Here is a 72,089-nt window from a genome sequence, read left to right on the forward strand (position 1 = left end):
CAAGACATCAGTTTCTTACGTTGCTTTTTTACCTAAACCTTGTTGTCTTATTTGTTTTTTATGCATCAAATGTAAGGTTGTAGTTACAATTGAAAGAATCAGTGAATTCTGCTTTTCAGTTTAAAGTAAAAGCTTGACATTTCTGATATGTTTGAAACGCCAAAAAAAAAGTAAGTAAAGTAACCTTTATAGTCAGGATAAAAAAACTGTCTTACCTGTGATTTAAAGAAAATGGAAACAATAGTGCAAAAGTGACGTTTATAAATCCATATTGCGAAAAAGGCACTGGAAAAAACGCTTTTCTTTATGATACTTGTTGTCCCATGTATAATTTTTTTTTTTCCTTTGGGGAGGGGATGATAGCACGAAGTATAATAACGAAAAAAAGATAGTATAACGTTAAAATAATGTTTTGTTATGACAGACAAAGAGACAAAAGTCATGATTATGATGAGTATTAAACTATTTCAATCATTTTTCCTTCTTTTTTTTTCTTAAAGAGACAGAATGGAGATAAAGTACCATAGCAGGAGATGCCGTCTTCGTCGAGTATGAACCCATCTTGGCACGTGCAGCGGGAGCCGGACTCTTCATCGAAGACACACCCTCCTCTCTCGGCGTCACAGGGGTATGCCTCCCCGCCGAGAAGACACGGGTTATTTCCAGTAACCGCTAAAATGTCACACAAATAAAGATTGTATAGAGTTTGATCGCAAAAGGTGAACGCGCCATTTTAAACTATTATCTTTTTTTATAGTTATCCATCTTCGCATAAAGAAAAGTCAATCCACAAACTGACGGAAACTTTCCATTTGTACAGGAACAAGTATTCCAGATTTTCCAAAGTTTCTTTGTTTTGTGTGTGTTTTTTTTTTTTTTCAGCTTCGACTGCAAATACATTGTACCACAAAGAGACACAGCTGGAACTATAGCATGTCTTCAGATGTAATTCATTAACAAGAAGAACTGAATGATTAAAGAAAAAAAAAACAGGTTTTTAATTTATCCCGATCTTTGATTTTTGATTTGATTTGTGTTTTCATTAAAGAAAAAAAGGGGCTTACACCTTCAAAGTTGAGAAATATGGTGTAACATTTTTATTAATCTATCTTGATCTATATATTTTTTTTTTATTTAAAGTGATCTTGCTTTTGTTTGTAATGTTAAGGTTACAAGGATGCCAGTTTTTTCCTTTCCTGTCAACGAGAGAGGAATTCCGGCACTCCATTCCCAAAACATCTCAAATGAGTCTGATCTTATTATGATGATAATCATAAACAATATAAGTTAGACCAAACACGCACAAAAGGTTACAAATACTTTCAATGAACACGATATGCCAGAGGCATAAAAGCTATACACGCCATGCTCACATAATGTATTTTGTACCTTCGCAAACCACCCTGTCTGAGCCCAGTTGGAAACCTTCCTTGCAGCCACAAGTGACCGATTGATCCTGGGAGAGGCATTCCCCGTTCACTCGGTCGCACGGGTAAGTAGGCGCGCTCACATCACACGGATTGAAAGGCTCAGCACTGGGCGAAGGGTCGCTAGGATAAGCCGCATCTGCGCACAATGTACACAATTCAAAATGACGAAAACAAACAAACAACCTAACAAACAAACAAACAAACAGCAGTTTAATAAAAATATGATTATTAGATATTACGATTACCTATACCTCCATCACTCTCCTCCTAACAATAGGAAAAGACAAAGAACAAAAGCAATTACTGAGCACAGTGTTTTGAATAACTAACTAGGATTACCAAGAAAGCGGACATTACCTTATATGTGACTCTGCACCACAAAAACCACCAAAAAGTCGCCAGACAGGGTTTTCTGGTTAAGGGCAGACCCTGCACTTTAAATACTAGGAAGAAAACACACACTCTGGAAAAGTATAAACTGAGAAAAGACGCTCTGAAGTACAGGATCTATTCAACGCTTAATCTTTACTAAGCCGCGCTACCTGTGCAATGAGTGGGGAAAAAAAAAAAAACCACGATGTAACCCACTGTAGCAACAACAATGAAGGGATTATCAGATTCAGCTAACATTGAGCATGCTCTATCAACACATTCTGTTCATGATAGATACCAACATTCAAAGCAGTCAAAAGTTACTAGAGTTGACAGTGAAGAGTGTGCAAAGGATTTTCAAGAAATGAAAAGGGGCCTAAAAAAAAAAAAAAAAGAAAAAAAATTCCCATTCAATTTATGATCCCAAACTCAAAAATAATGTAGAAAAAAAGAATAGCTCTTTCGGAAAACATGGAAAAATCAAAATTGATTTGGTTGACCCATTTGAACTTTCTTGAGTCCTCACGTAAAATCAAGGGTAGCAACTTTTTTTCTTGATGCCCGGCCACATGTGATAATTAAATGTAATCATTTTAAGACTTTCAGGAAACAGAAGTGGAATTCGTAAATTGACCCCCCAAAATGACCTTTCAGTCAGCACTATCAATGCAATATGTTGTCTTGTTCAGTTTATCGTACACTATCATAAAACATGGTAGTTGATAGCGCAGGATCATGTTTCTTTCTCACTGACGTTCGTCTCATACTTAATAATTATGTGGGTACATATAATTTGGAATACTTTGAGTGAGTGGGCTTGCGTGTGTGTTTGTATGTGTGTGAGTATGTCGATGGTGTTGGTTTTGCTTTTTTAGATTTTGGCGGTGAATCAATGTACTCTGCAGGGAAACATTAATTATATTGAAACATTTCTTTTCACTTGCATGTGAACTTTCCCGCAATCTACAGAATTTTTACCTTACCAATATGGAAACACGATATTTTGACTGTTTGACACAATCCAACAATTAAAATTTGGGTCGACTTTCATGCACTCATCAGACACAGGCACAAGCGCATGACACGTCAAAATATTTACCAGATTCCTCGCAGGTGTAGTTAAACTTCTCATTGATGCAAGCTGAATTCCCGGGGCAAGGGGATGAACTGCAGTAATCGACTAGTTTAGTCAGAAAAGGAGAGAGAGTACCGTTTAATGTTTAGAAAATTAGAACTGTTCACACCGATAAAAAAATCAAGGATAAATACACTTGCTTTCCAATAAATTCTTCCTGCATGTTTTCTCTACATTCTGTTGACAACTACAAGTAAACATAATCATTCGTTAATGTGATCTTCTGACTAGTAATTTTTACAGCCATGTAGTAAAACAACTGAATTTATTTCATACGTTTTAATAACTTTAATCAAGCTCTTGTCCAGTAGAAAAAAAAACACACACACACACAAATCTCAAGCGTGATCTTAATATCCGCGTTATGATATTATATCACGTAAAACAGAAAATTATGACCGGGACAGACAATGCTTATTTTAGGGAAGTTACTTTCGCTGAACACCGTGCATAAGTGAGAGCCAAAAACACAATCACACATGATCCTTAACCTGTGTTAGTGTACTTTTATTAATACGTAGCTATTTCAATCGTTTTGTCCTTGTCTATTTCACGCTCTTTCGATTATGTCACTCAAATGTTGAGCGAAGTGGATTTGCTTTCGTACCTGAGTCACAGGGAAAGATTTTCAGTTCATACAAGTCTGTGCTCAGCTCTAGAGGGGATGAGTCACCAGTAACCGTCAGCTCTGTGACGGAGTTTAGGTTCTTTCCGTTGTTGATTTCAACCCATCCGAAGCTGCCTTGCGGCGGGTCCAAGAAGTACAGCGTGCCGTTGTGCACAGCGATGCTCGAAGGGTTCTCCATGATCCACGACAAGTCATTCAGGTGCACTGTACGGTCGCTGCCGTCGGGGGCGCTGCTTTCCACAACCGGCGCCAAGTAATTTCCGACTTGTCCCATGTTTATCCAGTAGAGTCGGTTGTCTGTTATAGAAACACATATATGATTCTTCATGGAGCGACCAAGTGTTTTGCTTATTATTTCTGTTTTATCTATTCATTCCGTTTACTTATTAAAATGAACAAACAAACCACATTATCTTTTATCATGTTTAAAAAAAAAAGTGTGTGTGTGTGTGTACGAGTGGGTATATTTTTTTTTTCAAAACGATATGAGAATTAGATGAAGAGCAATAAAACTGTTAATATATTATAACAAACAGAGTTCTCCTCTTCCCTTATTAATCCGTTGGTCTGCTATTTATGTACAGTAAGCTTCTCCCATATCCCTTTTTCTTTTTCGTCCTCCTACCCCTTCTCCTCTGACTTCAACCTTTCTGCTCTCTTGTATCAATCTAATCGCATCTTTTCTGCTAAACCCATACACATACAAAAATCAATTACGCCACATTCCGCCAACACTGGAAACAAAAGTAAACGAGAGTAATGTGTTTTAACACACACACATATACCAATGTATACACAAGCATATAATATATATTAATAATATATGATATAAGAAGTACATACAGACATACGCTTATGACCCTAAAAAATACTTTAAAAATGCAATTGTCCGTCCAGGATCGTTTTTAGTTCTTTAAATTTCATGTGTTTAGATATAATATGTAATTACATTTTGTCATATTTCGAAGTCATAGATAAATGAATAGATGAAAATATTCGAAGGCTTCCGTGGCGGTAGAACGATGGGTCGTAGAAGGCTTTACGGTGCACCACGTATTCTTTCTAGGGTATGAGTTTGGCACTGAAAAAGGCCTTCCCAATCCCGACGTTTCGGCAAGCATGTTCTCGCCGTTCTCAAGGGAATGGGAGAGAACGGGGAGAACATGCTTGCCGAAACGTCGGGATTGGGTAGGCCCTTTTCAGGGCCACACACATTCCCTAGACTCCATGCGTGTTGCACCCTTAAGCCTTATACCACCCTAAATGAAGAAAACAAATTTTAGAATATCCAATTCACTCTCCATTCCAGGCATGCTGGCACCCACAGTTTTACCAATTGTACGTTATGAGTGCCGTTGGGGTAGGTCAGCAAAGAAAGAGGCAATATTGATATTAGTGAGAGCAAAATTATGAGAGCATAAAAATATTCTGCTGGTAGCACATTACGTAACATGTAAACGAGGCATAAAGCAATATGATCGTGTCGTCATAAGAAATTAACGACTGAGCTTATTTTTTTTTTTTCAGTACGGTTATCTTCCATGATCTTTTTTTTTTTTTTCTTTTGTCTGAAGACTTAGGATAGAAAGGAAATAATAGATGTTTAGTAATTGGGATTATTACAGGGTGGTGAGTTGGCTCAGTCGGTAGCGCGTCTGCCTCACGATCACGCGGCCCGGGTTCGAACCCGAGTCTGGACTGAGCAATGTTGTGTGTTAACATACCGTCCCCTCTAGCAAGAGGCAAAACACTCTGTCCCTCCGATAGGACATAAAATGGAGGTCCCGTGTATGAGAGAGTAATAACTCATGCACGTAAAAGATCCCGCTTCATTCATTCAAAGAGTAGGGTGTCTAACCCGGTGAAGTGGTCCCACCTCTCATGCAAATATACCAAAACTCGTTTAAATCATCGTCATGGATGTTGACTTGTTCACTATGGTTTCCTCTTGAAACCCTTATAGCGTAGCATTCCTCGGTATTCTAATAAACTTGAAGTTAGTGAGGGTTAACTCGCCAAGTAAAATCTGTAAAAAGTAGTACTTTATCAGCTTAATTAGACATGACGTAAAAGTTCATTTGTATGTGATTGTGTGTATGTGTAAATGTGCATAATGAAACATACTGAAAAAAACAACAACTTCCCACTCTTGATTTTTGATAGTTCAAAAAAATACATCAGATAACACCGTCATTGATATAAGCAATAACTGACTAGTGTACGATTTTGTTAGAGGTAATTTAAAAAAAAAATGAAATCATACAGATTTTGATGGTCGGTTTCAGATTTTGCTTTACTTTCAGCACTCTGTACAAAACTTTAACTTTGCAGGGGAGTCATTGGTGTGTATGGGAGTTTGCAGTTAACGCCCAGACAATGCCCAGTTTTTGAATGTTTTTTCATTAGGAATTCCACAATCATAGCTGGTCTTTATTTTTCTTGAAATGTAGTGGATCATGGATTTGTAGAACTAGTTTCTGCTTTCATGTTCAAATCACCTCCAACTAAAGTATACACTTTTCAGCTAAACTCATATCAATGACAGTGTTATCTGATTTACAGTTTTGGACTATCAAGGGTAAACCATTAAAGGGAAAATGTTTTTTCATACCACCTCGTACATTAAATATGTATAGGCCCACATACATGCCTGCATGCATACACATATACCTTCATTTGTAGGTATATATATATATATATATATATATATATATATATATTATATATATATATATATATATATATATATATGGTTTGTTTGCAAAAACCGATAAGTCCATTTTTAAAGATTTTGAAGTACGATCTCTGTCATAAAGTACAACATAATACCTTCGGTATTGGTCACTACATATAAAGGTATATTTTTTAAGTTATGGTCAAAAGAAGCAAAAATTTTTTTATTATTCTCTTTATTCTTCTTGAACTTTAATCGTAAATATCTCCATTTGGCAAATATAAACTTATCGGTTTTTGCAAACAACTCTTCATATTATATATATATATAATTATATACATTGTCTATATATATATTATATATATATATGTGTGTGTGTGTGTGTGTGTGTGTGTATCAAATGCTTGTTGCCAGATATCAGTGATCGATGATCTAATTCACATATCCAGAACATGTATGAACATTCAGGTTTCAGTTTCTTCAGTTTGTCTCCCTCTACAAATGATTTTTTTTTTTTTAAGATCGCAACTGCTGATCTGTAAATTAACAAACATGTCGGAAAGAAGGAACCATTTTTTTCGACATGTTTGTTAATTTACAGATCAACAGTTGCGAACTTAACAAATTTTAATTTGTAGAGGGAGACAAACTGAAGAAACTCAAACCTGAGCCTTCCCCCCTCTGAATAATATCTTTCTTTCATGTATGAACATTGTATTCTTTTGTTACTTTTGGCGCTTTCTTTCCAAGTTACCCTCTGCCTTCTGTGGTAGGCTTGGCAGTCAACGTTCTCTCTATGTTCATGTAAATAACTGGTCTGTAAACGTTCCTTCACCCAGCGGTTACCTTTAACAGTGTTGTATTTTCTACAGTGTGACGTTATCACTTGTACAGTGAACGAGGAGTATTTATATTTCTTTCTCTCATGTCCTTTCTCACGATCTCCCATTATCGTTATCCCTTTCTTCTTCTTTTTTTTTTCTTGTCACTTCTTAGTATCAATTGTGTACATGATCATGTATGTTTGTGTGGAGTAGTGCGTTTTTGTCGTAGTTAGGTAATTCAATGGTTTGTTTAAACTATTTATTTATTTCTGTGCGCATTTAATAAGGTCTCAATATTAAGTTCGGCTTTACTGGAGATCCTCCTGTATGGCACTTTGATTTTTTCATTCTTTTTACTATAGGCCTATCTCTGTTCTCTATCACAATGATTTCCCTACCTTTTATGCGCATAATCAGCCATGAATAATGATGGACCATATGTATAATATTTACGAAAGTGATTAAATAGATTCTTTGTACCATGCAGGAACAGTAAAATGAAATTAAAAAATGAAATGAAACGAAATTGACTGAGATACCTTCTGCGTTATAGAAGAGGTTTGTGACCTCCGTCAGGTCGTCTGCAATGATCACAGTTCTCTCACTACCATTCAGCTTGGACCGAATAATCTGAGACTTGTCCGACCACCAGAGAAATCTAAATAGACCATTGACATCAATGCGCATTAAGTATTATGATAAATATTGTCATTACACCGAGCATTCTGAATATTAACACTGTGAAAATGACGATCATATCGCTGTACTAATCTAGGATATCAATGCAATTCCATTCCTTCCTATACAATGTAATTCAATTCATTCAAATTTATACTCAGTTTAATGCGATTCTACTGTATTTGTACGAATAAAATGCAACACGAAAGAATGGCAGGCTGCAGTGGCGTATCTGGGGGGGGGGGGTCAAGGGGGGCACGTGCCCCGGGTGCCACTCCTTGGGGGCGTCAAAAAAAAAAAAAAAAAAACGAAAAAAAAAAAGCCAAGAAGAAGGAGAAGGGGAAAAAAAAAAAACTCGCCCGGAAGGGGGGAGGGAGAATGGTGGGGAGCAGAAAACCAAATCAAACAAGATAAAAACAAAACATGATGGCGCGGACAAAATGACAATGTTTATTGTGTTCACACAAAAAATCCATGTTCTGTGAGCTGAAATACAATCATTTTCGGCTCGCTCGCTGCGCTCACTCGCCAAAATTTATATAAAAAAAGAAGGCAAGAACAAAACGTGATGATGACAAAATGACAGTGTCTATTGTGTTCACACATGCCATTCTATATTTAGCAGGCAAAATGTTACACGGAGCAGCGGCTGCAATTTCTTTCGTTCTGAGGCGATCTGATCGCCGATTGGATCAAAAGAAGGCGACAACGGTTTCGAACATACAGGGGGGGGGGGGGGTGCGCAAAAAACCCAGAATCAAACAAGATAATAACAAAACGTAATGATGACGTGGAATTAAACAAATTTCGGCTCACTCGCTCGTACTAATTTAGAGTATTTTTTCAAGTCCTCAGTTTGTTGGTATAAATCGTTATCTATAAGACCGTCACTATATCTTGATTAGAATTGAAAGATTTAAAAAGCAAAAAATGGCAAGAGTTTCATGATTTGTAAGCTGAAATACAAAAAAAAAAAAATCGGCTCGCTCGCTGCGCTCGCTCGTCAAAATTTGTATAAAAAAGAGAAGAAGATAAGAAAAAAAAAAACGTAACGATGACGCGGACAAAATGACAATGTCTATTGTGTTCACTCATGTCATTTTATATTTAGCAGGAAAAATGTTACACGGAGTAGCGACTGCAATTTCATTCGTTCTGAAGCGATCGCCGATTGGATCAAAAGAGGACGCCAACGGTTTTGAACATACGGGGGAGGGGGCGTAAAAACAAAGATAAGAAAAGAACGTAATGATGACGCAGAAATATACAATTTTCAGCTCGCTCGCTCGTACTAATTTAGAGTATTTTTTCAAGTCCTCAGTTTGTTGGTATAAATCGTTATCCATAAGGTCGTCGATTTAATAAGCAAAAAATGACAAGAATTCCATGTTTTGTAAGCTCGCCAAAATGTATATAAAAAAAGATAAGAACAATACATGATGATAACGAGGACATTATACAAATTTCAGCTCACTCGCGCGCACAGATTTAGAGTATTTTTTAAAGTCCTCAGTTTTTTGATATATCGTTATCTATAAGGCCGTCACTATATCTTGATTAGAATTGTAAGATTTGGTAAGCAAAAAATGATTTGTAAGCTGAAATACAAACATTTTCGGCTCGCTCGCTGCGCTCGCTCGCCAAAATCTATCAAAATCCATTACATTTAAATCACCCTCAAAAGATCCATTTTAAGTGCTTGAAAAGCATCATGTGGACTTTGTTTAAAGTCCCTACCGGGATGGGGTTGGGGTTGAACACTTTTTTCAGAAATTAGGGGCGCAATTTTCGTGCTTGCCCCGGGCGCCGTTTTCCCTACAATACGCCACTGGCAGGCTGGTCCATAATATTCGAGATTTTAAACATCAAACTAAGGCGCCTTGAAAACCCCTTAGCGACAAGTCTCGAGTATACCCCACCATGCATGTGGCAATGGCAGATGCGTGTTATAACCAAATCAGGTCGTCCTCAACGGGACTTGCAATATCTTAACCATCTATTACACTGCTCTTTTACAGGTCCATATACCTAATGACTGACCGCGGATACCTTCCAACGTTGGCCTGAATCCGGTTTTATAGAAATTCTCAAAAGATTATCCTCATTAAGAGTTTAAAGCATGTGCAGAAAATACAATGTTTCCTGCAACTCATCTTGATCCCGGCTCAAAATATCCTTCCTCCTGTAATTTATCTTGGGTATGGAGGCTTTAGTTGTCCTCTTTTCTGATGGTTTAAACCCGGGGAACTGCATTTTGCAATTTGATATGTTGTACCTCTTTCAAAGCTGTGATCCAACATTTGGCATACATTGCAGGAGCAATTGACATCCACATCTACCAAGGTCACATGTGAACGTCTAGAGATATCATAAACAATTTAAAATGTAGCAGGAGCCTTTGCAAACAACCTTAAAAAATAGAAATACTGATGAGGGTATAAAAAATGTCATCACGATAACTATTTTACCTTAACTGTTCAAATACAAAATCCTTTGACATCGAAGATCACGGAGTCAAATTTGGATGTTAAAACTATATATACGTAGCCTCGTTACACGTATTAATGCAATAATATAGTAATATTTCAAAATGAAAAGACTGCCTTGACGTAAGGACGATGGTGGTGCAGTGGCTGACTGAGGTATTCCGTAAGGGGAGGGGACGGGGGGGTCATCGGCTTACAACAACAGCAACAAACTCTCAATTTTCTGGTGCAAATATTGAAGGGGCGTTGACGCCCCTTTTAAGTTTTTTCTTTGTATTTCTTTCATAAAAAGTACAAGTCAAACTTTAAAAGAAAAATAATAGGGTATGCGCCTAATGCGCCCCCTTTATCCGCTATTGTGGTGAATTAAGTATTTGTTGTCACTACAGAAACAAAGCGAAAATGTATGCAAAGTTAAACGGGAGTATAATCACATGACGTGCATCATCAATATTTCTAAACACCAAATTACAGCACAGATGGTTTGCACTTATTTAAAAAACCTTGCTTACCCATTGACGCCGTCGACATTCAGGCTGTAGATAGCCTTTGGCTCAATCCATGGTAAGATTCTGTCTGACGCGTCATAATTCATGATGTTCATCTTCAACTTATTAGCTCCTATCCAGTAGATTTTTCTTTCATATATATTCACAGCCAGCGTTGTTGGCGCTATAAAATGAAAGAGGTCACAAACCATTTGATCATGTTTTCAGATGAACGTTGTTTTGCTCTTGTTTTCTGCGGACAGAATGTAGTCACAGAGATCTTGTTTTTGTTATTATCTTCTCACATTTTCATGTTAATCCGTGAATTCGCTTTAACTAAAAGCGGTATAGTACCGATGTTGGCGAAGCATTTTGGTGAAAAGGCTTTAAGCCCTTGTTATTTCTTTAAGTTTCCATTAGTTTACTTCCACGAGAAACAAATGAAACACCTCTAAACACTTAAAGAAGAAAAAAAAAATATGCGGTAATATGTGTTAAAACCACATTTTCGAAAGGCCGAATGTGAAATGAGGTTTATAATGAGGAATCCTAGAGGACAATAATATCAGCAATTCTTGAAGCATTCTTTCAAATAAAATAGAGGAAAGATGAATGTGATGAATTGAATAAGCATTTATTTCGTCTTCACAAAACACATCAGATATGTTGATATTACATGTAGTTTTCATTTAGTTTGATAGTAGAGCACGGAGAATCTTGATTTGAAAAGCGTGTACAATACTTGTATGTACTTACACACGTAATTAAGCAGTTGAGTGTTTGGCGGATCACCGTCAAGCCCAACAGCGTAGAGGAGACGTGACTCGACGCTATTCCATATCAGGATATCGGTTACAGGGTCAAAGGTTATGTAACCAGGGTCTACAGTGTCCGTGGCGTCCACTTGTGAATACGTAAGGTCCGTGAAGAAGACCCCGTCTTCGATTATGCTGGTGTATATTGCATTACTCCCTCTGTCCACCACAAACACTCTGTCACAGCCTGGGAAACACAGTCACATGTGAAGGAAAATATTGCGTTGAAAGTGAAAGTAGAGTGAATAAAAAAAAAAAGAAAAAAAGAAGAAGTGAGGATAACATGTCAGATCACCCAAATTTGGAGTCCGTATCATGCCTCTGATGAAATAAAAAGTGTAATTCATGTCCCATTTCTGTAAAAAAATTGGTCGCTCTTAAGCCTTATGGGAAGAGCGTATTCAACATAGAAATTATTTCACTATTTTGTATTAAATTGCATTGCAGTGTATTTTTTTTTTCTTTGCGCGTTTGTTTCGGTCACATGTCGGAAGTATGTCCTCGTTGATCTAAGAAAAAAAAAAAAAATAATGGCATATTATTCGGGCTTCCATCGCAAGTAAGAACAGGAAAGTTGTAAAATGAAGACCGTTGCACAATCTAAACTTAGTGCGCTGTGTATAGCAAACGCAGTGGACGGGCCAAAAATCCCTAACTGTGCGGACCTAAGCGCTAGCACGGTAATGCAGACAACCATACCTCGTTTTGAATCCTGCACAAAACTGCCTCCCCTATTAAAAAAAAAAAAAAAAAAATGTAATGGTACTTATAACAATAATAAAAGATAATAAATGACGGATACAAACAGCAACCTTGACACTTTTAAATATCATTGCATTTTAATTGTGGGACTAAATGTTAATAGTGAATTTTGAAATTGAATGATACGAACATTATATACCTCATATCTTCGGCATGTTCGGTATGCCCTTTCCCCTCCTTTCAGTGCAAAGAGAAGCATTGACAATGATATGAATCTTAAAAGAATGCGTTTGTGTGTTGTTGTTTTTTTTTTTCAAATAGTGACATTCATAGCAGTGATAAGATTAATTATGATTATTCTTACTATCGTACTTACGAGCAGTATTTAGCTCTTAGATGCCGATTGTTGAAACTGTGTCTTATATTTTTTTCTTGTTCTTGTTTTGATTGCGGACTCCGATACATTCTAATTGACGCAGGACTTGACCCCGTGGAAAGTTGTAGGACTTTGTGGTTCTTGGTACGACTAACCTGCTTTTAACGAACACGGAATAGCCAAATGACAAAATATTCAAATGAATAAATAGATACATGAAATTGAATGAATTAATTAATTATTTGACATAAATAAATAACTAACAAATAAGAAGTTAATGAATAAACACATGAATAACACCTTTAACTAACCAAATAAATACATAAATACATAAATAAATGAAATTGTAACTGTCATGATTACTACGAACACTTAACACAAAACCACAAAGTCTATATAAATGCATTAATTATCATCGTTCAAATAAGCAGTGTGTGCCACAGGACTATACTGCTGAGATAAGCAACAGCTTTAATTTCTCTAGAGTACCAAGAGCAAGTTCGTACATCTCTCAAATTAATCTTTGTTGTCACTACTCACCATGAGTTCCCGCTGCCAGGAACAGTAAAAGCCAAAGGCGAAATGTCTTGCCATGTAGAATCATCTTTGCAGTTACCCTAACAAAGAAACACAGGCATATAAATGTCATTTCTCACACTGAAACTAATAGCTTAAAACAAGACAATAGTTTCTTTTTACAAAGTTTAAAAGTTTTCTTTTTACGTCTTGTTGAACACTGATATCAGTGTTTACTTTCAGTCTTTGTACTCCTTACCTCTTGTCGCTGAATTGTGAAGTATAATTTTCTTCTCCAATTTTCCCCATGTCGACACTGAGTAAAGTCATGTGAGATTATCTGCATTAATTTATTACATAATACAGTACATATCATCCTCTGTGGAATCATTTAAATCATCCTAAAAACATCTGTTTAACATGTTGTAGGAAACAAAACAAAAGTGAATGTGTCACATAATTCCTTTTCTCTCTCCCTCTCTCTTCTTTCTTTCTTTCTTCTCCTAACCTTAAGACTAAAAGCGCCATGAACATCTTTTGATGGACTGTTGCGCTATAAAAGTATACACTATTATTATTATTATTATTATTATATATGAAGAGTTTCTTTGCAAAAACCGATAAGTCCATATTTGCCAAATGGAGATATTTGCGATTAAAGGTCAAGTAAAATAAAGAGAATAATAAGAAAATTTTTGCTTCTTTTGACCATAACTTCAAAAATGTACCGTGATATGAAGTGACCAATATATCATTTAAAAGGTATTATTTTGTACTTTATGACAGAGACCGTACTTTAAAATTTTCAAAAATGGACTTATGGGTTTTTGCAAACAAACTCTTCATATAATGCTATATGTATTATACAAATATATATATATATATATATATATATATATATATATATATATATATATATATATATATATATATATGTATATAATAAGTGACAGTGCACCTCAAAACAAACAAAAAGTCGCCAGACATGAATTTTTAGTTAAGACCATATTCTGAAAGAGCAGACTTTAAGCTTTAAAATGATGTATAACTCAAATGAAATGGACTCTCCTAACCTATCTAAATATTGGAAAGAAAGCACAACCTCAGAAAAAGTGTGAACTGAGAAAAGAGGCTCTGAAGTACAGTGTCTATTCAAGCGCTTAATCTTTACCAAACCGTGCTGGCTGTGCGATGAATGGGACAAAAAAAACAGGAAGTAAACCACTGGAGTAACAACAATGAAGGGACTATCAGATTAAACTGAAATTAAGCATGTCTCATTAACACATCCTGTCCATAATTTATGCCAACTTTCAAAGCAGTAGCACTATCCCTGCAAAAGTTATTAGAGTTGAAAGTGAAGAGTGTGGACAAGGTTTTTCAGAAATGAAAAAGGGATTCTGAAGACACACCTAATCACACTATTCTATCAAAAATGTTCGAGATAAACTGCTAAAAAACACACCTTCCTGCCCGTTTTATGATAACAAATTTTAGCATAAGGTAAAAGAAGACCTGCTCTTTCAGAAAATATGAAAAAGTCAATTTTGGCTAGGTTGACCCATTTCACTTGTTTTCAGTCCTCACGCAAAATCAGTGTGTGCGACTTTATGTTTGTTTTGAGGTGCACGGTCATATACATATACAGTGTATACAAATATAAAATACAAATATGCAAATATACAAATATACAAATAATACAAATATATTGTATAGATTCAAGTGCAAGTGCAATGAATGTCTTGTACTATACTGATGTATAGTAACTCTATCTCGTTCTCTCCCTTGGGGCCTCTCTCTCTCAAAGTCTGCACATTGCCCATGTATGTGTGTCTGCGCCGATAAAATACTACACTTTACCACACTCATCACCACACAATCATACACCATCACTAAGTTTTGCAACTCACCAAGAACTATAAAAAAAAAATATTTATAATCCTTTAAACGATAAATACTTAGAATAGTAAAAAAAATTCTCTTAGAGATACAATAAAGAAAGCAAGACCTAAAATGCAACAAAATTGTTTACGGCAGGTGGGGGAGGTGTCCATAGCTCTAAATTACAAATTAATGAAAACAAAAATGAAAATACACACACGCAAACAAAACAAACAAACAAGCCAATTATTACCGTGCCCCTGTTTCCCCCTTTTGACTTGCCTAACACATTTCATTGGGTTACAGGGGGAATTCCGTTGAGACTACAAATAAATAGGTCGACAAGAGGAATGTAGTAACTTACTTTCAGCCAGATTTGCCCGGTTTGGAGTGACCATTTGGTGCTTCAGTGATGAATCTAAATAAACACCGATTGTCCACTACTCTACATTGTAAATGCATACAAGAAGTTTGGAAGTTTGAAAAACTGGTATACCAGCAAGTCTAAAAACAATGGAAGAAAAAAAAAAGAAGAGGGCGTTCATTGCGTAAGATTATCCTTTTCTGAAGCTAGTTCTATGTTTGATACCATTAGAGTTTCTTCAATACCAGCCTGTTAAATCTCTCATGTGGAAAGAAGCAATAGACCAAGGAAGCAACAAGCAAAACGAAAGCGGTGGCTGCTGAGAGGATGCAGGAAGCAAATGTGTTATCATAATTATGTTCATTTTATTTTATGAAATCATGAAATACAATCATGATTGCACAATGCATTTCATTTCATTTCATGATTTCCATGAAATGAAATCTAAGATATAACAAAAAGTATAACACTTTTTTCAACCAATATCGTTGAACAATTAAACAGAGAAAAAAAATCTAGTCAAAATACAACACAAAATATCATGTGCAGTTGAGGAAACAGCAATGCACTTTGCAGTGGTAACGGAAAATAAAGTAAAACGTCGGAAAGAGTGATTTGTGATAACAAATGTTTCTCTGTTCATTTTTTTTTGTATCACCCTGTACTCACATCTATGGATGGAAAATGAGAACGCTGGCTTTCACAATGAACACTCTGTCCTTCGGATAGGACATAAAATCGAGGTCCCGTGTATGAGAGAGTCACAACTCATGCACGTAAAGGATCCCGCTTCATTCATTCATCGCAAAGAGCAGGGTGATTAACCCCGTGAAGTGGTCGCACCTATGACGGGCCTGGAGTGACGAAATTCAACACAACCATACAACTATTCAGCCATGGAATGGATGTCAGGTTTTAACCAATCAGAACGCAAGAAACCGTACAACTATGCAACTGTGCAACTATGCAACTATGCAACTGTACAGCCCTAGAATGCCTGTATGGTTGTCACTCGCACGGGCCGAAGTGCCATTAAACCCAACAACCATACGTCCCTGCATCCATTACGAACGCCTGTCGGGTTTTAGCCAATCAGGACGCGAAAAACCGGACAGACATACATAAATACATGAGTGTAGGAACGGCTGTAGGGTTTTAGCCAATCAGGACACGGAAAACCCGACAGACATTCATAAGTACATGCGTGTAGGAACGGCTGTAGGGTTTTAGCCAATCAGGACGCGAAAAACCCAACAGACATACATAAATACATGAGTTCAGGAACCGCTGTAGGGTTTTAGCCAATCACGACTCGGAAAAACCCGACAGACATGTACATGCTTGGGTGTGGGAACGGCTGTAAGGTTTTAGCACACCAGAATGCCAGAATGCCAGACAAATACACATGCATTGTGAGAGAACGGCTGTTGGGTTCTCACCCTTCAGTTTGCTGTTAACAAGACAGCCATATATCTATCAATATTGAGCAACAGCTGTAAGGTTTAATCCGAGACAGCCACAAGCACAAACCACACATACTCCCCACGAGGTTTATGAACGATCTTTTTTTTTTTTTTTTGTTTGGTTGATACCGCATTGGATTTAACAGGCACGTGCTTAGGAGCTATAGGCAAGTGCCTAGGAGCTCCATTAGTGGAAGGGATGAGGGATTCCCACCTCACTGCTTTAACCAATAAGGATTCGACAAACCAGGCAGCCATTCATCCCTTCTACAAGGATGAATGGTTGTAAGTTTTAGCCAATGAGGATGCGACAATTCGGGCAGCTATTTGCTCCCTGTTGAACATTTGCAGTCCATTCACACACACAAACACACACACACAAATGTATTACAACAGTTGCATTGTTTTCCTGAGGTCCAATAAAACTCATTCATTCGGAAAGATAGATGAGGTAAGAATGTTTGCGTGAGTTTTGGAGAATCAGATCGTCTAAAAACCCACAACACATTGCACTCGTGTTACCAATCCATGTGTTTATGCTACTCCTAGTTCTACGAGCAAATTCTGCATTTTCGCCAATCAAAACAGTTTAGTCATTCTGCGCGGAGATTTTGAAAACGGGCAGGTCAGTCCGAGGCGAGTGTGTATCTTATTAGTGATTATAGATCCGAAAATCGTCATGTTGCAGAGGCTCTTCCTGTGTATAATTTTGGTAAGTTAGAGCTGCAATGAAAATATGATTTCTGTCGTTGTGAATATTGTCACTTCAGTTGGTATGCACGAGTCTACTCTTTTGTGCATAGGGTAATATGCCTGAAAATTTTTTTTAAGAACTACTTTTCTTATTACCTCAGAAGGTTAAGAGGACAATGATTGCACGGCGCAATTTAATAGCCTGCCTGTCAACAAATAAAGAATTTAAATTGTTCGAGTTTCAATTTTAATGTAATGCAATGATGAATATGTATCGTAAGCATAAATTTATGCCGAAAAACGCCCCATATCACAAGTTGACACTTTCTTATACGAGTGTACATATTGATTTTAACGCCTTCACTCTAATGATACTTGATTTCAATGATTGTTTCAGCTCAGCTCTGCCGGCAGTCTGCCCATGGAGCAGCAGCAGCCACAACAGCAGCAACAGGACCAGCCACAACAGCCACAACAGCCTCAACAGCCACAACAACCACAACAGGACCATCCACAACAGCCACAGCAGCCTCACCAGCCCCACCAGCCCCACCATCAGCACGATGAAATGCCAAATGCTGATTTCGCATCGAGGGTGCAAAATTGCATCAGCGCCCTCCGAGGTGCTGGGGTGGGGCTGGATGAGGAGCTGGAGGATATTTTTCAGCAGCCACGGCGGACCAGACCTCCAAGGCCAGTGAAGCGAGGTCCATGTCGGGCAAGCTCGTGTCGGCTTCACCTACTGGCTTTAGAGAGGGATCGACATGTATTTCCGGATCGGAGGGCCGTGGCTCGCCTTAGCGCACGTGGCTTGGGTAAATAAAACAAATTCAGTGAAATTTCAGTCAAATTCACGCGCAATATTACATAGAAACCCAACTTAATTAGCCTTTGCTGTTGTAGTATACAACCAACGGACAGACAAGTATATTCACATGCCATAAAAATGCATATTTTTGTACTAGCACTAATATTACACATTACAGGAGTAACCCACCGAGGCATTCAATACGTGTATAATTTGGCGGGAATATAGAATGTGATTGACAGTGTGGGCGTGTCTCCCAAGATTACAAAACCTTTCTAGCATCTTGCACAGTACAGGGGAAGTAAGCCGCCGAGGCATACACGTGCATAATTTGGCGGGAACATCGATTGTGATTGATAGCGTGGGCGAGTCTCCCAAGACGAAGGATTTGTCAGTATGCACATTCTGAAAATCATTTGGGACTTTTATTCAACAAAATTCTGACGCGGCACTGGGATATGACTGCATACGGTACTGCTCACAACCTATAGAGTTAGAATGGTATGAGCATCGAATGGCATGAAATGGTGTCTTTTGTTTTTGAATCTCATTAATTCACTCTGGAATGTATTCATCTTTATACCCTGGCTGCGAACAAGTTATGTATTATTTCTCATTGGACGTAAACATGTTTGTATCCAAGGGTTGGAATGGATGCGGTCACATTGCGTTTTGAAAAAGAAAATGCCATATTTTCTGACAATTGACTCCCAATCCTTTTCATGGTTAAATGTCAATTGAAGGCCTTTCTCATTATAAAAAGAAAGAATTGGTTGTAGGTTCATAATAATCTGTGTGTTTGGGAAACAAGTGCATAGCACACTTGAAGAACAAAGAAGGATTCGTCCCTGTGATCACACAATCATTATTGTACAAAATAGACGGGTCAAGTTTTCAAATTTTAGGCCTAAAATGTTGTTCGTGATCATCTAACCAGATTTATTACATTGTAATACATGACATAAAATTATGAAACTCTAATTGTCTATGAAAGGGATGCAAACAGTGATACCACTACCACGAATAGGCCCTACATCCCGCAATCATCTGTTCTATGATTTAAAAGTAGTGCATTGGCATTCGATAAAAGTACTTTTGTGTTCATGATTTCTAAGACTGCTGGGTTTGTTTTAGTTTTTCTTATCCCAGAAATGACAGAAAAGACGGATGCCTACGCTGCGTATGCCCTTACAATAAAATGGGATGAGTGGGGCTGACCTTTATGATATAATAGCGTTGTCAAACTGTTAAGTTGGTTCGAGTTAATGCGAACATTGTGATCCGATAATACCAACGTCAAGTATAGTGGATCATACTCTGGTCCCGATTATAAGCATTGGGGTATTATCCGCATTATGATGTTCATGAAACTGGTATGAGAAACATGATGTAATGTAGGGATCTAACAGAAAGCTCATGTTGCTCTTGCAATCTCACGTTATTCTACTACATGTTTTGATTTCATGTAGTGTATGAAAGCAGAAAACTACAAACGTACATACTGATAAGGAAGCGATTTATAGGCCCATATAATTTCACCCTGCAAATGAAGATAGATTTTCTACAATTTTTGTAGTCATTGGGTCCAGTTTCATAGCAGATTTCGATAAAATTCATTATATACATGATATATTTTGAGATAGCATAGATATCAGTGCCTAGGCCTATATGGTGGGTCAATATATACAAATGAAAAGTTTAGGCATAATGGATGTCTATTATTTTTCAAGTTAGGAAAACAAACAGTGTCAAAAAAGAAGAAATGATGATATTGATGTAAAAGATACACTTTAAGAAAACATAAACACACTTATTTTAACGCAAGACACAGTTAACATAAGAGACACAATGAAAGAACATAATCTAAACTTGGATTTGACAGAAGATTCAGCCGTTACTTTTAGGGTTTCTTTATCTTTATAGGGCTTGAAAGATAGGGATCGCATATTCATTTTCTGCAAATCAATGTGTGTTTCTTATACAGTTTTTTTTTTCATTCTCTTAGTTTTTTTGACTGAGCTTATAACGTTTTCATTATTGAATTTCGGTACTTTAATGTGTACCGTGGAACAGCAAGACATATGTGTTCATTCATGCGTAAAGTGCTGATGAGAGTGGAAACTGTTTGCTATTTTCCCTGTTTCACATCTTCCATTCCTATCTCTCTGGCTCTCCAAAAATGATTATAGGGGAAAGAACGATAAACAGAGTGCGGAGGAACCTTAGTCCCGACGAGTTTCGAAATCTGATTATTAGCACATTTCCTCAGCTCCAGGGTGGATATTCTCTGGCTACATGCAGGAATCGACGGCTTGAGAATCTTCCTGATGACGTTAATAACCCAACAGCAATCTATGAACATCTTGGAAGAAGATTTTCAGGACGAATAATTTTGATTCCCCATGACGAAATAGTAAGTCTACATCTCAACACAACTTGTTTTCCTTTATTTGGTATGAATAATCCCTGTTCGAGCTATATTTTGTATATTTGCGCCCTTGTTCATACTAAACTGGGACCGTTTCATAGCTAGCCTGTTGATGCTGTCGACAAAAAAAAAAATGCAAACATATCCATAAATACTCGAGACCGTGTCGAATTTCGCATAAGAGTCTCTGTGAATGAAATTGCCCTTTTATATTATTATGCTCATAATTTTTGTATATTTCAATTAGACCATAGACACTTTATTACTAGACAATCATAATGTTGATTTCACTTGATTCGATTGTTTCACATCTCAAACACAAAAATCATGATACAACCGATGGAATATGGCAAGATATAGCGATCTATTTAAAAGAGTACACAAGGCAATTTTAGAAACATGAAATGTGGAGACCTTCTGAAAGGCAGACTGTGTATTGTATCATTAACGTCCCGAGGTGAAAATGTTTGAGTCTTACTAAACAGAGAACCTAATAACGAAAACTATGGTACTATAATGGTTTTGCAATGTCTGTGACTGTTGTGGACATTGTGGGTTCATGAATAAAAGTTGTACATTCACCCCACTGGCTTTCATAGATATTCTTCAATGATATACCTCTTCAGTCAATTTATTTCGACGGTGTATACTGTGTAATATCGTGACAATTTTTGTCTGGTAGTATTCTCAGTTTTGTATCTTGCAAGCCCTAAGGAACCGTTCTGATGATTGTTGTAACGTTTCATCAGCCATAGTAAACTCATGGAAATTATTTGCATAATTTTAACAGAAAATCAATGTGACAGTAAACGATTGTTGTTTTCCTAGTCATGACAGTGGTGCACTGTAAATACTCAGATGCATTACTTTATAAGGCTGGAAGAAATTTAAGCCTTAACATTTCTACTGTGTAACTCGAACCTCACACCTGTATGTTTACCTTTTTTATCACAGGAACTTTTAAACGAGACTGTAGTAACTACAACTGTTGCGACTACACCACCTACACTTACCACGTCAGCACCATATACAGTTACCACCGCATCGTCACTTATCACAGCCAGAAATCCATCTTCCTCTCAAACTAGCACTGCTCATCCTCTGACTAGAGCGAGATCGGATGAATCATTGCCAGTAATCGTGAGTTTTGCACTTCATGTTTGAATGTAATGAAAATATCAGTGAACATAATTATTATTTGGGTTCTTTTTTTTTTTCAATAAATCAGTCATTTATTGGCGTATTTAGTCCGTTGTGGCTCGTTACTACTATCAACCGCTATATGCCGGTCTATCATGACATCTCCTATATAAAAACCACGTGTCCTTAATGAGAAAGAAACACAATCTAATGTTTTTATACAACTAATGAATGTGGTGCCATGTAATAAAAACCGAGATATAGTACTTTATACAGCTGGAATAGATTTTAACCATTACTTTTCTACAATGCCTACTGTGTTACTGGAACATCACACCTGTGTGTTAACCTTTTCTTTATCGCAGGAACTTTTAAACGAGACTGTAGTAACTACAACTGTTGCGACTACACCACCTACACTTACCACGTCAGCACTATATACAGTTACCACCGCATCGTCACTTATCACAGCCAGAAATCCATCTTCCTCTCAAACTAGCACTGCTCATCCTCTGACTAGAGCGAGATCGGATGAATCATTGCCAGTAATCGTGAGTTTTGATGTGATGAAAATATCAGTGAACATAATTATCATTTAGGTTAATTAAATGACTGAGCTTCAACCAACCTTGAATTGTAGAGGGCTAGCTTTCGTCCTCTCCTGAGGACTTTCTCAAGCCTTATGCAGTGGAGTGTTGTCTTGCTGCCGTTGCCTGTCTTTATTAATCACTGGACCATAGATTGGTGAAGGTGATAACGCTTGAGAAAGTCCTCAGGAGAGGACGAAAGCTTGCCCTCTACAATTCAAGGCGGGCTGAAGCTCAGTCATTTAATTATTTATCATCCCCAGCCGATGAAAGTTTTTAGTATCATTTAGGTTCTTTTTTTTTTCAATAAATCAGTCACGTATTGGCGTATTTAGTCCGTTGTGGCTCGTTACTACTATCAACCGCTATATGCCGGTCTATCATGACATCTCCTATATAAAAACCACGTGTCCTCAATGAGAAAGAAACACAATTTGGTGTTTTTATACAACTAATGAATGTGGTGTCATGTAATAAAAATCGAGATATGGGCAATTCCGTATGGGACGGGCAAAAAAAAGCAAAATTCAAAGTTAAGTAAATGCTCAGAAATTTAATTTTCTCGTACAGACGGATTGTTGTATTTACGGAAACAAAAAACCCTTTTCCAATAACTTTCCTCATTTTTGTTGTACACACTTTTAAAGTTGGAAGACTATCTACTATATTTAACTAAAATTTTATAATATTGGATGAAAATTTAAAATGAAACAACTTAAATATCTCTCTGCTTTATGCATACTTCCACATCTTTCTTCCTATGCTTCAACAATCACATTTAATGAAGCATTCAGTCACTCTCATTATGATATTTTTTTGGAGAAATTTTCAAAATCTACTGATAAATTGACGTAATTCCGTTGGCATAAAATTCAAAAAAAAATTTCTCCTGAACAAACTAATCACTCATTTTTTTCTCCCCTTGTAAATTTTTTCTCTACATGTGACTCCCTGAAAACTCACAGTACCTTTTGTGAAATATCTCCTTCAGTTCTTCTGTAATTGTGGTAATTGTGAATTACATGGTAACGGAATTACACGCACATCTAATGTGGAAAAGAATGACATAACCTACTTTCGTGCCAATATGTATGTGAACTGTTCATGATATAGCTTCAGGGCATTACCATTGAACTTAACAGAGTTAGTGATTGGCAGTAAAGGAGTGGAAGTTGAAATATATGTATGGTATGATACACTGATATGAATCAGCATAGCTGGATGCCTCTGACAGTGAGTCCTGACATCAGGGTACACGCTTGACAAGACTTCTTGTGCTGAAAGTCTCTTGCCTTCTTTCACCTTTTCTCATGTACAATAATTACATGGAGACTGTGCTAACTGATAATTTTATAAGGTTTGCTACAGATACTCATTCTCAAATGTTAAAAATCATACTGAATTCTGAGATCTATATCAATGTATATTTTCTTGCTAAAAAGTCTGATGGTTTCATACAAAATCCAAGTATAGTGATGAGGGACTATTGAATGGGTGTGATGCAGCATAAATTGAACAAAGGTTAGAAAGAAGAGGAAGGACATACAATTTCTTTAAAAGGAAAAGAGAGCGCTGCTACTGACAGAGAGAAATGAACAGGATAATTTTTGTGAGGAAAGATCAAGAAATTATTTGACACAGGATGCCCACCGAATGTGACACCTTTGATCTTTCTGTATAAAGGCTTTATTATCACCAGTCGATAGTCTGACCTTTTATTGAACATGTCCTGTTTTCATCCTCAAGTCCTTTATCTTTAATGGTAAGTGTAGGCTATGACCTTCTTTCATCCGTTTCTTTGATCTTTCCTCCACAGAGACATTTATTTCGATTTTCATGCCCATTTGATACAGAACATCTGCTACCCTTTGAAATTTGTTCTTTAATCCTTTCCTTTTAAAAGGAATAAAGACAAAAACACCATTTGTGATGAACATTTACCCAATCAGTAATTGTGATACAGCTCTAAAATATAACATTTAGGCCTATAGTTTCCCGTCCTAAGAAGATATTAAATATTAAAGTCAATGGGCTTCTGCTTCTACCTTTACTCTTCATGTTACCATCTGCTTCACAATCCAGTTTCATACAAGTGACATAACAGTGTATTTTATCATTTGCTTTCAGGCAGTCAAAATACAACTTACTGCAAAAGAGAAGATGCACACTTCTTGTGAATAAATATATGGCAACATTCAGGATGAGAGTCAAAGAAGAAAGACAGAGACAGGAAACTCAGGAAATTTATAGGCCAAGTCATGATTACAGTCAATGATCAAATCACTGTCGTGTTTCTGAAGACGCCATTTGGAAATTTTGTGTGTTCAGAAGTAAATGGTAACATTATTCACAGGTTGATTAATCTGACCCTAACACAGTGAGCTGCAAATGGATAAAAGAGGCCCTCTTACCTTTCTATGAATTAACAGAATTTGGTGGACTCACTCTAAATGGTTCAAAAAGTCGTAGTTTGTTTAAGTTTTTCTGCTGTATTATATTTCATTTTAGTTTAGTTTATTTTATTTGGTGGGCTTAATTACACTGTAAGGGAATCATCAAATTATGCACATTATATACGACGGGGCAACTTCAGTAGTAAGTAGTAAGTTCATTAGTAAAATGTCACAAGTTTTTAATGATCAGTATAGGCCTAAGCCACAACATAGAAATAATAATGATTGAACACTGGTGCAGTACCATAATCATATAAGAAAATGTTCTTTTCAATTTATGATTCAATCATAATTTGTTATATCTGTTACTGAACCATAACTGCATCTTTTCACTTAACAAATTAAAAGTTTCAAGCATCCTTTGTGTTCATCTTTAATATTAAACATTGTGTTCAATGATGGGGCTGCACACTGTGCTCTTGCACTGTAAATTGGCACTTTTTGAGTTAGATTTGAATGCAGTGTCAATCTGGACAGTTTTTTTTTAATTATTTTCTTGTTCATGTACACATAATATCTATGTACAATACTTGTAAGTAATTCACAAATATTATCGATTATTGGCATAGTTAGGAAGAAGAAAACAGAGAAATCTGTCTTGCATGATATCAACAAAAGAAATAAAAGAAAGTTTTAGTATTGTTGACTGGATTTATAGAATTGTACTTGTGTAGGGCTATTCTAGCGCAAATCCTTTACCATGTGTCTTAGATGTCATTTACCTGCAGAGTGTGAAATTCTTAACTTGAAAGTAAACAAATTTTGATGGATGTGGTACTTACAAGTTACGAGATCTTGATTGACATAGTTACAACTTCAAATCACAGCCGTTAGCATGAACATTTTATGGGGGTTTTTTCGACCACAAAAACTCATTTGGCACCTATACACTTGTAGCAGTTCAAGGTTAAAGGCTAGAAAGTACTTATTTTGATGTTATATTATAGCTCAGGCATAAACAATCTTTATCAAGACATTTCAGAATACATGAGTACCAAGAATGTGTATTTTCTCCAGTGTATTTCAGAAGGCGTAATTCCGTTACCATTTGTGTAATTCTGTTACCGCTGACTTTACAGGGGAAAAGCCTGTTGCTGGGAAAATGTAATGAAATACTTGAAAAACCAAACAACTAAATTGAATTTGACACAAGCAAAGATAAAATCAGAGAACAACCTATAGTGTATAGAATTATAGAATTCAGAGAAACAACTCCCAAAGTCAGAGTTGAAGTTGTGACTCAATTTTCTGGTAATTCCGTTACCATCTCACATAGACCTCCTTTGTAACCAACCAAGTGAGAACATTTAACAAATTTGTATTTGGGGTGACAGTGTGAGTACCTCTGAATTTTTTAAATGTATCAAGAGAAGGCAAAGTAATCAATCCAGTATACGGGGTGAAAGAATATGAGCCAAAATTCTCTGATTTGTAATTCCGTTACCGCGGAATTGCCCACATATTACTTTATACAGCTGGAATAGATTTTAACCATTACTTTTCTACAATGCCTACTGTGTTACTGGAACATCACACCTGTGTGTTTACCTTTACTTTATCGCAGGAACTTTTAAACGAGACTGTAGTAACTACAACTGTTGCGACTACACCACCTACACTTACCACGTCAGCACCATATACAGTTACCACCGCATCGTCACTTATCACAGCCAGAAATCCATCTTCCTCTCAAACTAACACTGCTCGTCCTCTGACTAGAGCGAGATCGGATGAATCATTGCCAGTAATTGTGAGTTTTGCACTTCATGTTTTGATGTGATGAAAATATCAGTGAACATAATTATCATTTAGGTTCTTTTTTATTTCAATAAATCAGTCACGTATTGGCTAATTTAGTCCGTTGTGGCTCGTTACTACTATCAACCGCTATATGCCGGTCTATTATAACATCTCCTATATGAAAACCACGTGTCCTTAATGAGAAAGAAACACAATTTAATGTTTTTATACAACTAATGAATGTGTTGCCGTGTAATAAAAGCCGAGATATATTACTTTATACAGCTCAAATAGTCAAACCATTACATTTCTACAATGCCTACTTTGTTACTTGAACCTAACACATGTGTGTTTACCTTTTTTCATCACAAGAACTTTTAAACCAGACTGTAATTTACAACTACACCACCTACAGTTACCACGTCAGCACCATGTACAGTTACCAATGCATCGTCACTTACAGATAGAAATCCTTCGGCCCTTATTTACATACATTTTTTTATCGCAGGAACTTTTAAACGAGACTGTAGTAACTCCAACTGTTGCGACTACACTTATTACCACGTCAGCACCATACACAGTTACCACCGCATCGTCACTTATCACAGCCAGAAATCCATCTTCCTCTGAAAGTAGCACTGCTCGTCCTCTGACTACAGCGAGATCGGATGAATCATTGCCAGCATTCGTGAGTTGTGTACTTCATGATTTGATAGTGAATACAACATGAACCTTATTGCTGGATATTTTTTCCATTGATTCAGCTATTCATTTCTGCTTCTTTGCTGCTTTCATTCCGTATGCATCTCTACCCAGCGTGTTCTCAGTGAAGTTTATACGTTTTCGAGTTATTCTTTGATTGAGAGTTTGTCTTAACAATGCATCGTTTTCCGGAATTGTATTTCCGAAAAAAAAAAATCATCGGGTCTTATTTTCCTATAGTCAATTCTCCCCTTCCACATGATGCGGCTATCATATTTACATCTGTCAATTTACTCTCCTACCAACGGTCTGTAATAAATAACCACAGTGTCCTCAAATGATAGACTTCCACACCAAACAAACAAAATATGATTATCAACAACAAGTTAATAATCCACAATTTCTACTGACTGACTTTCTTTTTCACTCTGTTCTTGTTCTTCTATACTAATAGCTCGTCAGTTTCGGGAACCATATTCTGAGGATCAGATGATAATGAATTTAGATACCCATCCCTGTATGTGAACACCTTAACTTTTTTTTTTGTTGGTTTATTGTACCTTGGCAGATATCATTGTTATATGATAAAAATAAACGTACAATGGTAGCACTTTGATGTTGAACAAATACGAAAATGCAATGTTTGTTACTCAGACTGTCTCCTATTCCTGACGGCTCATTAATCCGAAAGTGATATAAGGTTTATTTATCCACAGGTTCGTTACTCCGAAAACAGAACATGATTTGTCATTCCTAAATTTAGTTGCAGCATGGAGGTGAGAAGTCTCTACTCACCTCTCTGGTGGCATTATTCTCCGATTTCCGTACCTTCTATTATCATTACCATCTGAATGCTATCCACAAATGTTCTGATTAACGAATTATACGTATTCGATAGGTGTACGGAATACTGCGTTTGGTTATGAAGACTAAACAGATGAACTAGCAGCAGTCCTATTTCCTTTAATGCCACGTCGATAGAAAGCTGCCACTCAGAAATGTTAAACTGAAGTCGCTGCACGGGTAGGAAGACAATCATAGCTGTCATTCTCAGAGGAAGATACGGCTTTATTATGGGAATTAATTTTCGCCGTCCCTTGTGATAAGACATTGGTGGTACGCATAAATACGAGCAGAAACGGGGTGAAAAAATATGAAAGATTGCTGAAATAATGTCAGAATTACTCTACTTAACATGTATGTACGCTAATCTGGCATTATTAAATGAATGAATTATACGTTTATACCATATCAGTGTCATTATTTTGTCAAAGATGATCCGAAAGACGTTAAAAAAAATCGGTATTCAAGAGTGTTCAAATTCAAATATTTTCACGAGACAAAGCTTAGGTCTACACTTCTGTACATAATCCTTTGAGGATGTACTTATCACATTACAGAAATTCCATTCTATTTGAAAAAAATTAACGCACATTAAATAGCCGACTTCAATATTAACTTTCAAAATGAACCCTCAAACAGGTACAAATTCTTGTACTGTGGAGTTTTTTACGCATCAGGAAAATGCCGACAGCTGTTTCGAATAATTACTAACAGCTGGAACTCTATCTCTTAAACCTTCTTGAAATACGAAATTTATATTAATGCTCTTTTGGATTAATAAACTTTTGGAGTAACAAAAATTATCAAAGTAAAACATATAATCAAGAACAATTTATTATGCATAAGCTAAAATATGTAAACAAATTAAATAATACGGTAGAATGAATAAAGTTTTATTTAAACACGTTTCTTTTCTTTTCCTTTCGTTTTTACTACAGGGCACATCTATCATTACTAATTCTGACGACGACAGTGATGTCGAGGTAAGACTGTCGTCAATTTGAATTATCTTTTTTTTTGTGCAAAATTAATTCTAAGTTCAAAATCCATTTCTAAATGTTTGTACTATTAGTGAAATTTTTAGCAAGTTGCTTTTGAAATTGACAAGTTTGCCTAATACAGACTGCCATGATATGATATCATCGCACTTTCTGTAGCAATTCAAGGTTTGTATTTCTTTGCTGTTCCTCATGCAATCAAAAATGGATGCTAACAACTTATAGATATACCGTAAATTAATTCCTCGTTCACAAATTGAATCGTATATATTCTGAGTCACTTCATGCCTTGTTGAACCAATGTTGTTGTTTTCTTTTTCGTTTTTTTTTTCGTCATTACTTCCACACAGCCGGAGAGAAGAAATTTAATGTTGATTTTTTTTTCCCCAAACGAAATGTTAAATGCGGTTCAACCTTAAAAAGAATCAACAACAACAAAGAATCAGTTTCAACCACTATGGCTTATGTACTGTTATGATGAATGCTTGTAAACGTCTTCCTTGAAACAAGTTTTTAGTATGTTTTACAATTTTGATGAATTCATAACTTACTTATCCCAGGAACTATCTATTTTTATTGCATCCAATAGATTTCACTTGCGGGTACAAATAGTCATGGCGCGGGAAATCGTCCCGAGATAAGTCATCACTCAGCTGCCACACCTGTAGAAAGAGTGCAAGGTACGTCATTGTTTCCTTGGAGGAGCTTGCACGCATGACGTCCCATTTCTTTTTTTTTTTCTAAAATGTAAGAAGCACTAAGTCAGAAAATTGGTGGGCTTATACTAGTACTGCGATTGTTTGGTAAAAAAAAATGACTAGATGCAGCTTAAACACAATTATGACTTCAGATTAGAGGAAAATACAATTATTAACGTTGCATGTTGAAAGAAGAATCAATTTCAGAGGGAACTACATTGAAGTTGTCCTATAAGGAACAATATGTATGCGTAATGTGTATAGATATGTGAATTTCTGTGTATAGCGTTTGATAGATGGTTATGGAACAAACTAATGGGGAGTGATCTGCAAAAAAGCACGACTAATAAAAAATGTGATCACGGTAATTACTGCAGAGGAAAACCGTAAACTATTCTTTTACATCACAGAGGATGAGAAGGGCTCGGCGTTCGCCGCTTATCCGCCCCCCCCCCCCCCCCCCTCCCTCCCCCTCCCCTCCCCCCCCCTCTCTCTCTCTCTCTCTCTCTCTCACCCTCTCCCTCTCTACTGTTTCTCACCAATCACAGACTCCTTTTGAGTCAGAAAATGCAGGGAGGTTATAAACTCGTCCTCCCTGGCTAATGGCAGAACGTCACTCAGAACTTCAATTATCTGTAACCATTCATATCATCAGGGAGGTCACCTCCCTGATATTATCAAGGAATCGCGGTACTGCCATTCAAACGTCATCATCTCGCCAAGGTATTTTTAAAGGGGATGGCAGTAACTGATCAGTGGGAATCAATAGGAATGCTGGGGATGATTGTTCCAATCCTTGTGGGATTAATTTAAGAGCACATTATATATCATCTATTGTATGGAAATATTTTGCTTCAGAATGGTCTCATATTCAAGTAATGTGCAGCTTAATGTTTCCATGTTCGCATGCCTGTACAGTGTACAGTGACAGGGCATTAAACTGCACATTACTTGAATATGAGACCGTTCTGAAGCAAATAATTTTTACACAATAGATATATAATGTACTCTTAAATGAATCCCACAAGGATTAGAAAAAATAGCCCCCAGCATTCCCACTGATTCCCACTGATCGGTTACTATCCATCCCCTTTAACGAGACAGTCGACCTCCTGATGGAATTTCCGTTTCCTTGTACAATGCGAGTAATGCTGGTAGGCCTCTATGCACATTATGAGAGTAAATGTCAAAACAACGAGAACGAAACTTTTAAACTAAATTTGAGATCGAAATGTCATACAAACTACTAGTATTACATTTATGATTGTGCGAAGTGATTGTCAACATTTAGGTATTCTTTTTTTTTCGTGCTCAAACAGATGATACGAATATGCACATGAGTGCTGAAGGTGTCATCCGCTTGTAGTTATCATTACCCTTGACTAAATAACTTCAAAAAATGAGGAGTGTGGAGCCGGGTTTTGTAAAAACGCCGTAATTTGTTTAAAAAATCCGGGATGAGAATTGTAAGAATGCCGGGAATTCTAAAATGTCTCGCCGTGAAATATAAAAATCATGTAGTACAGGCCTACTCCTAACGGTATGACGTTCCGATGGTATAAGTATAAATCTCGTTGTCTGACAGAATTGCACCGATGTGTTGGCTCAGTGAGTAGAGCGGGAGGGGTGAGGGAGAGGATGGGAATTGTCCAAATTTTCAGCATCTTCTTGAAAAATTTATGACGGACTTTCACCGCATTTGGCGTATAGTATCCTTATGCTGATATGATTTTAATTTCTTAAAATGAGCCCCCCCCCCACCCTACATCGATGAAGGGGGAGGGGGCGGAGTTGAAGCCTCAGAGTCTCTAAAGTCTAAAATTGTAATCTTCTCCTTCAAACGGAAAAGGATAGAGCTATGGAAACATTAATGACTGAAATCTTAATATGTTAGATTATGGCGGATCCATGGGTGCCGTAATTTGGGCGGGGGGGGGGGGGGGGACTAAGGTAGAGGATGGGAATTGTACACATTTTCATCATCTCCTCGACAAATCTCTGACGGATTTTCTCCAAACTTGGCGTATAGTATGTTTATGGTGATATGATTTTAATTTGTTATAATGAGCCCCCCCCCCACACACACACACACACACACACACACCGATGGGGGGATGAGTGGATGGCCAGTGGGGCAATTGAAGCCTCAGAGTCTCTAAAGTCTAAAAATTATCTTCTCAGTCAAACCGGATGTCAGAGCTATGGAAACATTCATGACTGATATTTCATGTTAGCGAATCCAGGGGTGCCCTCATTTGGGGGGGGGGGGGATGAGGGGAAGGAGGGGAATTTTCTACATTTTTAGCATTTTCTTGAAAAAATAATGACAGATTTATACGAAACTTGGCACCATCTTTATGGTGTTAATTATGATTCGCACCACCGAAGGGAGGGGGTGTTGAAGACTCAGAGTCCATGAAGTTTGGAATTTTTCATCTTCTTAGTCCAACCGGAAAAGATAGAGCTAAGTTACAGGTATGAAGACATTAATGACTGCATGCAATTTCATGTTTGATTAGGGCGGATCCGGGGGTGCATTGATGGGGATAGGGGGTGGGGGGGGGGGGTGAGGGAAATTTTCTATAGTTTCAGCATCTTCTCATAAAATCTATGATGGATTTTACACCAAACTTGGCAAATAGTATGTTTATGATGATATAATCTTAATTTGTTGAAATGAACCTCCCTTCCTACTCCGCCGAAGGGGGAGGGATGGGGGGGGGGGGGTTGAAGCGCAGAGTCCTTACAGTCTGAAAGTTTAAAGTTTTTCATCTTCTTAGTCGAACCAAAAAAAGACAAAGCTATATAAGTTAGTGATGTGAAGATATGGAGACATTCATGGCTAATATTTCAAATTAGGCCTAAATTATGGCGGATCCAAGGGTGTCTCCGAAGCTTTAACTCCCCCCCCCCCTTTCGACTAGGGGGGACATATTTTTAAACAAGATGATATCACCCTAAAGATGCTATTTCAGGTTTGGTGAAAAATCCGTCATAGATTTTTCAATAAGATGTTAAGAATGTGTATATTTTCATGTATGCAATTGCAACATGATTGATAATGCAAAAAGGCATAAAAACTGTCCGTGGTCAACCTGGTGATAACAACATACTATACAAACTGATTTAAAAAATCTCTCTTCACAATATCACGTGCACCTAACACTTCATACAAACAAAAAAAATCAAGTAATGCTAACTTAGCTCTATCTTTTTACTTTTTTCGACTACGAAGATAACAAATTAGGAGTCAACTCCCCCCCCCCCCCCACTCTCTAGTGGTATCATATCAGAAGAGGTTTCACATCATCCAACCAAAAATCTTAGAAACCCAAAGTTAGATCCGAACCAAACGTATCGATCCCTTTGATAATGATGGAATCACCCATTCAGTGTAGGGCCTTTATGTTATTGTAGATGCTATATATACTCCATTCACAGCTTCGAAGTAAGGTCACCCTATCAAACTTTAATGGATGGAACAGTATTGGTGGAGATGAGAACTTTTTGCAAGATACCAAGAAAACACTTGTGATACAGTACAGAGCATACCATCTTAAGAGGAATTCAAAGTTTATTTGATGGAAATTGGGTTTGGAATGACTGACACATCCGAAAACAAAGTAAAACAAAGCAATCGTAATAAAGTGTGGGTCCCACACTTTATTAGAATAACACTTTTTGGATATCTCAGCCATTTCAAAACCAATTTTAATCAAATAAACGTTGAATTCTTTGTACAATTACATGCTCTTTCATATTTCACGAGAGGTTTCTCATTATCTCACCAAAAAACTGTTAGAAACTTGAACCAAAAGTATGTGATCCCTTTAATGTGCCGTCGAGGATCTCTACCACCTGACCTGTACGCTCCCCCCTCAAAAAAAAAAAAAAAAAAAAAAAAAAAAAAAAAAAAAAAAAAAAAAAAAAAAAAACCCAAACACGCACACACGCACAGTTTCGTTGACATCACAGTATGATCTCTCTGTTTCTTGTCAAAATGCCTCTAATCTGCAACGAGGCCTACTCCACAACTACTCTTTCCGTGTGTACACTTCAAAGCCCTGGCCTTTATTCCAGTTAACAATAACATGGCTTATTACAATAGACGACTGTTTCTACGCTACTACTACTACTACTACTACTACTACTACTACTACTTCTACAACTACTACATGTACTTATTATGATGATAATGGTAATTAAATAAAAATGATAAAAATAATAATGATATAATAATCATCATCATCATAACATAGTAATAATAATAATCATAATAATCATAATAACATAGTGATAATAAAGATAATAATGTTAATAATAACAACATTAAGTGTGTTCATAATCGTGAGTTCAAGGAGGCCGGCGGCAAAAAGAATACTAGAAGATATTGGAAATGTTTACTGGAGGTAAGCATGATGCCTTGTTGAGGATAGATTGATATTACATGTACTAGTGACGGTGAGATAGGAACATGTGGTGATTCTTAATACATATTGAATAAGTATAGCAAAAGCGTATCATCTATTACTCCCCACATTAGAACAGGAAAATTGTGGATGACAAAATTCTGCACAACATTACAAGTCACTTTTCTTTGTATCTTGACAGATTTGGAAACGAGACTGACCTATCTACGTCTTCGTTTGTCCAGCGACACGCGGAGGATAACAGTTTCCCGAAATACCATAGTTGCTGACGCGCTGCAACTCTACGACGAGTTAGGACTGCACCACTATGCGCTTCATGTAACCTTCGACGGCGAGGAGGGCGAAGATTTCGAAGGATTAAGTAGAGAGTTCTTCACCTCCTTTTGGGATACATCCTTGGAAATGTATTTTTTGGGTAGGAGATTAGTTTACCCCCGCGTTGGACCCTATCAGTACAACCCTCCATTCCACACGTGGCATCTCCTGGGAAGAATGCTAAGTCATGGATTCATATTATGCGATTATCTCCCTACAGGAATCAATGAGGCTACATTATCTTTCCTTCTAACTGGTAGGGAGCCCGGACCAGGGATAATGTTAAGTAGTTTTTTATCCATTCTCTCCCCAAGTGATGAATTAACATTGTCAACAGCCGTGAACACAATTCCATCCCAAATGGAATTTCCTGAACCATTAATGACCAGGCTATCAGCAATTTTGTGTCACTTTGGTTCAACGTCAATTCCCAGGCCCCGCAATATCCGTTTAATGACTTTAGCCATAGCAAGACATGTCCTAATTGAAAGCCCTTTTTATGCCTTACACCATATGAGACAAGGTCTATCGTCTGCCCACCCTACATTGTGGTTTCCTCCTCCAAGAGATGAAAATATATCATTCCTTCTAAATTCCTTCACTCCAACCGCTGAAAATGTTATTGACAGGCTCCAGATCGATCTAAGTGACAACCCGACTCAAGCTGTTTTGGAAACCCAAGTCCTAGATTGGTTTAAACAGTTTCTTTTTGCGCTAGAAGCCTCCCAGTTAGCTATTCTTCTACGGTTTATTACGTCAAGTAATATACTTAACGGAAATATTCGAGTGACATTCAATGGAACCCAAAATGAAATGAATATGCTGCAAGTAGCAACATGTGGGCGACAGATCACATTGTCGAGGTACATTATGTCATATGAATCATTGGAGACATTTTTGCTAAACATTATCCGTAATCCGAATCTATGGGACAGATTTGACACAATTTAAGGAGGAAATCTAATCACAAAATAAATAAACGGTGAAAGAATTACAAAAACTTTCCTATAAAACGTTTAGAAATAAGTAAAATGCCCTTACCATTTTTCATTTTTGTCATATGCGAAAGTTGGAAAATTGTTCACTGTAAAGCTAATACAGGTTGAAGTCTTAATAACATACCAAAATATATCCGGGGTTTGTTATTTGTTTTTTGTTTTGTTTTTTTGGTTGTTTTTTTGGTTGTTTGTTTTTTTGGAGCGGTTTAAGCAAGGTTTATATCTAGAAGGATAAGAAGTGGAAATTTTTGGTATTTCTCTTTATACTTTGAAGTGGGTGATAAATAATGATAAATCTAACTTCCAGAAGTGAAAGTGCAGTCAAATCCTTATGCACCTTCTCAGGAGCTCCTGGCTTCAAGCACCATGAAGCATCGTTATAATTTCCTTCCAAGATATCAGAATAGATTTGGGAAGCATGCGTCGCAAATACGTAACAAAGATTGCTAAATGTCCTATGCATATCTGTTGCTCATGAGGCTGTATTTTCCCACTGAAGACTTTAAAAAACATCGCCATCGTATTGAATACACAGTGAGTGTATTGCACTTGCATTGACCCCTCTGTGAAGCGTTTTCAAGCAAACCTCTCCTGTGTATTGTAAGATTTGAGTGAGTGATCCTTCTATGTAGTGTATTTCACCCTACTCGTACACAGGGTCTATTCATGAGGTAAACTTGGGAAACAGAATGACCATGGGGACCATAAGGTGTGAGATGTCGGTGTCAGGATTTTGAACTGCACTGGATGATCAGTGATAATGATTTACTTTGGGAATGAAAGTATCAGACGGACGGAGTCTAGTATCACATAATGAATTTGGTAGCGTGGTATGGGGTCGAGGGAAATATGCACAACTCTAAACGTTAGCATATAGTCACTGTCAAACTGCACAAACGCAATACTCCTCCATTGTCAGAAGACAGAACAATAGAAATAGCTATGACAAAACTCCACAAGCATAATATATAGGCCGGGAAATGAGAGAGCAGCAATATTCTCAGAACAAGACTTTAAGTAGCAAGTACCTCGTACCTAATTTTTTCAATGATTACTCCCTTTTTCTAATGGCACGTGCTATTTTAAAACATTTTCTCTTATTCTTGCCGTGATTTCGCATGAACTTGTCTCTTTGAGGAAAAGATATACTTTTTGAAGCCTACCTGCCCTCCACTAAATAGGCCTAGATGTAGTACGAGGTTTTAAAAAAAAATAACCTGCATCAGGACTGGATTAATCCCAATAGTGGAATCGGCAATAGTGTGATTGTTCTGGTCAGACGTCTATGTGAAGGTGATTCTGAGAACCTGGCCATTTTGTTATATTGTTGTTGTTTTATCAGCGGTAATCAAGTGGTACATTGACAGAATGTGTTCATGTCAATTTGCTTTGCTCTGAAGTTTGCAACAACAAAAACACCAACAAATAGAGCCCTGTAAATATCTTGCACACTCACGTACACATCATATTTTACTCACACATTTCACATAGTTTTTGACTGCTATGAGTTTGACACTGTTCTCATCATTTGAATGACAGGAAGGAACAAGATTTGTATGTTTGTTATAGTTATTATAATTCAAAATATAAGTGTATGCAGAAGGCAAAGATGACATAAAGAGAACGAAGTGCCAACGACCCCTAAACAAAATGAAAATAGAAATTACAGAAAAAGAAAATACAGAAAATACTCAATAATTATATGAATGTAAGTACATGCCCGTCTACCTCGACCATTCTTTAGGGTGCATCAGCTGAAAGATATTTTAAAAGAAGTTATTGATGACATCTTTGATCATACCTGTACAGTGAGTATGTTTGTTTCTTCTTAACTATACATCCAGATTGCAAATGAACATCATTAGCGTTGTATTTTTTCAAAGAAATTAAACAAGAATATTGCATACAGTGCATTATTAAAAGAGAAGGCTTGGTATAACAGGTAAACATTAAAATCTTATAGTGAGAATCATAAGTAATATCTTCGATCAGGCAGAATAATGTTAAAGTAACATATGCAATAACTGCGGCAGACATTTACCTTCACTTCCTTTTTAAGTATTTTCTTTATTTTCATTGGCCTTTGGCGCAAATGGCAGCAAATTTTAGATGAATATTACTCGTAGAGTGACAGGACCACAGGCATATATAAGATAAGAATAAACATTACGTCAGAGTGCATAAGGGGACCCCTGAATAATCATCGTACGACAAGGCGCAGAACGGAAAGTCGAGTCACTGTTTAAATTTTGGAGAAGATGCTTATTGCAATAATAAACAACATATTATCACAGGATTTAATTTCTTTTACTTACAACATTGAATGGTGTTGAAAGTCATACCTGTTGTACGTAAAATGATGAAACACTCTGCCAAAAAGGAAGAAAACACATTTTTTCTAGTGCATAACTTCCATAGAAGATTTTGACAAAAGCTTTGTGTCATATACCATACTAGTTGTTATTCAATTGCCTATCGCCTGGTAGGTTAATATAAAGGGGAAATAATAATCCTTGAGTGAACATTTTTTTCTTTGTCTTCCAATGCACAGAAGTAAAATTGACGAATAAATAGTCATTTATTGACAAATGACGTTCAAGATAGCAATTATAACAAAAGACTAATTGAACACCAAGTTTCTCCCCTCTTATCTCTGTACATCATAAAAAAAGAACAAAGTGCAATTTTTACTTTTGTGTCTTGGAAGAGAAAAACGACTGTGCTTGCTCATGCCTATACACTCCTTTTTATGACCCACCAGAATGATAGGCAATTAGATTGCCTTTTACATGGTTATAAACAATTAATATGTAGCCTAATCCGTCTATCAGCAATCAGAGCTTGGAAGATCTCTCTCTCTCTCTCTCTCCCTCTCTCCCTCTCTCTCTCTCTCTCTCTCTCTTTTAGGAGTGAATATCATCGCATCCCATGATAGAGATGTATTGTGCAGAATGTAAGGTGTATAGGTTATCACCGAGTCAGGACAATCTAATTTGATACTGATCAAAGGTTATAGAGAAAAAAAAATATATATCAATATCAGGAAATTTGGTGCAATGTTGTGTTTGCAAAGTATTTTCTTTCCTCTCCTGTTGAAAGAAAAATTATCACAGAGAAATACCAGAGCATGAGGTTATGGCATGGCTGTTTGGATCGCACAAATCCTACGAAAGATTCTCGTTATTTTGTACACCCGGAATCTAGTATATCTTCATAGCATGAAATGTGACGGAAAGCGGTATATACAAATGTACACATAATACTAGTGTATGTCCAATCATTCAGTCAGTCTACCTGTCAAATGTATCACAAAATGTACACATAATCGGGGTATTAACTGATTGAGGTGAGGTGTGGGTGGTATTGTTGGGTATTGGGATCTACACTGTACGTTGAAGGAGTCACAATCATGTGACAAAGTAAGGCATTTATTGGAGAGGTAACTGTATAGCTTGTCCTCTCGGTCTGATCTAGTGTCGAATCTCAAAGTCTTGACGATTCTTGCAATTCTCAATATACATTGTACCGCAATTATACACAATGGCCAACATACGAATTATTGGGTGAATGGGGTGCAGTGTTGATACTAAAGAGGGGTTTTGAAATGGGTAAAATTTGGTTGTGATGGAAACAAGGCGGACTAACTTTTTGGGGATTTGTGTAGCTTCATCAGCATTTCCATGGAGTGTAGCTCCAAGGCATTTCCAAGTACTCAATGCTGGTGGGGCAGGATGTTTGGGTTGGCTCAAGTTGGTCGTAAATTGTGGTCTGGTTATCCTTAAATCTGGGTATGGATGTTGTCTGAAACCTGCTAGTGGTATACTCAAGGGATGATTTAAGGCATAATTTACCATTTGCAGTTGAAAAAAAAAAAATCCAGCATTAGTGATTTAAAATAGTTCTAAAATGTGAGTTAGGGATAGAAATAACCACTGTAAAAATTTGAATCCGTATAATCTATGTAAGTGTCGTTATGATACACAAAATGTGAACAACAGTTATAATAAAAATGTTTAAAGACCAAACCGTCTACAGCTACGGTTTGTTGAGAAAAACTCTGACATCTCCTTACATTTTAGGCTTTAATGCGAAAATTGTATATGGTAGGATGTTTTGTGATACAACAGACCTACAGTACATATGCATCAAATGTGATATCTTGAACATTTTTGAAATCACTGTTCCCAAAGATAAACTTTAAGATGAAAAGTGTTTGTGGAGGTCAATGCACGTTGGAGGGACGGAGGGAGGTAAATCTGGTCGTCGTATGAAAGGGGGAGTAACAGCATAATGACCAACCAACGAATTGCTCGTACTTTTGTTTTCGTGTTACATTGCAACACATGTTCATGTATCATTATAGTGCATAAGTCTGCACAATTCAATTTGTTTTCTTTAACTTTATATCTTAGAAAGGGTAGAGGCATTATAAAATTTAAAGGATACACTTTGACTTGGTAACTTGCATAGTAATACACATAAGACACGGAAACCAAAGACGAACAAGTAGTCTAATATGGGAACAAGATTCGCTTATATAGCATGAAAGAATGACGCTTCAACACGATTTAAATTTTCCATGTGTCATTTAATGTCATATCCGATTGAGATGTAATTAAACGAAGATATCCTACTAATGGCAATTGTTGATAAATGTCACCACTTCAGCATAGATGTCAACACCACGTGAAGCACTTGGTGAGTTAGGATCTATTGTTTCTTGAAGGCGTGTCATGTTGTTCTGACTTAGATTATTTAGTGTCAATGTCGGTAAATTCGGCACGGTCAATGTAGGGACATTTCTGTTGCCTCGAAAATCTGTTGGCATTCTTTGATGGATGTCAACCTGATTTTGTACACCCCTGTATCTATGTCGTCTAACCATGTCAAGTATCCAAGCCTGAAGAGGGGTCCGGCCATGCAAAGAATCCATGTTATGGTTATTCCACCCCCTAGCAAATGAAGTCAAATTTCTTTGTATACGATTTAAAAACACGTACTGCAAAGCAAACACATGCACTTCGTTGGTTACATTTAAGATATTCCGATCCTCCATCATGTGGAACAAATTATAGTACACGTGGAGGCAGCGGGAAAAAACATCTACCCAAAGTCTTTCTATACGTTGATTATGAACAGACCGTCCGGCTATAACACTACCTCTCCTCAAGCCCCTCATCATGAGAATGTAACGAGCTACCAGCCGATTTTCTCCCCCGTGATCACAACGTAAACGCTGAGGAGTGCCATATGTCGTGGTTCCGCGCAGGAAGAAACCAAGTGTCGTATTTGCTCTGTTGTTGTCAGCTATTTGCAGGTGCGTTATTAACCGGCTGTATCCATCGATACATCCACTAACAACGAACCCCCACCTGAAAAGAGAAATAATACAAACAGAATTATCACATTATTTTACAATGTGAAGACACTTGTGAATATTCCAGACATAAATATCACTTAGATTATTAGTATTAATTACATATAACGCATGTTGTATAGTCTGGTGCTGTGTATGGGAAGGAAAAAAGGTTCTTTCGGAACGCCATCCAAGCGTGATGTACAGATAGGGAAGAAGCAGCGAAACGGCTCCGAAAGAAGGCCTATATGTGGGGTTAAGGTTGTTGCAGAACCCACAGCAAGCCATCGATTAGGCATGTTAGGAGGTCAAAAAAATATCAATGATCCACAAACTTTGTAGTGACATTTCAAACCGTTTCCCTTAAGTAAGAATTTTTTCTGAATTGAACAAAGGGGAATTTCTAAAACAAAGGCAAAATGATGCCCTAACTTCCTCATTAACGAAACAATTAGAAAAAAAGAAACAAATCAAATGTGTCGCGTGTAAAACTGACGTGGATGTATCATTCCATCATAACTTTACCTGATCAAGGCATGATTTCCATCAATGTGCCAAAGCGAATTCGCACCAGCAACAGAGTATCTTCGACGTTGTATAGTTCTGCCCCACCTGATCGCTGTCCCACCTGGGTCGACTGCTCGTAAGACAGATCTTACTCTATCACGAGCAACGAATATACCTCCTTGACGGAGAAGAGACTGCATGCTTCTCCACCCTGCATTCGGAAATCGATGGTGATACTCCCTCACTAAGATGTTCAAATCGTCATTGTCTATATTGTCAAATCTGTCTCCCACATTTGCCTCCCGTCGACGGCGAATAATTGTTCGTCTCGACGCCGGTGAAAATATTCTTGTCATGTCGGTTACTGTTACACGATGATTGGAAAGAAACCGGATTTGTTCGAGAGTAATATCATAACGTGGAGAGCCTCTTTGGCCATCAGAAATTCTTTGACATTGTGCTACTTCCCGGGGAGCTGGACGAAAAGTGTTAACGTAGTGTATGAGTTCTCTAATATTCTGTGATACTCTCTCCATTCGTCCTCTCAGCCTGTCGTATGCTGCAAGTCTTGCCACATTTTGCAATACTGCATTTAGCTCACCAACAGATTCAGCAACATTCTCTGGTGTTGGAGATTGAGTGAGTCTCCTCTGAACAGTTATGACAATGACCTCACAGCGGTGCAAAAAGTTGTTTAAATCGGGAAGGTTTGCCCTATCTTCCCGTCTTTCCAGTGGCATTGACGAGGCGTCTTGCAGGAGGTGAATTATCTGAAAAATATATATATATTATATATATAAATAATGAGAAAGAACGCATTTTAGCAATTTGTTTTCATGCAATCTACCCATTCAATGTATGTCTTTTGGAGATTGGATCATGAAATATTGAAAAAGACTGCAATGTATTCTTAGAAAAATGTTGATACGTGTTATTTTTCAACTGTTGAAGACATTGCAATGTAATGTTTTGATATTGAAAAAAAACCCAAACAAACATGAATTTAATTTTTACACGATCTATACGTAGGAATGCCTTAGCCTACATTTCAAAAGTATATTGCAACCACTAAAATTGCAGATGTTTTGAAACGTTATTTTTATTGGCTTAATCCTAATGCCAATTTTTAACCAGTTGTAGCACCCTTTTGCTTCTTTTTCTCCATCCTTTTCGTTCTTGTTCATGTTGATTTTGTTATAACGATATAGTTTTAATCTATACATTTCAATCATTATTTTGTCATCATTAATAATGGCTATCCTACTAACTGGACACAACGTCGGCTACTTTAGCTATATACGATTATCTAAAGGTATGGACCTTTTCATGACGGTTGCGCATATAATTTCGATTCAAAACTATTGTTTGGACATGCAATCAATCATCACTGGTTGTACTAGCTGTGTTCTACACACCCGCTATACCAAGGAGTGTCTAGTAATTCCTAGACTATACTGAAAGAAAGAGTTTTGAAGAACAAGTCGGCTACAGCGATCTGACTTCATTTATTTCAAACTTGATCAAAACATGTAACAAAAAAATACAAAAACATGTTTACATTCTGGTAATCTGAGTCAGGCAGATAAGTTTCTTGGTATAGCATTTCGATCTATCAAAAGGAAATTTCAAATGGTGGAACGATGAAGTCTGAGTTCTTCCGGGTATTTATTTATTTAATTTGTTTAGCTTTTATTTCATAATTCAGTATTAAAGGCAGTAAACATAACAGTGAAGGAAGCCATCTTATAAACTTAAGGTCCGATAGACCGAAGATTGAAGAGTAAACGTGACTATTTCAAGTTTAGAAATCAAAGAAGAATAATTTGTTTGTGTCTTTGTGTGCGTGTGTGTGTGTGTTTGTGTTTGTGTGTGTGTGTGTGTGTATGTGTGTGTATGTAAATGTCCCCTTTTGCAAGGACATGAAGGCAGACTTGCGTGAAATATTCTGCCCCATTATTTTTGTCAAGAGCTGGGGAAAGGAGTTGTTGCTTTTGAAAGAAATTGAGCGCTTCTATAGTAATTACTTGTTGTAAAACTTGTACTGTTGAGCGTGGATTTCGAGTAGGTTATGTTTTGTAGCCAGCATGCCGTTTGGGGTGTTGTGCGTGTATGTGTGTATTTTTTCCCATTTATTTAAGCCAGTCCTGTACTTTCAAGTAGTATATCCACCACTGCGTTAAATGGAAATAAAACGAACACAAGGGAAAGATCATACGTTTACGTGATTGTTTATTTGTACACTGCTGTCTATATACATTGTATGTGCAACGGAAAAGTGATATCCTCTCATAATGCCACAATTGTGATAGGGTCAGTCCCTTCCCGAAGTTGTAACTGTATTCAAAGCAGGACTAAAACCTGCTTTGAGAAAGACCTATATTGATTGTTTCAAAATACACAATAGAAACAATACAAAAGAGATAGTAGATTGTATATTTCTGTTTCCCATCTGCCAAGGAGAATCCCTGAGAACTGAAGACCTTTCTCTCTCTAACAAAAAAATCGAGTGAAAATATTACCTCTTAAAGGAGTGAATAACAAGAAAAAGTGAATCTTGAGTGAAACTGGAATGACTATCATTTGAGTACAAATGTAAAAAAAAAAAAATCACTCAATTTTGAATGACACCAGGGATCACTCGAAGATTTGAATGATCCCTGGTGTCACTCTAAAATGAGTGAAAATGAACATTTTCACTCAAAATTCACTCCAATTTCACTTTAATTTCACTCTCCTGTTATTCACCTATTCAAGAATTAGCAATTTAAATAATTTTTTAAAGGGAGTTCGAACCATCTGATTTAGTGGTTTCATTTTGGAATGAACCAGAACAGTAACATTCTATTGGACCCACTTAGTTAAGCTATTTTGGCTTAAGAGTTGGACTGGAACATTAGAAACCAGAAGAAATATCCTAGTCAGCCCACGAAAACCTCAGGGAATAGTCCAAAACTGATTGACCATACCACAGATATAAAATCCTCGTAAAATGAATAGTTGCAGCCCATTAAAATCAAGCTATCGATTGTGGGTATATTTGGTAATACAAAATAAACAATGACCTACGTACACTACAATTTACAATAAATCCTTGAACCTAAAGGCAACTTAATATTACGTATTTGTCAACACACACACCATAGAAGTAAAATGAAGAAAACAAGTGGAATGATATGAATGTAACAAGCAAAAGGCTCGTCATACTAACTTTTATTTCAGGTGGAGTGCGTTTACCCCTTTAAACACCGATTTGCAACGTATTCTCCCCCTCTATGGATACATATGGATACATTCTATGGAAACACACACACACACACACACAGAAAAAAAAAAACAATTTACGTGTAGGCCTACATACTATTCGGAAAAATGAATCAATAAAAAAAACATGTTAGGAGTAATAATGGATAAGTGACGGATATCTATTTGTGATGATGCTGGGCCAATGGCAATGGTGTAGGCCTATATATATATTTTTGCAACGTACAGTATGTACTTACCAAAAGTGTGCAAAGAGAGAACCCCTGCAACCATGAAAACATGTTGGCTTTAATTGGTCCTGCGACGTACAAAATCCAGATTTGTGTTTATGAAAGCAAGGATATGTTACCAAGGAGTCCGATTGGTGGAAACGAGACCAACTGGATGAAATGTCCGGCAACCGGATTAATAATTGCTAAAATGATAACAGAAATGGCGTTAATTTTACTAAACAGTCAGCAGAAAGTACTAGTATTTGGTGGTTAATGTCGTGTAAATTGTGCTGTTTCACTGGGAGCCATTTCGAGTTCACGTGTTGTGTGAAATCCTTTTGGGATTTCAAAGGCAACGCAAAAGTGAGATTCCACCCCTTCCCCTCCCAGCTCCCTGGCTATACAGTCAGGGACCCTGGATATCGAAAGGAATGGAGACTATGGCACCAACGGTATAATAAATCTGTCAGGGGATTTTGGGGGTCAGCAGAGCCCCGAGGCTAATTACGTGCAGAGGGAAAGCAATGCTCTGAGTGCTCGAGGTGGTCAAACGATGGATGACATTTCATAGAATAGATTCCCCAAAAGAGAGAGGGAGAGAGTGGCAGAGAGAGAGAGAAAAAAAGTAAGACCATGAACAACAAAAAACATGTACAATGTTTTGAGATTGTCTGTGATTGGCAGGAACAATGTACGTGTGGAGCACGGAGAAATAGTTTCGTACAATTTTAGGTCTAAACCGTATGGTTAAAACCACACAAGCATCCGGGGGAATTGTTTTTCTCGTTCATTCATGCTGCAGGGATGAATGGCTGTCTAGTTTAAAACAGGGAGGTAACTCACCTCCCTGTTTAAAACCAGCGTTGGCTAAACACTACAGCCGTTCCCACACCCATGCATGTATGTCTGTCGGGTTTTCCGCGTCCTAATTGGCTAAAACCCTACAGCCGTTCCCACACCCATGCATGTATGTCTGTCGAGTTTTTCGCGTCCTGATTGGCTAAAACCCTACAGCCGTTCCTACACTCATGTATTTATGTATGTCTGTCGGGTTTTCGCGTCCTGATTGGCTAAAACCCGACAGGCGTTCAGTAATGGGATGCAGGGACGTATGGTTGTTCGGTTAATGGCACTTCGGCCCGCGCGAGTGACAATCATACAGGCATTCTAGGGCTGTACAGTTGCACAGTTGCATAGTTGCACAGTTGCATAGTTGTACGGTTTCTTGCGTTCTGATTGGCTAAAACCTGACATCCATTCCATGGCTGTATAGTTGCATAGTTGTACTAATTTTGACTCCCCTCGCCCGCCATACGCACCTCACATCCAATTGGACCCAACGGAAGACCAGCTTAGCGTAGCTGAATATGGGCAATACAGCCATCTTCTCAGATGGAAATGAACAAACAAAACACTATAATTGCAACAGATACCGTAAGCTGTTCGATTGTGTCTGTCTGTCTGTCTGTCAGTGTGAGCCATGTGCGTGACTTCTCCCAGGTTTGCTGTAAAGGGAGGGAGCCAATCTGAGCCAGACATGAAGTAAGGCAAACCAATGTTTAAAGGGGAAATCCCGTCCAAAGTCTGATAAGAAAGAGTAAAATATTACTAGTTCAATGGTAAAAGTTTGATCGAAATCGGATGAAAAAAAAAATAAGGGAGTTGTGACATTATGAGTTTCGCTATTTTTTTGAGGAAACAACAGAGTCAATAATGTCTACGGAAATGGCAAAGTGAGCATCTCATCAACTCACAACTTGCCATATAGTTTGTACATGAAAATTTTAAATTTCCAACTTTTCATTCAAACGCCATTATGTTCGAGGCTCAAATCCTGATATATCTAACTGATCACTATTGGGCAGTTATTCAACCTTGAATAACATCATGTTTCAGACTTCAATGAGACACACATTGAATTTTCGTTACTCTTTTTTTTTTTTTTTGTACACGATCAATGAAATGTATAGATTTTCCCGGCCAATTTCGCACTTTTGTCAGTCCAATTCGAAATTGATGCTTTCAATTTAGAAATATTTAGCGTAGATGACATGTTCGGTAGTTCAATTTCATGATCTCTTCATTCAAATTCATTTTGGAGCATTCAAATTACCTTTAGCCTCATTCTAATTAATACTTCTTTTTTACAATTGAAATTCGTAAAACAAGCACCATTTCGTTATTCGTTCATTCAATTCAGAATTATATAGTCACGTGATCACGGATATGCTGCACTAGTTGATTCAAATTCATTTTTGGTCATCCAATTTAACATCTTTTGCAGTACAACACACGCATGTTTACGCTTTGGTGCTTTCTTTATTGTTTTTTTTTTCCAACATAGTTATAGTTGCTTTGCAAGCGTCATTACATTTCCTATTTTCGTACTCATTTTAGAGATTTTGGCAACATTTTTTTTTTTCTTCTTCAGTGTGCTTAGTGAGTTTTCTAGCACAACTTTTCTGGATGTTGAGCGCTTTATTGTGTGCTTGTGTGTCGTCCAGTTCTAGGAAGTGAAGGTTATGATCATCAAATGTTCCTATAATTCCTTTTCTGTCTTCTTGTGAAATATGTCTATATTTAACCTGTGCTGTCATGACTGTAGGAAAATGAAGTTAATCTGTAGTATTGGTTCATATAGGCCTAAAATGACATGTATGGAATAAAGGGGGCGTTACAGAACAACAAACTCGAAATATATAGGGTCAAAAATGTGATACTTTTACTGCTTAACAGTGCGTGGATGAAACAAAAGTCACATAGAAATACGCGTTTAAATGTTATCATCTTTTCAAAAAAGAAATAACCTGGCGTTTATTTGAATGAACGTGTTTGGAATTTGACTGCCCATACGCGAAATTGAATGACTGAAATACCCTTTTCGGCCAGTGCTGTCGAATTTGTATGACTGAAGAGCACGTGCCAATTTGAACGCCTGTTTTATGAATTCGAAAGGCACACATGTGCAACTTCATTGATCGAAATGCTAAATTGAACGACCAACTTGCTATGTTGAATGACAGAATGTGCAGTGTCGAGGATTTTCGCTAAATTGAATGAACCTTTTATCAAATGGACTGGCAAAAGTGCAAAATTGGCCGAGAAAACCTATATTCAGGTTATAACATGGTCAGCTTACTCACTTACATATTCATATCCACTGTACCAAAACTGTTTTGCAGAAAATTGCAAGACTTGAAAATTTCATAACTTCCTTATTTTTCATACTATTTCAGTCAATTTTGTTTAACGTTGAACTCGTAATATTTTACTCTTTTTTATCAGATGAACTTATTTTTTGACTGGATTTCCCCTTTAAGAACGACTGATAAAAGAACAAACTAACTGACAAACTAACGAGAGGTGATATGGAGGTGGGCAATGTAATTCTAAACATTTGCTGGTATCGTGCATATATTACGCGGGGGGGGGGGGGGGCAGGCTGTCAACGCCGAGTAAATTGAGCATGTTTTACGACGAGATGCCCTGTCTATCTTCACTGAGCATGTGATGTCTTTAATAATCACATGATGTAAAGGACACTCTACCAACTGCATGTTCTTTGAACTGGTCATGGAAATGCAATTGATATATTTTTGAAAACAGAGCTGATACATTGGGTCTCTAAAGTTGAAAGTTTAGAGTGTGTAAAGAATTATGACAAAAGAAATGAGGCTAGTATAAAGACATACCTATTTACACGATTCTATAAAAAGAGTGTTCTGGAAGCAATTTTAAAACACAATTTCCAACATTTTTGACAAAATGTAGGTTTATTGTACTTTTAGAAAATATGCAAAAAATAAGACTAGGTTGGCCCATTTTACCTATTTTGCATCTCATCTGAAACCGGGGCGTGAGACTTTTTGTTGGTTTGTGATATAGGCATCACATAATATAGGGCCTATCATGAAAATTATCAGCAAAAAAAAAAATCATTTTTTTTTCCAGTGCCACTCAGAACCCGAAGCGCATGAATGGTTAACAGAATAAAAACGTGACTCTATTAATCTTAGAAAAAAACAAAACAAAACAAATACAAATGTTCACACACACACACACACACAAACGTTTTTTTAATGATATTCTTTATTTGAGATTCATTCAATATCAAGTCCATGTTAACAACGAAATTAATATGAACAAAAATAGGTGTATTCTTCTCTTTTGTGCTGCAAAATAATTTGAAGAGTTTGTTAGCAAAAAGAGATAAGTCGATTTTGAAGATTTAGAAGTACGATATCTGTCATAAAGTACAAAATAATACATTTTAAATGATATATTGATCACTACATGTAAAGGTACATTTTTGAAGTTATGGTTAAAAGAAGTAAACACTTTCTTATTATTCTTTTTATTATTTTTTTTACCTTTAATCGCAAGTATCTCAATTTGCCAAATATGGACTTATCGGTTTCTGCGAACAAACTCTTCATTTTTCCCGACATACAGTACAATATATTTTTCTTTGTGTGTGTGTGTGTGTGTGTGTGTGTGTTCAATATTCACATCATGTTTGTGAAAGAGAAATGACATAAAATTCGGCATGACTCTCAGAAAAAGCCATCTAAGTCAACGTAATTAAGCCAATCCAAATTTGGATATCTGGATCGCACGCACACACACACATACACACACACCACACACAAAGACAGAGTGAGAGAGAGAGAGACAGACAGACAGAGACAGACAGATAGACAGTGAGACACAGAAAATCAGTTAAATCAAATGATTCCATCTAGTTCCATCGGATGCTCACAATATCTCGTCACGCATGCATTATTCTTGTGACGGATCATATACAATAAATGACATTGTACTCCTAGTAAATCAAGGCAATGATTATAGCACGTATTTCTTTTCTTGTTAGTTGTCGAATTCGAATTCTGCATGGTGTCCAATCCCTTGCTCTAGCTTTCAAGCATATTATAATTATTTCTTCTTCTTTTTTTTTCATACTTGGTTGTTGAAAATAACGTTGCAAATAAAGATAAAACAATTGTGAGGTAATGTGGTTTTATCTCTCCGCCCCCCCCCCCAAAAAAAAAAATCATTTGTTAATTGATTCTAAGTGTACATTATTTTCATCCTTTACACATGATGTAACAGAAAGTCAACTGAACATACGACATCAATTCAATCTATTTAACATTTAATAGTAAAAGTGAATTACACTGAAAGGAGTATTTCTTTAAAAAATTTTGTGGTCTTGGAGTTGCACGTGGAAAAGTGAAGTAGTGTTACATATTAATAAAGACAAGTTCCAATCCTTACAACGGAATTGGACTTTGAATATTCGTATCTTGCACATATCTTACATATGTTACATAATATTACGACGAGCAAGATCTTTTCCTATAGTCTGAGAGTCATGACATGTATACCGCAATTTCGGCACAAACAAAGATACATCATTATATTAGAAGAGAGATACAATCAACGAACAAATCCTGTTATATATATATATATATATATATATATGAAGAGTTTGTTTGCAAAAACCGATAAGTCCATATTTGACGATTTTGAAGTACGGTCTCTGTCATAAAGTGCAAAATAATACCTTTTAAATGATATATTGGGCACTACATATAAAGTTACATTTTTGAAGTTATGGTCAAAAGAAGGAAAAATTTTCTTATTATTCTCTTTATTTTTCTTGACCTTTAATGGCAAATATCTCCATTTGACAAATATGGACTTATCGGTTTTTGCAAACAAATTCTTCATATATATAACACGATTTGTTATACCTGTTAATATACACACGCACACATGTATATATTATATACATGTGTGCGTGTGTATATTAACACGTCATACCAGCGCCGTGCATAAAATAATAATAATAATAATAATATTACACATATAGCACATTTCAGTGAATCGATAACTCACAGTCAACTATAATATCACTAGAAATCGCTGTCTAATGTTAATAACAGTTGTTTCTTTGTTTCTTTGCGTTTTGGTTCTTTTGAAAATGTATTGTACATCCCTATTAATAGGAGGTCCTTTTGGTTCATAGCGCTGCTCTTTTGGAAGGTCTCTCCACTCCGTCCCAGGAGGTTCCATAATGATACATAATTGGGTATTGGGCAATAAGGCTAGGACGTCTTGATCAAACATGGCATCATCCGACAGGATTCGTACTCGGGACCTCCTGTCTACAATTCCGAAGTCTTCAGTATACACACAATACGCGTCTCCACATTTTACACAATTTCATTCGGCAGTTTAACCAGTTTGTACATCTGCACCGGTCTGAATGACACACTTTCCTATGCGAGTGAGAAGGGGAAAAAAAAACAGTGGTATGTAAAATAGGATGCATATGTACAAACATGAAGTATAAGTAACACCAAGTCTTGATTTCTCTCTACGTTTTTGCAGAACAAAGAAAGACAAATGGGACATGTTTGATGGCGTTATCGAGTAAATGAAAAAAAAAAGAAGTTTCAAGGATATGTGTATGTGTGTTGTGTGCTTTGTCCTAAATCTGAGGGACTATGTTAATTTGAACTATTCAAAACAATGCAAATGAATACAGTCGCAAAAACAATTACAATCCGAATCCTCGTTTTCATCAAATGCAAACCCGATAAATAATAAATTTCACCACATCTATTGCTCGAATACCTCTTTTTTGACATTTTTTAAACAAAAAGGTGCGTTTGAACGCTGATTTCTATCTTCTTCCATGAGACATACTTCATGAATTGCGTACTCTTTAAAAACTATTATAAAAGTATTTCTTTCATGAAGAAATCATCGTTCTCAAGAAGTTCATACTAAACAATTTTTTTTTATTAAGATATTTTCCCTGAAAATTAAAAAGAAAAAGAGAAAAGGATTTATGTTTTATTGCTTAAATAATGCAAATCATCTCAGCTTAACCTTACTTTTTTCCTCGGGACGGCAAACGCGAGAAAGAAGCAAAACTTCAATTCGCGCGCAATCAGCGGAGCTGACGTGGAGGCACCATATACGGCCAGAACGACGCCAAAGAGAACTCCGTAATTAAACGGCGAGGTTAACATGTTGTATATTCTTGTTGCTGATTTTGGAACAAAAATGGAGGAAGTTTAAATATTATGATGTACATGCACTTACATATTATAGCAGATTTCTGACAAAGTTTGTAGTCACTTTACTGTCATAGGACAAACACATTTTAATAAAGATCGGAAAGGAAAGAAAACACACATCATAAATAAAAACAAACAAACAAACAATGAAACTGAAAACAAAAACACACACAACAACGGACAAACACACAAAAAAAAAACTGGAAACTACATCATGTATGACTGAAATTACGAATATTGGATCAATCCACGTTTTTTTTTTTATGTACTTTCGAAATGTTATAAAGAAGCATATTACAAAACAGAAACAACCACAAAACAAATCAAATGCCAAAATAGATATTCCACAACAGATCTAATCAGCATTGATTTAACTTCTGAAAAAAAAAAGGTCTACCATCTATCATATTTAGATTAGTTTCCCGACAGCTCTTTATATCTTTGTTTCTTTGTAAACTATTTGAAGTAACTTCGTTATTTGAATATAAGATGGCTTTTGATACCAATGATATTCTTCTAACATTGTGAAAAGCAATCAAACTTTTCTGATTTGCTTTTATGTGTGTGTGTGTGTGTGTGTGTGTGTGTTTGGTTCTTTTTTTGCGATCTTGTCTTTAATACCAAGTGAACTGGTAGTTGTTACTTTCATGAGAAAATGATGAATATGCATGTGATGAAAAATATTGAATTTTTCAGTTCTTGTTTTGACTGTTCCGTGGTGAAAAATTCGTGAGAGGAAATCGAGATTAGGAGATTATTTTACTCAATGCAAAACGTTCAGTTTAATAAAGAAAAATGGGTTTAAAATCATGGAGCACTTTAATTTAACTTCCGATATTTATTGGTTATAATTATGTCAACTGAACTTCTGATATGAAAAATGAGTTGATACATCTAAGGTGTCGACATTATAGAACACTAAATTCTAGCAAAGTGCACCCGGCTTGCAGCCGAAATCGTTTTGTTATTGTTATGTAATCCGTGTTGTCAAATGGAATTATATGAATTCTCTGTTTCGTGTTATATTTCGAAGACGATGTATTGTGCATTGTGTTTTCTTTGCACTTTGGAAGGGGATAATTTTAGAAGAGGATAATTTACCCGGATGATACTGTCCGTTTGTTTTGCCATTCAAATATATCGTTTATTTCATTCTTGCATTTGAATTAATTGTCAATATCCCTCTTTTGTTTTTGTTTTCGTAACACCAAGCTCTGCAAAATAATAATTACGACCCTTCTTTTTCTTTATTTGATTATGATAAAAACATCAAAGGGATGGTAAGTTTCGTCTCACAAGGGTACTATTGATGATTATTCATCATTTCTATTTTGAAGAAACATTAAGGAACTCTTTTTGAAATATGAAAGAGCATACGATTCTAAGAGGGATTTAAACATTATTCGAGAAACTGAGAATCAGTTTCAAATTTATATAGTAGCGCAGATAATCTTGAAATTTGTGCAAGAAAAAACAAAAACAGTTATCATTATTATCATTATTATTATCATCATCATCATCACCATCAAAATCATTAGAAAACAGTAACTGGCTTACATAAAGGATAATATATTTTATTCTATCTCACAAAACAATGGGAATGAGCAGCAGGAGTTAATGATAACACGATACAACTAACCACCAAGCTCATTTGATTACTTTGTATTCATTGGTAAAGTTAATTGTTATTAGCCGATTTCGACTCAAATTGTAAACGTCATTACTGCTGAAGTATATTTTACGTTGACCTAACGTTGAAATACACATGTCTTCAAAAGCTGTGAACAATATTTTCTTAGATCAAAAAAAAAAAAAAAAACATACGGACAAAAAAAAAATCGTAAAAGAAAAGAAAACATGCAAACAGAAATTATTCCAAAAGAAGATAGGACTAAAACTAGAAGTCCTTTCTTATTATTGCCTTCTCATGCCAGCTTTTACTTTATTTCCTTTTCATCATACTCATAGCCGTCTTGTCATAAGTTATAAACATTTGGAAGAGGTAGTAATTTGCTATTAGAGACAACTTACGTGTACACGTTTTATCATCTTCATCTAGTTTGAACCCAGTACCACAGCTGCACTGGTAGCCTCCGCCCTCCTCCTCACAAGCCCCTCTCTCCGCATCACAAGGAAAATCGTCTCCCGTAAGAAGGCACGGGTCTGACGTCACAAGGTTAGAACTCTCTGGATTAGATATTAACAAACACGCAGACATAGCTTACCGTTTAAATGGAGCAATATCGTGAATGTCACCCCATCACTTGGTACCAAAATAAAATTGTCATTACATGGAAAAGAAATAGCAAATAAAGGAATAATAGGCCTAGGGCTCAGTTCCTTGGAAGGTGTAATTTTGTGTAGGTTTTGGATCGCAAAAAGGGTAAATGATATTCTTGCCAAATCAAGATAGTTAGAAATGAAGCGGTTAAAAAAAAGAGAGAAAATATTTCAAAATTGTGTGATGTTTTTATTCATAGAGTCAAGAAGAGTGAAGTATCCCTGAAAAGTTCAATCTTGCTCTGTACGATAATTTAGTAATAATTTTATGATTCAAACTGGCGCTGAAACCATTTTACGATCCGATTCGGCAAGTTTACGACCCTGTTTACATGACAATAATTGTGAATCATCATGACACCTCTTGCTCGCGGTAGAGGCAAGCAATGTACCGTAGGGCACAAATTCAATGTTACGCAAAGTAGTGCGCGGTGGGCGCCACTTTTTTTTTTTTTTTAAAGGGGTAGTAGTTTATCATTTCTGGTGCCTTCATCGCAACTTTCTGGCGCCACTTCCTGAACAAACAAGCAACAAACAAAGAAATAAACAAACATACATACAAGAACAAACAAAAATACACAAAGGGGTCTCACCTGCACTTCTTCTACCACTTGCAGGTTTCATCGGGTAAGAAAAAAATATTCTCCCGACGCACTAGCAGATGCTACAAACAAGTTCCGGGTTTAAAGATAATAAAAAGTTTTGATACCTCAAAAGTTTCCCTGAACTTCCTTGTCTTGGTTTGTGTTTCACGTTAAAGTACGTTGTCTGTGAGAATTACTCGCCCCAAAGTGCTCTCATGTCTTAGTAATCATGCAATAATGGTTTCGTACCAGAGCCGTCGCCGTACAGCGTCGATAAATATTGTACGAAACCACTGACTGCGACCAGCAGCGTGCAGCCCATTGTACGCATAGCTAACTGCGACCAGCAGCCTCATACCCATAGCGTAATGGGGCTTCGCATTGTAGCATTCAGGATCATGACAGAATTAGTATCGCGGGTAAATGGCAACTTAAAATCCAAAAATTTCTTCGATTTGAAGACTTACCAATTAAGTTGAAATATTGAAAACAGGCTTCGAACAACGTTTGGTTCTGCTAATAGTCCCTTTCTTTTCGAATTGATGACTGAATGTGACTCGGTCAAGAGGACCTTGGGAGAGCTACATACACTGACTACTGCGTCCAGCGCATGCGCACACAAACATCTTATCCGTTGATGGATTTGAAATTTGGGCGCATGCAATGTGTTCGCATGCACTGGCTGTGGTATTCAGTGTATGTAGCTCTCCCAAGGTCCTCTCGGCCGAGTCACATTCAGTCATCAATTCTAACAGAAAGGGACTATAGACAGAACCAAACGTTGCCCGAAGCCTGTTTTCAATACTTCAACTTAATTGGTAAGTCTTCAAATTGAAGAATTTTTGGGATTTTAAGTTCACATTTATCCTGCGATACTAAATCTGTCATGATCCTGAATGCTACAATGCGAAGGCCGATTACGCTATGCGTGTGGGACCTCCTGGTCGCTATGCGTATGGGGCTGCTGGCCGCAGTTAATTGCATGATTACTAAGACACGAGAGCACTTTGGGGCGAGTAAGTCTCACAGTGTTAGCTATATGAAAGGTACTTTAACCTGAAACACAAACCATGACAAGGAAATTCAAGGAAACTTTTGAGGTACCAAAACTTTTTATCTTTAAGGAAAAGAGGGGAGGGGTTGCCCCGAATGGTTACACACCATATGAATTCCTATTTATGAGAAAATGTATTCGAAAATAGTTGCTTAATCAGCTAGACACTTCACATGCATGAAATCGGTTCTGGAGATGAGATTGCTGGATTGCTTTCAGAAACCAGAAATGGAAAGAGGGAAAGGATGACAATAGGCGCGGTCAGACTGGCAAAAGATCGCGAAGTTTAAGATCGCGATCTTTAAGATCTCGAAGTTTTGCCTATGTGTCCGCAAACTTCCCGCGAAACTTCTCGCGAAACTTCTCGATCTGTTTACTGGCGGTGTCTCCCAAGCGCGAGGCCATTGTCATGACGATGTACAGATGTGCATTGTTACATCACAATCACTAGCCATCGGACGTCGCACTCTTTCTTGCGCGCGTGCGAATGGCCTAAACTTCGCGATCTTAAACTTCTCGATCTTTTGCCAGTCTGACCGCGCCTAATCAATGTCAATCCAAAAAATAATCTGATAATAACAAATCATGAGGAAAGTCTTTAATAGGTTAAGACAAATCAAGCAAAATTGACAAATTGAAAATGCCATAATATATTATGAGATCATCTTCCAATTACCCAATGCCACAAATTATATATAATTTCCCTGTTTTAGCTGTTTAATCATTTTGCATAATTACATACAGTGGTCTCAAAAAAGAATAACATACTGTATGATAATATTGAACGTTCCCTTTCTTGTATTTTGATTTATCCCTAATGTTGATTTTTCTCTAATATTACTCCTAAGCGTATATCTTCACTGAAGAAATCATGCCTATAACACTCCTGTCTTGCGCTATTTCCATACCATTAGTCGCTGTCATTCGGGTTGAGATTGGTGTCGGTTGTAATTCAGTTGTACCGCCTCCTGTTGTCGTCACGGGCGGAGTAGTAACATCTATGGCCGGCAGTTCGCACACGGAGATGAATTCGTAAGTGCAGTATGTGTCCGACCAACGGTTTTTGAAGACATCTCCCCTTATCATACGAACACAAACCAAGTTGGAGCCATCTGCGATGACCTTCGGAGAGGGCTTGTAAAACCCGACTGTCTCATTAAACCAGTCTAAGATGATATTTACAAAAAATAAATAAATAAATAAATAAACAAACAAACAAACAAAAAACAAACAAAACGAATATTGAAAGGGAGATGCAATGTTACTCAGGTACTTTTACTTGAATACTTCGGTCTTCCGTAGCCAAACAGTTTATAGTAAATGTTCAAATTAACTTGCTTATTTTCATATTCCTGCATTCGAAAACATGTCAGTCAATTATATATTACACTGGCCGCTGGGTTATCTATGCAGTACGAAGAATTGCGAAATTAATCATGCTATTTTTGAATGAGAAAAGACCTTGTGAAATGATTAAAAGCACCACTCAAATTCGTTCATTTGTCTTCTCGTAAAGAATTGCGAAATTAATCATGCTATTTTTGAATGAGAAAAGACCTTGTGAAATGATTACAAGCACCACTCAAATTCGTTCATTTGTCTTCTCGTAATTTGTTAGCAAAATATTTTTCAACTTAACTTTCTTAAAGTGATCATGTAGTATTGGTTGAGACCTAATTTCAGGTTTCTAACATTTTTTGGTGAGATAATGAGAAACCTCTTATGAAATATGAAAGAGCATGTAATTCCATGAGGAATTCAACGTTTATTTGATGAAAATTGGTTTTGAAATGGCTGAGATATCCGAAACAGGGCAATTATAATAAAGTGTTGGACCCACACTTTTTTACGATCGCTTTGTTTTACTTTGTTTTGGGATGTTTCAGTCATTCCAAGCCCAATTTTCATCAAATAAACTTTGAATTCCTCTGAGAATGGTATGCTCTGTACTATATCATAAGTGTTTTATTGGTATCTCGCAAAAAGTTAAAAGCCCAGTTCTCATCCTTAACTATACTGTACCATCCCTTTAATGCAACTTTATAAGATATGAATGTGAAAAAGAACGTAGGATACATGTTTACTTTTCGCCAAGGATTTCTGTCAAATAATGCTTGAAAATAGTCTGTCTTACTCCAAAATCCCGAATTATCCGTCGTACTGTTCCAGTAAGCTTGTGAGCCGGGACACGTCCAACTGCCGTTCACACCTAGTCCTCGGCAAGCTAAGTAGATGTCATACATGCCTGGTCCCGGAGCGAAAAGATCGTTTGTGATGAGGACATTACCAATGAAATCGTTTTCTTCCATCGAAGAGATCTCGAGCATCGCAGCCCCAGGAGCTTCTGCCGCGCACTGATCGGAGTGAAACTGCCAGTTGCCGCGGGTTCCGTTGGCGGACATCTTGTAGCAACTTTCGCCGAACTCCCGCCAGTTTGTCGGACATCTATCTGTAGCCAGCGAAAAAAAAAGGGTGTCAAGTTCTACTTCTTGCTATTAATTTGAAAATATTAGTAACTGTCACTGCCATTCGTTTTCAACCATCATTATAGTCATCGGAATTTATAACAGAGGGCGTCCCTTTTTAGTTCTTCATTTTCCCCGTCTAGTTGGGATACATTTCTCACTTTGTTTCGTTTTTATTTGTCTACTTTTTTATTGGGCAAAAGGGACGTCAACATTATTTTGCTACGGATGAAATCTTATTAGTTGATATCAAAGAAATGTCTTTTTCTATTCGTAGACTCTGGCATTACACAACGCAATCATAACCATTGCAGGGATGCACACAGGTAAGCCACAGAAACAACCATGCTTTGTTTGTTTTTTTTCCTAAAGAAAGTTTCTCAAATTTACAAGAAATCGCTACAGATTCAGAAATCAAGTGGTATAACAACTTTCAACTCTGTTCCATCCCTTTGAATCATTTTGACAATTTTTGTTAGTCCCGTCCTGAAACGACATATACTGAACGCTGCACCAATGGTATAGCAGCACCGCACGGTGCAGAAAATGTTAGCTCCGAAGAAGCACTTTAAAAAGTTTTCCTATACGCCTCTACTAGAAGTGAATAAACAAATAAACAAAAAGAAACACTGTATGGGTCTCCGTTTTGTTCCATTTCTTCTCATTCCATTTTATTTTATTTCAATTTGTCCCTTATTCTCACTACAATGCAAAGACGACCAAGCATGACAAAAGGGAGACCATTAAGTTAATAACTTCAAAGTAGATATTTCGAATGTACTAAAAATACTATATTACATAAAATTGCAGCATTTCAATTCTTTTCCTGGAGTCGAATCCCATATGGCCTTTCGAAATGTCCACCCAGTAGTACACCAAACAACACGTGTTCCTCCAACCAAAATACATTGTTTGTATGCCAGCACATACCGTTGCCCGTGGTCGATCCCATCTGGGCTGTTGTGGATGCTGCGTCTGTGGTAGTCGGCTGAAATTCCGTCGTCCTTACTTGGGTTGTTGTGGCTGTGGTTGATGCTGTTGTCGTCGATTGTAACTCTGTTGTACCGCTCTGTGTCGTCTCCATTTGCGGCATGATTAACTCGCAGACTGAGATGAATTGATAGCTGCAGATAGTATCTGCCCAGCGGTTGGAATAGACATCGCCCCTGATCATACGCAGACATACCAGGTCGGATCCACTTGGGATGACCGTCAGGTTTGGCCGGTAAAACCCGACAGTCTCATTAAACCAGTCTAAATGACGTAGATAAAATGATAAACAAAAATTACTTGCAGTGTAATCTATGCAAATATTGTTTGATATTATACAGATAGAAAGACGCCGTCATAATTATGCATATCACCATCTGAATAATAACAATAGATATAATAATAACAACAATAATAATAATAATAATAATAATAATAATAATAACAATATCAATCGACAATAAAGAATAAGTATACATATACTTGTATACGTTATAAGGTAGTATATGAAGACTTTGTTCGCAAAAACCAATAAGTCCATTTTTTAAGATTTTGATGTACGGTCTCTGTCATACAGTACAAAACAATACCTTTTCAATGATATATTGGTCACTACATAATAATAAAGGTAAATTTTTGAAGGTATGGTCAAAATAAGCAAACATTTTCTTATTATTGTCTTTATTTTTCTTGACCTTTAATCGCAAATATCTCCATTTGGCAAATATGTTACCCTGCACCTCAAAACAAACAAAAAATCGCCAGACGTGAATTTTTAGTTAAGACCATATTCTGAAAGAACAGACTTTAAGCTTTAAAATGATGCATAACTCAAATCAGATGGACTCTCCTAACCTATCTATATATTGGAAAGAAAGCACAAACTCAGGAAAAGTGTGAACTGAGAAAAGAGGCTCTGAAGTACAGTGTCTATTCAAGCGCTTAATCTTTACCAAACCGTGTTGGCTGTGCGATGAATGGGACAAAAACAGGAAGTAAACCACCAGAGTAACAACAATGAAGGGATTGTCAGATTAAACTGAAATTAAGCATGCCTCATCAACCTATCCTGTCCATAATTAATGCCAACTTTCAAATCAGTAGCACTATCCTTTCAAAAGTTATTAGAGTTGAAAGTGAACAGTGTGGACAAGGTTTTTCAGAAATGAAAAAGGGATTCTAAAGACACACCTAATCACACTATTCTACCAACAATGTTCGAGATAAACTGCTAAAAAAAAACCACACATTCCTGCCCGTTTTATGATACCAAATTTTAGCATAATGTAAAAGAAGACCCCCTCTTTCAGAAAATATGAAAAAGTCAAGTTCGGCTAGGTTGACACATTTCACTTATTTTCAGTCCTCACGCAAAATCAGCGTGTGCGACTTTATGGTCCTTTTGAGGTGCACGGTCACATATGGACTTATCGGTTTTTGCGAACAAACTCTTCATATACATGTATATATATATATATATATATATATATATATATATATTTCCCATTTGTACGGATTTATATAGAATGAGATTTTATTCGCAGTATTTGGATAATTAAGAGACCCCTTGGCTTTTATTGGAAAACCATTTAGTTTATTATTGAGTAAGAAGTAACACACACATTTTGATATATTCGGATGAAGTTCCCAGAGCCGATGCTTATATATGTAATTGGTTGGAAAGTAAATACAGCTTGGTTGTTTAGGGGATTTAGATTGTAATACAAGTTGCAATGTTGAGATATAATGCTTTTTTTGATACATATGTTGTTTGTTTGTTTGTTTGTTTGTTTGTGTATGGCTCAATGTGAAGAGTTTGGTCGCATAAGCCGAAAAGTCCATACTTGCCAAATGGAGATATTTGCGATTAAAGGTCAAGAAAAATAAAGACAATAATAAAAAAAAAAATGTTGCTTCTTTTGACCATAACAGAGCATGACAGAGACCGTACTTCAAAATGTTCAAAAATGGACTTATTGGTTTTTGCGAACAAAGTCTTCATATACTACCTTATAACCTATACAAGTATATGTATATTTATTCTTTGGACTTATCCAATTAACTTATGGACTTATCGTTTTTTGCGAACGAACTCTTCATATTACACTCTGACTGTCGTGTAATTATCCCCTTTTTCTTTTTTTTTCCTCTTTGTTCTTATTACATAGAGCGGTGGCATAAATTGATTTAGATATTGAAGTGAAAATAAGATAATTTTGGCTATCATTCATTTATTTATTGTATTGTATTCTAATAATGTGATGTTTGTATTATTGATCTGCTCTGATAATGTGTATTTGTATTTTTTACAACTTATGGCATATGTGTACGGGAATGCACTACATGAGGGCTTACATGCCTAAGGGCAATAGTAAAAATTACTTTTGTGATCCCTAGCCCATGTATTGCTTCATAAATAATACTTTGTCAGACGTAATCAGTGTATTTGTGTTACTGTATCAACTGTGTTATTTTCATGTGATTATATGTTACGTTATTGTTATTGTCATTCTCGTTTGGCTGAATAAATGATAATAATAATAATCATAACAATAATAATATCTACCTGAACTATCATCATTGATGTTCAAATAAGTGATGGATGCATTTCTTTTACTTAATATCATTATTTTTCATTTTTATTGCATGGCTCCACACTAACCCATTTTCCCTACTGGTTCAAACCTTAGACTATCACGTGATATTGAAGGAAACCAAAACCCATGGAGCAATATGGATCAAGTTAAAGCAGCAAGCAGAACACATCAGTGAAAGTTTGAGGAAGATTAAACAATCGATGCAAAAGTAATGAAATTTAATAGTTTGGTGTTTAAACCACTAAGAAGACTACCTGAGTTTTTTATATCATGTACAAAGAATTTAAAGAAAATACAAAGAAAACTCAATATGTTTTCCCTTTTCTAGCGTAAGGAAAAAAGCACTTGACTATAACCGCTTTCAGAAAGCAGGGGAATTAATTATACGTAATATTATATGAGTATGATGCTGATTAATGTGTAATTTTTAAGAAAATTGATTTTGTAGAAGCCTCGTTATATATATTTTTTTTGCATTATTGTCCACAGAAAGCGTCAAAGTCTCCTTTTCCAGTCATTACAACACCAAAACTTCAAGAATGAATAACGTTTGCATCGATTCTCCGATTTTCCTCAAACTTTAACTGATATTTTTCTACAAATGTTGCTGCTTTCACTCAATTTGCATTATTCTTTGGGTTTTGCTTTTCTTTAATGTTACCAGCAACATACATGTGGTACAGCTATCCATTCCCCGCGTCGGAGAACTTGACAAAATATTGCTGGAAACCTGCGATCTTACTCCAAAATCCTGCTCTATCCGTTTTGCTGTTCCAGTAGGCCTCTGAACCGGGACACGTCCAGCCGCCGTTCACACCTAGTCCACGGCAAGCTAAGTAGATGTCATACATGCCTGGTCCTGGAGCGAAAAGATCGTCAGTGATGAGGACATTGCCGATGAAGTCATTTTCTTCTATCGAAGAGATCTCGAGCATCGCAGCCCCAGGAGCTTCTGCAGCGCACTGATCGGAGTGAAACTGCCAGTTGCCGCGGGTTCCGTTGGCGGAGATCTTGTAGCAGCTCGTCTGAAACTGGGTCCAACCGGGAGGACAGAGGCTCGCTGCATGTACAAATGTATAATTTATCGTTTATGTCTTTACACTGCTTAATGAGACGATTTTACCATGGAAATGAAATAGAAAGTCACTTTAGTGGAAGGATGAGTAAATTGGAATCATGTCCATTCACGATCCCAATAGATAGAAGTATACATGGAGATAAAACCTCTTACATATACTCCTCGTCATTAAATCATTTCCACATAAGACTTTCCTGGAAAACAATAAAAAAAAAACTGTTAAAATGAAGGAACTGCACTTTTTGAACATTACTGAATATCTTGACAGACAGACAGATTAAAAAAAAAAAAAAAAAAAAAACAGCAGTAGCGGATCGGGGGTGAGGCGTGCACTGGGCGCTGGCCCCCTTTAGTTTTCTTCAATTTCGTTTTGCTAGTCAGCTTATTAAGCCCAGAAGTGGATCCCGAACCGCTCATGGATAGGCAAATGAATAAATAAAATATGCATTAACAAGTATGTAAATACATAAAGAGATGAATAAATTACTAAGTGAATAAAATAAAATTAATAAATATATGGGAAAAGACATACAATACAGCTTATCTACGCTCTGTGATAGACTTATTATCCTTCTTTTATTATGTTTATTACATTGTACATTGAAATGTTGGTGAATTATTAAAAATGGGAATCAAACTTAAAGGTGCATTCGATTCTTTGAGTGAAGTTATTTGTAGGTATGTCACTGAAAACATAACAATGCTCTGGTTTTCACATCAAAATTGCCCCCTCCCCCCCCCCCCTCAAAAAAAAAAAGAAAAGAAACGAAAATCTTGTCTTATATTCTAATATTTTTGGGCGATTTTTACATAAAGCCTTCTGCTTACACTGTACATGGGAATCTGGTCAAAATAGGGAACGTGGAACGTGCGCATGCTTTGGTACCCTCTCCCTCGTTCATTCTTCCCGTGACAGTTTAGGAACAGGCCAAAATGTTTTGGCAAAATATGACATAGATGAATGACTGACTAATTAGACTTCTAAATGGGATGCCTTCTTATCATTAAGACTTGAATAAAGTATTGTATCTCAACAGGGCAGTTCATATAAAAGACAGTATTTTTTTTCAAATTTACTATGTATGTAATATTACCATGACATGACATTATACATTGTTCTTTTATCATGCTTAGATGAACGTGTCTCCATTGTTACGTCATTCTGCTTGGAGGTCACCGAACTTCCTGGTACTTTAACATGTTATGAGTTTGATATCTGTCTTAATACGGGGTTCACTGCACTGGAACAATAAAGACATTCAATACCCTGAAAAATCTTTTGGACCTACCTGCACTTACGAATGCTATGAAAAAAAAAAAATATATATATATATATATATATTAATGTGTAGTACAGACAGAGACAATTCCCTGAGTACAACAGCAACAAAGTACAACTTGTCCTGGTCAACTTCTTAATTGTGAACGTGCATCACAAAACCAACCAATTCGCACTCTTTGATTTTACATGAGATCTCAAAAATTGTGAAATGGGTTGACACAGTTAATTTCAAGCTTTCATTTTTTTTTTTTTTAAAGAGCTACTCTTTGTTTACAGTATTCTTAACCCTAACTAGGCCGGGGGGGGGGGGCGCCTCGGAGCCCCCCTCCCCCCCCCCCTCAATGTTCCGCGCGATGTATCGCAATTGCAAAAAGCTATCGCAGCGACATTTCATGACTTTTTTCTTTCGAGTCTCCCGCATCTGTTGACACCAAATTTGCGACGCCCGGGCGCGCGGTTCCGAAGTTACGCATAAATATGTACATGCATGTCAGAACAAAAATTGCTCAAAAACGTTGATTCGTGCACAATTTCAATGCAAACTGTGCTTACAGGCAAATTTCATAAAAGCATGATTATTTTGGTGTTTTATGGAATAAAATCAATGAATAACATATTTTCTTGTTCGGAGCGATGTCGCGGACAAATTTCATCGAAAAACAAGGAAAAACATAAAGTCGGAAAAAAAAGAAATTCATAATAAATTCCAAAAAACAATAAAATACTTCAGAATTTTTTCTGATTTCACAATTTTTTTCATTACATTTGCTAAGGACACTAAAAAGAATATTTACACCAAGAAAATGTGCTTGTTTTGAGCCTTATTTTGTGATTTATACCAAATAGTCTGATTTTATGCGCTCGCGCGGTCGACGGCCGAGATATGGAGATGGGGGGGGGGGGGCCTGGGAGCCCCCCCCCCCCCCCCCTGCTCTATCAACTACCTAAATAGCCCGGCCTAGTGAGGGTTAAGTTTGAGATCATAAAATGAATGAGAAAGTGTGTTTTCAGCAATTTTTCTACCATTTTTTTGTAAAAGTAAAATCAGGGAGGTCCCTGTTCATTTCTTGAAAATCCTTAGCACACTCTTCACTTTTAGCTTTGACAACTTTTGACAGGATAATGCTACTGCTCTGAAAGCTTGGATTAATCTGGGACCGAATATGTTAATAAATCGTGCTCAACATCAGCTTGATCTGATTATACCTTCATTGTTGTTGATGCGGTAGTTTTCATCATGTTTTTGTCCCATTCATCGCACAGCTAACACGGCTTGGTAAAGATTAAGCGCTTGATTAGACCCCGTACTCTAGAGCCCCTTTTTCAATTCACACTTTTCAAGAGTGTATGCTTTCTTTCCAATCCTTCGATAGGTAAAGAGAGTCCATTTGATTTGGGTTATACATCATTTTAAAGCTTCGAGTCTGCTCTTTTAGGATCTGTCCTTTACTAAAAATTTAACTCATTCATCACTGTTCATTTCAGGCACTTCCGGGGGTAATTAGGATTTATCATTTGTACACAAGATGAGTCCATGCATAAGCTACAATTTCCCATGTCAAACTGAATTTGGCCAAAAATTGGACTTGGGTCGTTTTTATATTCTGGTCTTCAATTGTGTTTTAACGTTGTCCCGTATAAATGCAACAGTGCGCTTAGAAACATCGTTAAAAAGCGCCATATCAATGCAATAATCATTGTCATTATTATTATTATTATTATTATTATTATTATTATTATTGGTATTAGTATTATTATTGTTACCATTATTATTATTATCATTATATTTTCTCACTACTGTATGGCAAAGCTAATTCACAAACAAGGGAACAAAGGAGAGATTTAGAAGAAAAAAAAAGAACAAACAAAACAGTATCAACAAAAACCAAGAAACCCATGCCAAGAAAAAACAACAACAAACAAACAAAACTCGCCTTGAGAAGCACTTGGGCTGTTACAACTAACGCTAGGTGGGCCTACTGGGCAGAGCTCCCAACGAAGGCTTGGGTCCGTTGTATAGCACCATGCCGATGACGTTGAGTCTGGATTCCTGCAGTAGTTGTGCTCGCCGAGACCTGCGTTCGGATAACGTTCTGATGTTTTCGCGTGAGTATGCGGAGACTGCTCGGTCCACATCTGGCAGGGGATGCCACTCAGGGTTTGATTGATAACGCCGCGGTAGTCGGAGGCGTCTTCCAACACATAGCATTCGCTGGGTACTGACAAACGTGATCCGAATGCCAAAAACAGGCAGACAAACAAACAGACAGACAAACAAACGTACATTAGTGGCATCCTATGCTTCAGGAAAGGATATATGTTTATGAAAACCTTGAACCAAAATATCAACATTTTATTATGAAAATAGTTGAATATTGAATGACATACTATAACATTATATTGGAGAGAAACCTTTTGAACCCATTGACTTGCAATAGCTTCACTTCCCATTGCAGTATACAAGCGTTTTGTTAAATATACTATATTGTAGAAAATCTGGCCTAAGAACATATCATGTAAAAAAAAAAATACATACATTACCACATGAGGAACATTGTCTATGGGTATGAAGAAAAAAAAATGACTACAACAAAAGGATCCTAAAGTCGCTGACGGCTGAGGCGACAAAATCGAGTAAGAAGTCACCTCATCAAAATCGGTCAAAACAATCGGATTTCTGTGTTTGGCATAATTTTCTAGTCTAATGTTTTGTCTATCATCTGCCGAAATATCGAAGCTAAATGATCAAACGAAAGGCAAGAAATTAGCGTTTTGTTTGCCATGATTTTCCAACATTCAACGTTACAGAAACGTGTCCGAAGATTTGGATTTAGCGCCACAACTAGACTCCACCCCTAGCAACGAGGGAGTGATCTTATTGATCAGTACGTGGCGTCCTGATTATTGATTGGTCGTGCATAGACCGCTGGCGCTGAGCTTGAATGAACGTCATGGAGGTCTCTACTAGCATACCTTCTATTTTCAAGCGGTGAAAACTGTCTCGCCTCCCCTTGATCATGTTAGCGTCGGAAGAAAAACTTTCAAGACGTTTTTTTCTCGAAACACTGATTTCCTTAACCACTTGACATGCGCTAAAAAACAATCATCGATATCTCCACAACCGAGTACTTTTATGAGTTGCGGTATATATAAAATTAAAGAAGAAGAGTAAGGGAATAATATCATGTCATTTTCACAAAGTTTTCCTCCCCGACTTTTGGATGCTGTAGCGGGTCTCGGGGCCTTACACCTGTTCATGTGAATAGAAACGAGGGTGAGAGAGAAGGGGAAAGGACTTCTCTTACGAAGATGTATGAAGAGTTGGACTAAAATATAAATGCTCATGTTTTGTCTTCAAGTACTGCCATTTGCTTACTGTTTGTTAACATGTCTATTACCGGGGAGGCAAAATGGAATAACTCTTTTCAATAACAACGGATGTAAAAGTGACAATGCTGTATCTTTGATAAGTAGACGTTAAACAAAAATATCCGACCAAAAATATTAACACTAATACTAATATATATATATATATATATGATATCGATATATAATAATGTGCGTGTGTGTGGTGTGTGTGTGTGTGTGTGACCCTGCACCACAAAACCAACAAAAAGTCGCCAGTTATGAGTAATCTGGCAAATTCTGAAAGAGCAGACTCTAAGCTGCAAAATATTGTATAACTCATTTCAAATAGATATTTCTAACCTGCATAAATTTTAGAAAGAAGGTCCACATTCTGGGAAAGTTTGACTGAGAGAAGAGGCTCTAAAGTACAGGGCCTATTCAAGCGCGTAATATCTACTAAGTGGTGCTACCTGTGCCACGAATGGGACAAAAACATGATGTAATTCACTGTAGCAACAACAATGAAGGGATAATCAGATTAAGTTGAAATTAAGTGTGCTCTATCAACCCCTTTCGGTCCATGATAAATGCCAACTTTCCAAGCAGTAGTGCTATCTTTTCAAAAGTTATTAGAGGTGAAAGTGATGAGAGTGAAAAAGATTTTTTCAAGATGTGAAAAGGGGCCTCTAAGAAAAACCTGATTGCACTTACTATACCAAAAAGGGGGATGTAGAAGAACTGCTGAAAAAGCACTCTCCCATTAAATCTATGATCCCAAACTGACGATAATGGAGAAGAGGAATAGCTCTTTTAGAAAATTAATTATGAAAACCTCAAAATTGGCTTGGTTGACCCGCTTAACCTTTTTTGAGTCTTCATGTAAAATCAAAGAGTACGACATTTTGTTCGTTTTGTGATGCACGGTCTCATAATCCTTTATTCCTACTGTACAATATTGCTCTTGAAACTCACCTTCGCAGCTCATTCCGTCAGAGCCAATTTCGTACCCTTCTTCGCAGGTGCACTCATATGAAAAGCCATCAAAAATACACCCTCCGTAGAGAATGTCACAGGGAAAGTTCTCTGTAGTAACATTGCACGGGTTGGACGCATATTGAGAAGCCACTGTCGTAAAAGACGAAATACAACATAAAATACGGTCAATAATTGCAATGTACTTGGTCTGACCCTTCTAGTACTATTTTGTTAACGGCAGATTCTGGAAAATCCCATTCCAAACTTCAGAATAATATACAACGCAATACAAATAGATTTGTCCAAACCTACTTAGATAATGATCCGAAAGTACATATGAAGAGTTTGTTTGCAAAAACCGATAAGTCCATATTTGCCAAATGGAGATATTTGCGATTAAAGGTCAAGAAAAATAAAGAGAATAATAAGAAAATTTTTGCTTCTTTTGACCATAACTTCAAAAATGTACCTTTATATGTAGTGACCAATATATCATTTAAAAGGTATTATTGTGTACTTTATGACAGGGACCGTGCTTCAAAATCTTCAAATATGGACTTATCGGTTTTTGCAAACAAACTCTTCATATCCTGGGGGAAATGGTTACTGAGAAAGAAGGCTTTGAAATTTGAGTCTATTGAACAAGTTTTTGGAAAAGATAACGTGATAAACCCCATCAAGCTAAGAAATGAACTGAATGAGACACAGATCAGGATGCAAATATTAAGGGGAACCACACTGAAAAGATCACAGAATAAAGCGTTAATTCTGCACACTATGTTACTCTATTCATGACTGGAACTAACTTTCAACTAGAAGCATTTTTCAAAAGTTATCACAGTTGAAAGTGATGAATGTGTCAACGTTTTTGTTTTGTTTTGTTTTGTTTTTTTTACAAAAAAGGGGACCTCCAAAGCATGCCTTATCAATCAATCTGTTCTAAAAAGAAACTTTGTAGAAAAACGCAAGGGAATAATTTTTCTTCTATTTGTTGATCCTGAGGTAAAGAATTTTGTAGAAGAAAGAAATGTTCTTTCAGAAAAGTTTAAACTCGAAAATTGACTAAGGTGAACCGTTTCACAGTTTTTCAGTCTTTGCACGGAATCTTGGCATGCCACTTCATTGCAGATTTTCTGGTGTACAGTTACAAATAACAACTGTCTCTTCCTCATCATACTAAACAACAATTAACAGCTTTGTGATGATTGCAGAGATTTATACAATGAATCGACGATGTACATAAAACAAAGTAATCTTATCATGTAGGGTTTAACTTGCTATGTTCGCCGACTGGCTCTTTAGTATTACACGAACTAAGAGATTACCGAATCAAATTTCTGTCACCATGTTTCCTTTCTTTTACTGGAGCAACATTGTTTTGCCTGAGCTTGCTTATCTACAGGCTAGGTCAAGTTCGCCTGGATTACCAAATGAGAGTCTTGATTGTTATATTTTTAATAGCAAGTAAAGCATTTGTTTTTATCTTCTGCCTGTGCACATACATGTTCTAGTTACTTTTATCATTGGAGGACAGACACTACTTTACCTTTAGGTCTTATTGAATAAAGATATATAAACTGATAAACCAACGGATGTTTATTACCAAAATGCAAACATGGGAGGACAGGACAAATGTAGTTGAATTATGAAAGAAAATTCAAATACACATACAAAGATGTACATTATGCAGAAATACGATAAAATAGATTGTCTCCGAGATCATAAGCCAGTAAACTTCTACCAATTTATATCATATTTGTAATCCATGCCCATATCAAAGACTTCAATAATATACGTAAAATTATCTACTAAATTTTTCGTTTGGGTTTCTTTGTTTTTCTTTCTTTTGTTTGTTTGTTTAAGATTACACTGGTTACCAGAAAGATGAAGAGCAGAGAACGTCCACATGAAGACAGTAGAAGACATGAAGGCCATTTCCCCGCATTCATCTGGTTGAAATAACAGAGATATTTATTTTGTAATTTGTGTTATGTAAGTTTAGTGTTTAAAATGGGTTTATGACATGGTTGAAAAAACGATACATAGATATCTTATGACATCTCAACAAGCACACAATCATTTGTTTAAAAAAAAAAGAAATCCAAAGGAAAGCAGGTTCATTTTCATTTTGAGAAAAAGATGAATTTTGATGTCGCTTCGGTAATAACATTTATTCATTTGTATCAATCCAAATCAATGAGAAGGGACTGTATACCACTAACACGCGTCTGACGAATACAATACATTGATGTCTTTGGCAGGATGTAAAAGCGTAGTTTCTATAGATCTTCAGAGATATATCATGATCAGACTGAGGATAATGCGCAACACACCATTCATTACAAAGTAATGATTAGCATTGTCATTCGAAGGAGAATGGGAAGAGGAAGATAAAACAAATCCGATCACTTTCTAACATGAACAAAAAACAAAAACAAAAACGCACAAACAAACAAATAAGCAAACGCGAAATGTTAATAGATTCTAAAAATATGGATAGAATTCCCCGCGCTTTAATTGTTCTTTGTCAGTAGTACAATGATGAATGTACACTAAAGCCCTGTATTAAAATGAACTTCTCTGTGAGTGAATATGCTTACCTGTTTGACTGTTCTATTGATATCCACACGATTCCGATGTCTACTCAAGGCATTTATATGCGCATGGTATACAGCGCGAAGCAACAATCATGGTGATCTCTGGCCTTTCACTTAGCCATTCCACCTTCCCCGATTGTTGAAATGCATCTTTGGTACCAGCACTTTTAACGACTTCTTATTATTCTGCTCCGTTCACTCGCTCGTGCCTTGTGTCATGACAATAATAATCGTACACATTTGTCATGGACTATTGTAATGTTATCAGCGTATGTGCAGTGCACAAATCAACACACACACACACACACACACACACACACACACACACACAAAATGAAGTTTAGAGTTGTCGATTTTGTCAAATTGATATCTCGACTGTGATTTGCCGATAGCACAACAATAGGGATTAACAAATGAAGCAGCCGCAGACGGGTTACGCCATTTCCTGACCCACTTTATCTAACACACTCTTTCTGACACACTTTTTTTGCCATTCACTTTGTACACGAGGCAGTTTTCATGAGACGGCCTCTGTTATTGGCTACTGTGCTAATGAATATTCAAGACTATGGTATGGCTTGTCGAACGTCGCGCTCAAAGCCGGCCAATAAGAGGCGGCCAGGAGCTGGTGAGCTGGAGGCGCGCGGCAATTTCTAACCTCATCCACGTGTAGGCCTTGCTACTACGTGCGCTTCCAGTACCCTTGGGCCTCTGTGTAATCTGTAATTTCGTGCCTGCCTAGTAAGTCGG

General features: G+C 36.8%; 1 protein-coding gene across 1 annotated transcript; it reads left to right on the top strand.

Moving 5' to 3' along the window:
* Nucleotides 1–17,511: 17,511 nt before the first annotated feature.
* LOC140246820 (uncharacterized) lies at nt 17,512–35,618 on the top strand. The gene is made up of 6 exons (XM_072326149.1): nt 17,512–17,544; nt 17,923–18,340; nt 20,523–20,746; nt 29,165–29,209; nt 29,814–29,904; nt 34,534–35,618. Exons 1-6 carry the CDS (start codon nt 17,512–17,514, stop codon nt 35,616–35,618), a joined length of 1,896 nt encoding a protein of 631 aa, XP_072182250.1.
* Nucleotides 35,619–72,089: the final 36,471 nt, after the last annotated feature.

The sequence above is a fragment of the Diadema setosum genome, chromosome 3 (genome assembly GCF_964275005.1).
Source record: "Diadema setosum chromosome 3, eeDiaSeto1, whole genome shotgun sequence".
NCBI lineage: Eukaryota > Metazoa > Echinodermata > Echinoidea > Diadematoida > Diadematidae > Diadema > Diadema setosum.

What these genes read in the sequence shown, in the direction of transcription:
- LOC140246820 (XM_072326149.1), top strand. Translation starts at nt 17,512, where the DNA reads ATGTTGCAGAGGCTCTTCCTGTGTATAATTTTG. An exon ending in CCTTAGCGCACGTGGCTTGG is followed by an intron (nt 18,341 to 20,522) that starts GTAAATAAAACA and finishes AAATGATTATAG; the next exon opens with GGGAAAGAACGATAAACAGA. An exon ending in TGATTCCCCATGACGAAATA is followed by an intron (nt 20,747 to 29,164) that starts GTAAGTCTACAT and finishes TTTTTACTACAG; the next exon opens with GGCACATCTATCATTACTAA.